Source organism: Setaria viridis, chromosome 1 (assembly GCF_005286985.2).
Source record: "Setaria viridis chromosome 1, Setaria_viridis_v4.0, whole genome shotgun sequence".
Classification (NCBI taxonomy): Eukaryota; Viridiplantae; Streptophyta; class Magnoliopsida; order Poales; family Poaceae; genus Setaria; species Setaria viridis.
In genome coordinates, this window is record NC_048263.2 from 35,876,380 (window position 1) to 35,945,277 (window position 68,898).

Sequence of the window (68,898 nt, forward strand, 5' to 3'; positions counted from 1 at the left end):
TGTATCTAAATGCCCAGTCTCCGTGAACAACTTGTATTTTGTTACTATGTAACCTTAGATCTTTCTGTATTCAAGGTCTTTATTGGTACTGCAAACAGCCACCCCCTGTTTAGGGTTCATCTGTTTTTAAACTACGACTGGAGCAGTCTCCAAACTGTTGATGCTATGATGTTTTTCAGTGCCTATCATAGTTTGGTTTGGAGATCAGGATATTCTGCATTAATACAGGGTTCCTTCGTTCTTAACTAGAGCAGGCTCCTGATGCTATGATGTTTTCAATGCTTATTGTAGTTAGGTTTGGAGATCAGGATAGCATTTGTTATACGGCTTGGAGGAATTTGTTACAGTCCAGAACTGTTAGCATGCTGTATCTTACTGTCTGTAATTTTAGTTGCTTGGTTCCTTTGTATGCATCTGTTTTACTGCCTGATAATTGTTTGTTAGACTTAGGAAACATAAGTTCATCTATGTTTTATCTCTACATTGTGCTCTGAATATGCTAATTAACATGATGGTAGCAGATGTTTAATTTTAAGAGTAATTGCTTGGTTGATTTAAAATTCTGTTTGTGTTTGAAGGGCCTCCACTTTGTCAACGTATGTTTTGGAACTTAAAAAAATATTGCACCTACTGTAATCTGTTGAAATGTTTGTGCAGTAGCTATGCTAGAAACCTTCAGATCTTTTCTTCATCAGTCAAATGTAGGTGATCCTATTCTGTTTCTGCTGCTGTGCACTTTCCTAACATATCTGCTTGTTGATGTTATGGTGCAGGAAATTGTTTTGAGGTGGTGATGGCGGACCAGGTCAACCAACCAACTGTCCTTCATAAGCTCGGTGGCCAGTTCCACCTGAGCTCCAGCTTCTCAGAAGGTGTACGGGCCCGTAACATCTGCCCTTCTGTCTCGTCTTATGAGAGGAGATTTCCCACAAGGAACTACATGACCCAGAGCCTTTGGGGCCCTTCAATGTCTGTCAGTGGTGGCATCAATGTCCCAGCGGTGTCATCCTCTCCGCTTTTTGCTAATGCTCCAGCTGAGAAAGGAGGCAAAAACTTCATGGTTGATTTCCTCATGGGTGGTGTTTCAGCTGCTGTTTCAAAGACTGCTGCTGCTCCCATTGAGCGTGTCAAGCTGCTTATTCAGAACCAGGATGAGATGATCAAGGCTGGTAGGCTGTCTGAGCCATACAAGGGTATTGGTGACTGCTTCAAACGTACCATCAAGGATGAGGGTTTCTCCTCCTTGTGGAGGGGTAACACTGCTAACGTTATCCGCTACTTCCCTACTCAGGTAGCCCTCGCCTTTCTTCACTTTCCTTATGCATGGTAGCAGAGTTTTATTTTATTTTCCGTTGTTAGCTGTTGTATACCGAACATATGTTTGTTCGGTACTCCTGTGATTACTATCTTTTTTATAGCATCCCTTTTTTGTCCTAAGGTTGTTTTAGAAACCAGACCCTTTTTCTCTAGCTGTGTATAAAGTTAGAAACTAGATCTGGTTCCTTGATAATCCAATTATTTTGTTTTCTGTTTTGTTGGTGGGTAAGTTTTATTTATATTCTTACCTTAACATTTGTTTTTCTTTGTCCTAGGCATTGAACTTTGCATTCAAGGACTACTTCAAGAGGCTGTTCAACTTCAAGAAGGACAAGGATGGTTACTGGAAGTGGTTTGCTGGCAACCTTGCCTCTGGTGGTGCTGCTGGTGCGTCCTCCCTGTTTTTTGTGTACTCCCTGGACTATGCGAGGACAAGGCTGGCCAATGACGCAAAGGCAGCCAAGGGAGGAGGTGATAGGCAATTCAATGGTCTTGTGGATGTCTACCGCAAGACTCTAAAGTCCGATGGTATTGCTGGGCTTTACCGTGGGTTCAACATCTCTTGTGTTGGAATCATTGTGTACCGTGGTCTGTACTTCGGGCTGTACGATTCTATCAAGCCAGTTGTCCTTACCGGCAATCTCCAGGTTTGGTCTACTGCCATTCTGTTTCTCTTTAGCTCAGTTGCTTGGGGTATGAGCGCCCTAAGCTGTGTTTTTAGTGATACGAGAGTAAGTTTGTTTTTGTTCTTTGCAGGACAATTTCTTTGCCAGCTTTGCCCTGGGTTGGCTGATCACCAACGGCGCTGGTCTTGCATCTTACCCCATTGACACTGTCCGCAGAAGGATGATGATGACGTCTGGTGAGGCTGTCAAGTACAAGAGCTCCATGGATGCCTTCCAGCAGATCCTGAAGAAGGAGGGCCCTAAGTCATTGTTCAAGGGGGCTGGTGCCAACATCCTCCGTGCCATTGCTGGTGCTGGTGTGCTTTCTGGCTATGACCAGCTTCAGATCCTCTTCTTCGGGAAGAAGTACGGCTCGGGCGGTGCTTAAATGAAGAAAAATGATGACGAACAAGAGCAGTTTGTTCCCGGTCCTGCCCAATCAGGATCTGGTGAAGTTTTTGCCTTTCATATCCAAAAGTAATAATTCATGTAGAGGGAGGATTCTTCCAACATTCGTTTTGGGTGGAGGCTTCGATCTCCAAACAGTATCTTAACTATCCTAGACGGTGGCATCGGTCCCCGGAAACATTTGTCGTCATAGGTTGAGTCGAGTCTGCCCAACTTTTATCAGTCGGGCAATTTTCCTTCATACATTATTACCTTCGATCAAGTATCGGATGAGAGTCAAGTTGCTGCGGTTAATTGTTTTCTTACATGTTGCCATGCTTTATGTCATCAATGATCTGGTTGAGCTCATTTGTCTTATTTGTTTCGTCTCATATGAAAGCTTCATGTGGTGCTTTCCCATGTTCTGATTTGGTTAATTTGGACCTGCATTTGAAGATACCTAGTGCAGCATAGTAAGCTTGGGAAACTTTAGCTCAAACTTGTTCGTGCTGTAGAAGAAGCTCCATAATAAACACATGAGATGCGTCAAGATCCTCCTTTTAGATGCTCTACTCGTTTAACTTATGATGTACATTGCTATTCTAGCTATTTTCTAGAGAGAAGCGGGATCCAAGATCAAACCTTGCTATTCTAGCTGTTACCTAGAGAGGAAGTGAGGAACTGAATCTTAGATCAAACCCGAGGATTAAGAAATAGGAGTTTGGAACCAGATGTAAAGCGGTCTACTGCAGCAGAGGCAACAAAAAACTTTCCAGTTTCTCTGTGATCCTGAGTTCTTATATAGAACACAAAACAGCACAAAGTTGTAGCATTCCTTGTAGTAAACGGGACCATTTTGCCTACAAATCTACAACCTAAACATTCAAGAAACTGAGACTTCGGAGTGTTTATGGACCGAACCAATGCCTAGAGTGTTTAAGGACCGAACCAATGCCGTGATGCACAAATGTGAAGGTGAGTATAATTTCATGCCTTTTAACTTACAAATGAAGAGCCATGTTGAATTGGAAACTAAGGAGCCAATAGTTTTCACCGTAAATCTAACACTGAATTATCAGTTTCTGCAGCAATACTAGCAGCAAACCATATCTGAGGAATTCAGGAGCCCATACAAACAAAGGCAGACAAGTAGCTGCATAAAAAGTTTCAAACAAGCATGCATCTTGGGAATTCATATATAAAACTATGCTGTACGAGATGGCAACCATCCTCTTCTGTGGCTCCTGAACAAGAAACCGAACAGAAATATAGTTTCATTTCGTTATTATAGTGAAACCATAAGTTGGGACAGTAACGAAACCAGTGGACATGTAACCAAAATGACAATGAGCCAGCCAGCCTTTATCACTTAATCAATCGTATACATACTAATACTACTTATCAGCAATACATCAGCCAAATCTAAACATTCTCTGATTATCAAATAAGTTAGTGCATGAGAACTAGACTGGGAGGGAATCCTTCATCCAAGCAAGCTGCAGAGGAACCAGTAAGCTGTGTTAAGCAGGAAGAAGACAAGCAGCCAAGAGATCTTCTGAATGCGGTGATGTAACCAAGGTAGCAGCTTAATCACAGCATGATTTTAATCAGAACAGTATAAGTCCAATCTGAAGGGAGCATGACTTAACATGAAAACATAGCAGATGTCAGCTTGGGAGACAGAATGGGCACTCAACATCTCTGTTTAAAGTTCTCTCTGTTAGATTTCAGGAGGAAGTTGCCCAGCACATGCAGCGGCATAATGAACTGGCAGCATTGGAACAATTTCCTTGTAACGTTCAATGAACCTTACAGCAAATTTCTGCTCAGTTGAACAAACCACATTGTAGAAGTCAATATCATCTTTTACCAGTCCTTTCGCCCTCAGAACCTTTAGGACATAATGCCGGGGCATCATCCGCCTCTCCATGCTATGACTCAACACTGCTGGCCTATGCACAATGTACTTGGCCTCCAGACCAACCTCCATCTTCAGGAACGCCACTGTACGGGTCAGATTGACCTCTGATAATTTTAGAGTGGTAGGCATCTTGCCAACTGCAATGCGGAGCTCAGTCTCAGAGCATCCAAGAGCTTTCATCAAGAAATCCAACTTTGCGCCGACTCTCTGAGGGTTGATGCTGTAGGTGGTTGCTAAGGCGAACTTGAACATGGCTGAGTTACACGGCACGCCAAGCTTCTTGTGAGCACACTCCACAATTCCCTTGATACCCTCTGGCTTCAACATGAACATCCTAGGGACGAGTAAGAAGAGCTTGGCAATACCATCATTAGTTAAGCCGCATTTCAGCAGAAAAGCAATGTTGGGCTTGACCTCACGCTCGACATTATGACCCAGGAGGTGTGGGTTCATCTTGAGTACTGGGTGCACCTTGTCGTATGAGCCCAGCAAAGAGATGTAGAATGCAAGACGGGGGATCCTGATGTGACTCTGCAAGGCATTGGGCGCGACGGCGATAAAGCGGGAGATCTGCGTACGGGAGAGGCCGATGTCACGGAGCTGGGCGAGTCGGGGGGTTAGGGTTTTGTCCACCCTAGCGCAGAGGATCCGTGGGTCCCTGGAGATTGCAGCGGCGATGTCGGCTTTGGCGAGGCCGATGTCGGCGAAGAAAGCGAGGACGGCCTCTGGGTTGGATGGGGATTTGAGGTGGACGAGGTACCTGGAGGATCTGAGGGCTTGCACCGGCGTAAGGCCGCAGGTGGTGATGAGGAATTCCTCGGGAACAAAGTGAGCGTGGGGTGCGGTGGCGGTGGAGAGGTGGAGGAGGCGGTTGAGCAAGGAATCGGGAGGGAGAGGAGAGGCCGCGCGGCCAGCGGAGAGGAGGTGGCTTCGGAGGCGCAGCATCGCAGCTCCGGCGACAGCGGCGCGCGTGTGCTGACGCTTACAGTCAAGACCCGGCTATTCTCGGTTGGGGTTTCCTTAGTGGGCCGGTCGAGTTGAGTTCATGGCTGCGCCGACTGGGTGGGCTTGATGGGGTGGCCCATGGGGGTGTCATCGGCGCCGGAGCCACTAGGCCCAGCTTCACAATCGGATCCTGATTCACCCGGCCCATATAAGGAGTTGGGTCGCGAACATTATGAACGGGGTAACCTTTGCCGTGCATCAAGCCATCAACAACGGCGCAGGGCCAGCCATACAATTTCGGCCTATCTCTAGCTAATCTTTACCTATTATTAAAGCAAGTAATGCCTGTGCCTGGATTGTCGTCCGTCGTGGTCATTTTGCAAAAAACCCCCTGACGTTTCGTGAAATCAACCCGCATTCCACTTTTGAAGAGACGGGGGGCTCGGTTGCTAAAAAGTGCAAAGGGAGGGTGTTAAAGGTGAAACGAGTAACGTCTCTGCCACATTTTCGTCCGCCATCCTATTTTTCAGAAAAGCCCCTGAAGTTTTTAGAAATCAACCCGCAGTCCATATTGTAAAGAGAAAGGGGTTCGGGTGATAAAAGGAGAGAAGAGGGGGAGGTTCCTCGAAATAGTGCCAGCATCAGTCCCCACCCGCTTACTGCGTCAGCCACCAAGAAATCGCTAGGTGCACCCGGTAAGTGCACACGTCTTTTTACCTAGAGCCCTTCCCTTGTCCCAAAAATTCCTCAAAAATTCTCAAAAATACTAAATAATATCCTATGCCTGTCCATGCCTTTCTTTTCTATTTTTCATCTCATATGAGCTCTATTTTTCTGTATCACTGGAGCAACGTGTGAGCGTGTCCATATCCAACCGCGCGGAGACCGCACACGCAACAAACTGCCGGAGCAACGCGATAAAAATGTTACGCAACATGATAAAAAATATGGTGCGCTATATGACACGATAAAAAACATTGTGCGCTAAGTAACGTCGTTTCGCCGTAGCAACGCACGGGCATCTTGCTAGTATTATATACAGGTGAAGATAAAAGATTTCAAAAACTGCAAGTTGATTATAAAAAATTTAAGGGATTTTTTTGCAAAGCTACCGGATAATAAAGTGCGGAAGTAATTCTTCGTGCGATCTGCCTAAATTTTGGTTTTTCGTCCGTCGACGTAGAGTCCCGGTGTAATACCGTTTCCTACACGTGTGGCGGTAATTGAAAGTGAAATTGGAACTGGAACCGGAACCAAATTCTTATTGGCTGCAATATAAAAATCAATCTAACCCAACCCTACAACTACGGACAAGAAGAAGCTTGAAAAGAACCACATGTACGCCAGTGGGAGGCCGATGTCCCGGGCAATGGCGGGCTCATCATCGATATGCGCTCCGAGGTTGCCGAGCCCGTTCCCGATTCCACCGCACGGCACCCGAGTCATGGTGTGGCGGATCCACTTCGGATTTGCTTGATTAGACATGATTAAACCGCCTGATACGTGACGCTCATGCCTTAACCAAGTAAACACGAAGTGCCGTCGGATTTCATCCGATTTAACCACTTGAACAGGACCGAATAGCAAACCCACACGAAGGTGAGCGGTTCCAGAGAATACAACAGGTCCACTGAGTTAACAAAATAACCATTTAGTTTGGTCATAAACAACATCAGAGTTTACAAGGTTCAGAAGAAAATAACAGAAGATAAAACAACACGCGGAAGCTACTTCGTCGGGGTCGGATATCCCTGGTGAGGCCAACCGGGACATCAGTGATCCCTCTCTTCGCCGTCCAAGGAGGGATCTCACTCAACCGTCCAACCCGGAGGGAGTTGGGACGGCCAAGTGCCAGCAGAGGGAGGCTCAGATGCAGCAACTTCACCTAAAAAAGAAGAGCCACAACAAGGCTGAGCTACTAAGCTCAACAGGACTTAACCGACACGGAGTACGCTACTCCACCACTTCTAGACATGCACGGCTTTTTGGCTGAGGGGTTTGTTTGCCAAAACCGTTAGTTGTATCCCTACTTTCAAGTTTTAGCTCAGGTTCTAAGTTTACTATCTGGTCTAAGTTTGCAACCTACTTCTAAACAAACATAGAACCAACCAAAGGTATATACATCATCATCAAGACCATGTCATCATCAGATTCCTTTATTACTCAGGGTGACATAGCGATCAAGCAATCTCAAACTGTGAGAGGCAGATGAATCGATTCGAGTTTCTTAACCATGCATGGCGAACCTAATCTCACGACATCCGCGCACCGCAAGGGTCGCTTCCTGTGTCGGCCGTCCCCATCAATTTCCAGGCGCGTGTCAGGTCCAAACTTCCCTTGGCATGCAATGCTCCACAGTCCCGGTCTCTACCGTACTGTGACTGCACTTGAACCCACATGATGCACCATGGGAACCTCGTTCCAGGGATAGCAGGGGTATAAGTCATGCCCTAGTTCAATCAGGTACTAGGCTTTCCTATCCCATACTAGGTATGAGATTAGTACTTTCAAACACTTGATCACGAACACCACCACTGTCGGGCCTTAGCAAGTTTTATAGACAGATGGGGCGATCAACCGACCACCAAAGAGTTACCCAAAACCTTGCCCCGTCCATCGTCCTTATAGTCGTAATAGAAGAGGAACAACCAACTCCTACAACTCGCGAAGCATCTACTCGGTCCAACAGCTAGTGTTCAGATCAAGGGAGCTAAGTTGTGCATCTATGGTTCCAAACAACTCCTATACGTAAATGCACAAGCATGTTAAAGAAGGCATGCGCAAGTTTGGTAAAACACAGGGGATTCATGCATCCGAGGCTTGCCTTCGAGCAAGGAGGAGGGAAACTGTTCGTCTGCTTGGTCGGCTTCGGCTTCTGGAGGCAGGAGCTCGACTACACCTTCGTCTTCTGGCGCCGGGTGCAGCTCGTAGAAGCCGTCGGCGAGGCGCAGCTCTACACGAATGCAATGCATTGGTTAGCGTTTAGATGGTTATTTCAACAGCAACACTTGCAAGTTTGAGCCCAGAAACTTGCGGCAAGTTACAGGAGGGTGGGGAGGTTCGATTGAGTTGGTGGAGATCAAGATATAAGGGTCGGATGGGAAGGAACTTATGATCTGACCCTTAATCTAGAGGAATAGGTGCTAGGGGTCCTCAAACTTAACGCTGAAAAGTCCCCAAGTTTACACATACACCCTCGGTTCAAGGAAAAAGATACAGCCGAGCCCTCGGGCGAGGCGGAAAAAGTTCGGCGGGACAGACAGGGTCGGGCGAGACGGAACCGGGGTCGGGCGGATAGGAGGGGTCGGACGAGGCGAACAAGGGTCGGTAGCTTACCTTCGTCTTACAGATGAGGCTTGGGGTTGGGAAAGAACAGGCTTGGGCGGAAAGACTAAGGCTTGGAACAGCGGCGAGGATGTCCGGTGGTACTCCGACGGCGGCGGTGCTTCTTGTGGATCACAAGCAAGCTCTTGTGCAGCACGGGGAGCAGAGGCTGGTGGATTGGGGGAAGGTGGTGTTTGAGCGGAGAGGAGAGTTCCTCAGACTTAGGCGGTGGCGCTGTGAGCACGAACAGGGAGCAAACGGGAGGGCAGCGATGGCAAGGGGAACTCCGGCGGGGCTCCGGCATTCCCTTTTTATAGCTGCGCGGAAGAGAGAAGGGGGAGCGGCGCGAAGGCCGGGGAAGAGCGATGGAGTGCTCTGCCGGGGCGGCGATTGAGCGATGAGGGTGGTGGAGCAGGACTTTGGGGATGACATCGGCGGTCATTGGGCACCGATGTCAGGGCGGCGCAGGCGCGGGTTTGCCGGTGGTTGAGATTTGGCGGAGGTGGGCGTCGTCGTGCGGTGGATCTGATGGAAGTGACCGGGGAAACGGCGCTAGAAACGAGGGCGCACAGGTGAGAAGACAGGCGGCTGCGGGCGCGCGGGCGAGCGTGGAGCAATAGATTGTCGGGCGGAGCTTCTGACAAGGCGGAAAAGGAGCTGTCGCTGCCGCGGTCTAGGTTGGCGGAGGAGGAATCGTCGCGTAGCGAGGACCGAGGCGGCGCGACTGTGGAGAGGTGACGGAAAAGATGGGCAGCATCGGGCTCTGCAGTCGGGATCTGGCGATGTGATGATGGGCGCGGGCGGCGAGGTGCTGCAGAAAGGGTAGCAGAGGAGCTTCCGCCGCGATTGGGGAAGGGAGCGCGAGAATCCATCCGGTCGTGGCCGGAGCAGCGGACGTCGGAGGAGTTGAGTCACGCGGCTAGGGAACTCTGAAGTGGGCATGCAACTCGAGTGCGCCTGTCGTGGGAGATCTGGGAGAAAGATCTCGTGGGTCCACCGGTCAGTCTCGGTGGTCCACGGCTCAAATTGAAGGGCGGCATTATGGGAAGACTTAGAAAGATCCGATGGTGGGTTGGGGGTCTGCGGGGTTGGAACTGGGGAGGACACGGCGAGGAGTCGGATCACAGGGGGTCGGGAGATCTGGAGGTTGAGCACTTAGGCTTGGTAAACTGAGACAGGTGTGGCGGATCCACTTCGGATTTGCTTGGTTAAACATGATTTAGCCGCCTGATATGCGACGCTCATGCCTAAGCCGAGTTAACACGAAGTGCCGTCGGATTTTCCTCCGATTTAACCACTTGAACAGGACCTTTTTAGCAGACTCACACGAAGGTGAGCGGTTCCAGAGAGTACAACAAGTCCACCGAGTTAACCACTTAACCATTGGATTTAGTTGCGAAAAACATCAGAGTTTTACAAGATTTCAGAAAACAACAGAAGGTAAAACACTAGCGGAAGCAATCGTCGGGGTCGGACGTCCTGGTGAGGCCAGACGGGACATCATTGATCCCTCTCCTCGCCGTCCGAGAAGGGATCCCACTCGACCGTCCAACCCGGAGGGAGCTGGCGGCCAAGTGCCAGCAAGAGAGGGGTCGGGGGCAGCAACTTCACCTGAAAAACAGGAGCCACAACAAGGCTGAGCTACTAAGCTCAACAAGACTTAACCGACAGGAGTAAAACTACTCCACCATCTAGACATGCAGGGCTTTTTGGCTGAGAGGTTTGTTTGCCAAAAGCACTGAGTAAACCCTACTTTCAAGTTTTAGCTCCGATTCTAAGTTCTTTAACTAGTATAGGTTTTGCAACCTATTCTAAGCAATCATAGAGCCAAACAAGGTATGTGTATCAACAAATCCATGTCATCATCAGATTCCTTATTTACTCAGGGTGACATAGCGATCAAGCAATCTCAAACTGTGAGAGGCAGACGAATCGATTCGAGTTCTTTAACCATGCATGGTGAACCTAGCCTCACGACATCCGCGCACCCGGAGGTCGCTTCCTGTGTCGGCCTTCCCCATCAATCCCCTAACCCGTGTCGGGCCTATTTCCTTTGGTGCAAGGTTCCACAGACCCGGCCTCTGCCGTTCTGTGACCATGCATGCCACCACGTGCGACATCCAGCAAGGGAAACTCCGTTCCAAGAACAATGGGGCGACCGCTCACGTCTAGGTTCAATCCGGTACTAGGCTTCCTCATCCCATACTAAGTATGAGGCTAGTACTTTCAAACACTTGATCACGAACACCACCACTGTCGGGCCTTAACAAGTTTCATAGATAGACGGGGCGATCAACCGACCACCAAAGAGTTACCCAAACCCTGCCCCGTCCATCGTCCTTATAGTTATAACAGAAGGGTAGACATCCAACTCCTACAACTCGCGAGTGATAGGGAATCACTCGGCTTTTACCGTCTCCTAGTTAAGCAAGGCAACTACTCGGTCCAACAGCTAGTGTTCAGATCATAGGAAACTAGGTCATGCATCTAGGGTTTCAAACAATTCCTATACGTAAGTGCACAAGCGTGTTACAGAAGGCATGCACAAGTTTGGAAAATAACGCAGGGTTTTCATGCAACCGAGACTTGCCTTCAAGCAAGGAGGAAGAGAACTGCTCGACTTCGGGGGCGACTTCGGCTTCTGGGGGCAGGAGCTCAGCTACAGCTTTGTCTTCTGGCGCCGGGTGCAACTCGTAGAAGCCGTCGGCGAGGCGCAGCTCTACACGAATGCAATGCAAGAGTTAGCTTAGACGGTTATTTCCACAGCAACACTTGCTCGCCTGAGCCCAGAAACTCGCGACAAAGAGCAGGAGGGTGGGGAGGTTCAAAGGAGTTGGTGGAGATCAAGAGGTGAGGGTTGGAAAGGAACTTATGATCTGGTCCTTCAACTAGAGGGTTTGGTATGCTAGGGATCCTCAGACTCAAGCGCTGAAAGGTTTCCCAAGTTTTACACATACACCCTCGGTTGAAGAAAAAAATCACAGCCGAGCCCTCGGGCGAGGCGGATAAGGGTCGGTCGGAACAGATAGGGTCGGGCGAGACGGAACCGGGGGAGGGCGGATAAGTGGGGTCGGGCGAAGCGGACTGGGGTCGGCAGCTTACCTTCTTCCTACAAGGAAAGCTTGGGGTCGGGAAGAAGCAGACTTGGGCGGAGGGACTAAGGCTTTGAACAACGGCTAAGACCGGCAGTGCTCCGGCGGCGGCGGTGCTTCTTGTGGATCACAAGTGAGCTTTTACGCAGCACTGAGGAGCAAGCGGCTGGGTGGCTTAGGGAAAACGGAGGGGAGCTGAGAGGAGAGTTCCTCAAGAACTTTAAGGTGTGGTGCTAGGAGCTTGAGCAGGGAGCAAGAGATGTGGCGGAAGGCAACAATGGCGGAGGGAACTCCGGCGGGCTTGCGCATTCCCTTTTATAGCTGCTGGGATAGGGAAGGGAGCGGCGCGGGAGAGAGAGAAGGGGAGTGGCGCGAAGGCCGGGGAAGAAGCAATGGAGTGCTCTGCTTGGACGGCGATTGAGCGACGGGGGCGGTGGTGCAGGACTTCGGAGATGACGCCAGCGGTCATTGGGTTCTGGCGTCAGGGTGGCGCAGGAGCGGGTATGCCGGTGGTTGAGATTTGGCGGAGGCGGGCGTCGCCGTGCGGAAGATTTGATGGACGCGACCGGGTTAACGGCGCTAGAATCGAGGATGCACAGGTGAAAAGACATGCAGCCGCGGGCGCGCGGGCGAGCGCGGAGCAACAGATTGTCGGGCGGCTTCTGACAGGGCGGGGGAAAGGAGCTGTCGCTGCCGTAGTCGGGGTTGGCGAAGGAGGAATCGTCGGGTAGCGAAGACCAGGCGGCGTGACTGTGTCCGAAGTGACGGAAAAGATGGGCGACATTGGGCTCTGCGGCCGGGATCTGGCGGTGTGATGATGGGCGCGGGAGGCGAGGCGCGACAGAAAGGTTGCAGAGGGGCTTCCGCTGCCATTAGGGAAGGGGGCGCGAGAATCCATTCGGTCGCGAGCTAGAGACAAAACTGAGCGGCGGGCGTCGGAGAAGATGAGCCACGCGGCGGGGAGACTCTGAAGCGGGCATGCAACTCGAATGCGCCTGCCGCGGAAGATCTGGGGGGAAAAAGATCTCGCGGGTCCACCGGTCAGACAGAACGGACGTTTGGGAAAGACTTAGAAGGATCTGACGGTGAGCTGGGTTTGGCGGGGTCGGGATCGGAGCGAAGCGGGGAGGGATCGGGTCTCAAGGGTCGGGACCGATCGGAAGATTGAACTTTCAGGCGCGGCAAACGAGACAGATGACTATGAACAAGGGCTAGGATAGGATTAACCTGGAAAGATTAGGGGGCCGGTCGTCACAACAGGGGATCAGGGACTCGGATTAAGATTAACGCGAAGGATTTTTAACCGAGGTCGTCACACATTGGCCTGTTCGCTTCAGTTTATAAGCCGGCTGAAAAGTTGAAATAGGTGATTTGTTGTGAGAGAAAAATACTGTTTGGTGGCTGATAAGCCGGCTGAATAAGCTGAAGCGAACAGGCCAATTAGAGGATTATCCGGCGAGTTGATGGCCAACCTTCTGCACTCTCTGTGCTTTATACATGGAGATCAAAGCGGATGTCCTCTGTCGTCTACCGCTGTGCAGGTTCTTCATCACCTCACACGGTGCGTCTGCAAATCGCGGCAGGGTCTCATGGACGCGCCAGCTGCAGCTTCCGCACGCCAGCCTCTTCGTTAACTACCTCGAGCACGAGAGGCTGCACTTCTTCGTCGCCCGCTAATCGAGCACGGCGACACGCAGAGTCGCAGATCAAGCACGGCCTTCTCTGGGTGGACTGAGGCAAGAGTGCAGTCGGATGAGGAATTGAAGCGGAGCTCCCCGAAGCTCGGCGAGGAACTGCGGGCGAGCCGCCTGGTGGGTGAGCGAGCTGCATGCAAGCCGAGGAGGCAGCGACGGAAACAATGGGGATCAACCTACGGCCAACTGTGCCTCTAATCAAGCCAACGTGTTAGAGAGTTTTGTAGCAAGAATAGTTCAAATGGATTTACCAGGACTCCATGAGTGCATGACAATCTAGAGAGAAAGGAGAGGGCTCGGTTTCACCATTAATGGAGGAATCTGGCCAGCAGAGCTGTTGCCCAGCTACTTGCTCCTCTCTGTTTTAGCGGTGGTCGGGGGATACACCGAGATAGAGGAGGGGGCAGCTCAGCCAGACGGAAACAGAAAAATACACACACACACACACACACAGAGAGAGAGAGAGAGAGAGAGCGCTGCAGGTGAAAGGAAAAGGTACAGCACGGCCACGCGACGCCACGACCCACGCGTCCAACTGCTGGTATGTGGGGAGGGGCAGAGAGAGAGAAAGGGAGGTGATGTGTCTACCGGGGTCTTATGTGATTCAATTTCCAATTCACTTTTCTATTTTAATTAGCTATAAATGGCATTAAAATTCTCTAGCTATTTTCACCATCTGTACAAAAGTTAAAGTTATAGGTTCTGAAATATTCAAATTAAATCTAAACAACACTGTGGTTATTCAACCGTACAGTACAATGACCACAGTTAGATTACTTACGGGGACGGAAGGAATTACTTAATCAAATCAAAATTTTACTTTACAAAAGTGTACCGATCATATAATATTAAAAAGATTAAAATGAGGAGGTACCCTCAGAAAAGCTAAAGTATATCCGTCCTAATGCTATCCTTCAAACCAAACACAAAACATGATTCTTCCATACTTTTATCCCTCCAATAGAACTATGATCATCCCATCCCATCCCAAAAATAAAGAAAAGTCTTCTCGAACCAAATACATGCTAAAAGAATTTGTTTTTGCCGTGATGAGGCATGGCCATTGTGCTATACCCTATATAATTCACTAATATTTTATTCTCACACAACTTTGATAATATTTTCTGGGTCCAGCCAATTTATGAATGTAGGAACCTTTTTATACAAAATGAAGCGCTTAGATTTCGTCCTTAACTCAAAGCTGATTAATCCCTACGGTAAAAGAGAGCAACATTTTTATTATCTTCGTCCATGCACGAAACCACGAAAAATAAGGAGAAAACTGGAAATGTCGCACAATGAGATTACATAATAAATAACATTTTTAAAATCATGCTTAAAACCATAGTGTGATACACATATGCTCTTTACCCGTAGCAACGCATGGGCATATTTTGTAGTATGTTACAAAGTCACTCTAAAAAAATCTATACAAAAAATTTCCATCACCCTTCTTTTTTAAAAACATTTTTCCGAAAGGGAGGCTATATTAACGCAGCAAGGCCATGGGCGTTGCAATGACCACAAATAGTTGCCATTGCCGTTCCCAAACTTCATCCGTTGCCTGTGAGACTGTGAAGCTGCTTTCCAATATCAAAGCTTCCATGCACTCTGGACCCCAATGGAGCGGAAAATTCGGCGCAGCAGTTGGCCGTGTTGACGATGCTGAGCCGCGGTACGAGCCACCGAGACGAGTTGGCGTCAGGTGCGCCATTGATTCGAGCGTTAGAGCCAGGCTAATAATTTAGCCTGCGGCTGGCTAAATGCAAGTGCCATGTCATATATAGCTGGTAATATAGCTAGCTCATATATAGTGTGTTTGGTTACATGGTTTAGATCTAGCTTGATTAAGATCTAGCCTGGCTCAGCTAGTACGTCCGATTCGGTCGTACTAGTGTAGCCTGGCTTAGGTGCTTTTTTTGCATTGCGCTGGCCTGGCTATGTACTCTGGACAGGCAATCAAACAATCACAAGCTGTATTAACTTAGCCAGGCAACCAAACACAACCTAACTTGGCTTGGCGACTATAATAAAGATGCAAGTCTTCAATGCTTGCTGTTCATACCATCTGTTGTTGTGGCTTATATCTTTGTAGCCATTTATCAAACAACATGATAAGTATCCCATACAATATAATCTCATTCATTCGTTTTTAAACAGCATAGTTTATTTAATATCTAGATAACAGGCATACAATATTGGACACTTTGATTTGTGCTCTGAAAAATAAGGAAGCACCACATAATAAGCAACATTCTTTATCTTAGTACATCATACCAAGTATCTAAAACATGTATCTAAGTACACCTCAAATTCGTATAAACAAGTAGAATAGACTGGAATTGTATAAAGTGTAAAGCTTCATCGAGACAGAGAATAGACTGGAATCATATAAAGTACGCTGCTTGACAGGGATAAGATTCTATAATCACAAACAATTGCTCTGAGCTAAACATTGTGGTAGTTAACAAGACACTGCTTTGAGCAAATAGTAGATGATGTTGCCAATACACGGAACAAGAGGCCGTTGCTACATAACGATTAAGAGATGCAGGTCATACTTGCATCCGAAGATTCAGAGATGCAGCCTTCATCCATACAAACTAGAGAGAGGCAGTACATGATTGTCCAACGGTAGAACGGAATGAGCCCTTCATCATCTACGAAAAAACTACAGAGACGCAGTACAGATGGCCGGCGGCAGTGGCGCTGTCGAGTGTCGACCCGTCATGCGGAGGCTCTGGCGACGGTTGGGGACGATTTGGGCATGAAGATGGGGATTTATGCTTTGCTCATCGGTTCAATCTGGCGCACGAGAAATAGCTTTGGCGTGCAAGGAAGGCGGGGTGGAGCACTGGATCGGGAGGGAGGAAGGCGGGCCAGCAAGCGCCGGCCTTGTCGCCTGCACGGGGCTGGAAGCATGCGCTTTTCTCTCGGGAGATGAGTTTCAGCCGGGCGACTCGCCATCCGCCCGGTTCATTCTCTATCCTCTCCTCGCCTGTCCCTCTCTTCCACCTAGGATTTTAATGACGTGGAACATCTTGCAGCCTCTTACGTACTCCCTCCATCCCTAAATAACTGTCGTTTTCGCTTCCCGAGAAACAACTTTAACTAAATACATATAAAAATATTAATATTTATGATACAAATTTAATATCAATAGACAGATATTTGAATCTAATTTTTTAATAAATTTATTTGAAGATACAAATAGTGCACGTATTTTCTACAAATTCAGTTAAAATTATGATATGGAAATAAAAAATAACAGTTATTTAGGTGCGGAGGAAGTACGCCGCATCGGATGGCCTTGACGCCGCGGCGGGGAGCTGCTCCAGATCCATGATTGGAGCGTGATGGGCGGCACGGGCCATAGTATCGGACAATACCCCGGTCCTCGGACAAAGCTGCCCGCGCGGACAGGGAAAGGCACCGGCCAGATCTTTACCTGCCGGATGAATGTCCCGGCAGGCAGGATGAAAACTTCGGCCAGATCAATCACGCCGTACTACATGGAAGTTTCTACCGTCACTGTACTGTCAAACCTACGATTTACCGAGACACTGTCACCGTACACTTGGATTGGGATTCTCCCATCTCGTTGTGCATGGTAGAAACTTTCAAAACCGCCAACGATCTCATTGCATCGAGTCATCGTCTCATCGACTCGGGAATTAAAACTCCTAACCAACGCCACCACGGCTGTACAACCTGTAGAGAGGTTGCATCGCAGGCTTGCAGCGCGGCGGAGGTCGTGCCCGTCACGTTGTCACCACTCCGTCGCCTCTTCCTCGCGGCGGAGCGAATTAAAGGCCCTTATCCTCTCTGCCGCTGGCGCTCGCTGCCACCGATCGTTGGATCCAACCATCTCCCCCCTCGCCGCCCGCCCGCCCGCCCGCGCCCTTTGTCTTGGAGCCTTGCGCCGCGGTCCTTTCCCCCTGTCCGAATCCGCCTCGACGTGTCCGCCTCCTCCCTCCCTTCCCTCCCTTCCCTCCTCGTGCGCTCGCCTTTTGGTGCGCTCTTGGTATCTGTGCTCTTCCTCCCGTGCCCCTCGTCCTCCTCGTCTCTGCCACGCTTCCTTATTCTTGTCTTGCTTGCTACCCCGGCCGCACTCTTCTTCTCTCGGCTGACGCCGCCATTGCGCGCGAGAGCTGTGCGCGGCGGAGCGTGACGATGTCGTCAGCGGTGGAGGCCATCTCCTGCTCCAAGGTCGACGTCCCCGCGGCGCCGGAGCCGGAGGCGGCGGCGGCGGCGGTCAAGAATGCAGCGGCGCCATCGGAGAACGGCGATGCGGCGAACGGCAAGTGTGGCGAGGCGACGCCGCATTGCCACGACGACGAGGAGGAGGAGGAGGAGGCCCCCAAGGTCATCGACCTCGGCCCCCGGGTCAGCATCAAGGACCAGCTCGAGAAGGACAAGGTACGTGGGCTCGCTGCCATTGCTGCTAAAAATACGTCCCCATCTCGATCCATGTCTATGATCTTGCTCTTCTTTCGGTTACGAGTAGCTTCAGTTTCAGTGCGTTTCTTCATTTCATTTCTTGGCCGCGTTCGATTCACAGGACGACGAGAGCCTGCGGCGATGGAAGGAGCAGCTCCTCGGCAGCGTGGATTTGAACTCCGTGGGAGGTAAACTAAACTCACGGCAACAGGACACTAAATTTTCCTGCCGAATTGCTGGTCGCGTGCGTTCGATTGGCTCGCGCGCGTCCTCGCGGCCTAGTTTAATGGCGCCAGTGGGGTGGGGCAACGGCACATGCCGCAGCTCCGCATGTGAGAGAGCACCGCCATGGCTGCCGAGATGGTCCCGTGACCGTGAGGCCGTGAGCCATTCGTTTGTTTCCCACCCCGTGCCTAACCCCGTTTCCTCCCTCGCTAATGCGCCACCGGCCACACCCCGTACCGTACGGTGAGGTCCGTGTTGCGTTTTGCCGTAGGAAATAAAGACGCAGGGGTGAAGGTCGGTGGCCTGTGGTGGGCTCGGTTGACGGTTAGATACGTCGGCTGGCCGGCCGGCCGGCCACCGGCTTCCCTGCCTTTTCATGCCGACCAGTTGAAGGAGAGGAGCACTAGTTTTTCTTGAATGCATGGTTATATGGTCTTCTTCTGCAATGTCCAGGACTGTAGTAGTAGAACTAGAGCAGGATATCAATATCAGCAGTCAGCACCTTCCAATCCTGGAAAATGGCATGCTGGTTGTTGGGCTGCTATAGTTGAATGGTGCTGCTTTTGCTGCTTTTAAGGTCAGCGCATTTTGCAGGGCATTTTTCAAGGAGCCCTTGCTTTTAGTTTAGACTTTTTACTTTTTAGACGAACGCTAAACACATTTTCATGCGTCTCGTGTTTTTGTTTAATGTTAAGCACCTTCTGAACAATCCATGTCCCAAGTCGAAGTAGCACATTCGAAACTTTTTTCGGCCATTTAAATGGGAGATGCAAGTATCTCGATCAAGTAGCACATTCAAAATTTTTGCTGCTTTTAAGATGAGCGCATTTTCTCAGGGCGTTGTTGAAGGAGACCCTTGCTTTTGGTTTAGACTTTTTAGACGGTGTTATACACATTTTCATGCATTTCGTATTTTTGTTCAGTGTTAAGCACCTTCCCGGTTTCAGTAGTGTTGGACACATTTTCATGCCTTGCGTATTCAGAATAAGCCCTGCTCTCCATTAGAATACAGAATTCAGAGCAATTCAGGTTTGAAATTCAAGTAGCACGTTCAGAACCTTTTCAGCCATTTGAGTGGGAGATGCAGTAATTCCGATCTCGAAGTGAAGTGAAAATTAATACCATCTGAATTTGATGCCATAAGCAGATCTGAATTTTGAACCTCCTGTACGTTTGCAGAGACGCTGGAGCCGGACGTGAAGATCATGAGCCTGTCGATCCTGTCGCCCGGCCGTCCCGACATCTTCCTGCCGCTACCGGTGGAGCCCAACGCCAAGGGCGTGTGGTTCACCCTCAAGGAAGGCTCCCCATACCGCCTCAAGTTCACCTTCTCCGTCACCAACAACATCGTCTCCGGCCTCCGCTACACCAACACCGTCTGGAAGACCGGCCTCAAAGGTGAGACACCAACCGCCGGGATCACGCCATTTCCGCGCACGACCACGTTCCGGTCATCGCCCTTGATCAATGATCACACAGCTCACGGTCTGCTGGTTGTTCGCAGTTGACAGGGCCAAGGAGATGCTCGGCACGTTCAGCCCCCAGCTGGAGCCCTACACGTACGTGACGCCGGAGGACACCACCCCGTCGGGAATGTTTGCCCGGGGCTCCTACTCCGCCAGGACCAAGGTAAATTAAATCACATGACGAGGACGAGATCATTCGGTTAATTCAGGGCAGGGGTGGTCAATAGCAAGCGGTAACTTCAGGGTTCAGAATGAAGGTTTATGTGACAGACATCTTTGTTTTTTTGGCAGTTCCTCGACGACGACCGGAAGTGCTACCTGGAGATCAACTACACCTTCGACATCCGCCGGGAGTGGCCGTCGACGAGCTGATCACAGCAGCTATCGGCGGCGGCGAGGCCGGCCTGCTCGAGTCCCTGCTTCAACGTTGCTGTGCCGGAGCAGACCACTCGTTTCGTTTGTGTTTTTGCTCTTCTGCTGGGTTCAACGGTTCATCCTGTCCCTGGGTTTTTATATTCGTCATGTGCGTGCGTGTGTGAATATCGTTTCCATTTGTCAGTTGGCTGTTGTGTTGGTAACGTTGGCAGACGGGCACGGTGAGGTCGGTCCATCGGTCTGTGCGTGCGTGGGCGTGTTGAACTTACGTCAGGGTCTGTCTCGTCTTCGAACTGCCTGTTGAGTTCAGAGCAATGAATTGAAGCTGCGTTCTACGTGATGCACTCGTGACCTTGATTTTGTTTTGTGAATGCAGCTCGTCGATTTTATTGTTTCGGCATCGACGCATCGTTATACTGGGGATCGGGTAACTTGATAACTTTTGAAACCCCTGGCAACATGACATCTCGAAGGCAGTAATCAGTAGCTGTGGGCGTGCAGTTTTCAGCTCACTTTGTGTTCGGTCGTTCTATTTTCTTTCATCGAGTCATGCCGTAAAAGCTCAGCATCATTTCCGCACCATGACGAACGAAGCATTATTCAGTCAGTGCCGAATCGATCGACCAATCTGGGAGTTTAATCCTTGACACTAGAACCAGAGACCAGGTCAGAGGATGCAGATGCCTGGGAAAAAAGGTGCGGCCGTGGACCTTGGTTGTTGAGCTCGGCATTGACGCTGGCGCTTGCCTGTTGCCAATATGGTCCAGAGGCAAAAATCGGCCTCATGCTAGGGCCCAGAGGGCCGAATAAACAGGTCAAGGCAGGCTGACGAAAAGAGAATGGTCTGATCACGCAAGGGGCCAGGCCGACCAATCCAAACCGGTCTAGTTTGGCCCATCACGGGCCGGAACAGAGAGACTACATGTGGTGAATCTGTCTGCTGACCTTCCTTCCGTCGAGCCAACTCGAGCTAAGAAAATAAAAGACGTCGCTTCACGTGAGCGGAGTAAAAATCGTCACGCTACAAAAGACGTGTGGGCACGTTCACGCACGCCCGCGGCTCTCTCCACCTCGTCGGTCGCATGTGCCATGTGAGTATGCGACCAGACGGAGCGAGCAGAGCAAACCCGGCACATACTTTATTCGGAGAGCTGAGAACTCCCGCTCCTTTTCCCTCCGAACTCGGCAATTGGCACCTGCCGCCTTTCTCCTCTTGTTCTTGCCGTCGGACCACACGCGGTAAAGAGGCCCGGCGGCAGGAGCCCGAGCGAGATCCACGCTCAATATACAAAGCCTAAGGAATGTACTGGTGACCGACGCAGCTGTACGTGCCGTCGGTGCCGATGCCGCTATTTGGTTTTGGCCGGTTTATATATATGCTGCTTGGGCTCGTGGCTGCAAGCCTGGCGATCTGGAACTTTCGGAGAATGCGTTTAGCCGGGCGCTGGGACGTCAGCGCGAGACAATTTTTGACAGGGGGAGCGCAATTTGTCAGCTTGGCTGGCTGCGTACACGCCCGCCCAGGCCCGTGCGATGGTCGCTTGTTTCCCGCCGTCTACTTTACGGTGATCTCCCCAAGGCGTTTCCCTTTCACGTCCGACGCGTGATGGGAGTAGGCGAGTTGTTCGAACGCCCATGCACAGAAATGTTACTGCATTCTTTTGGCGTTTTCTCTTCAATTCTTTTACTTGTTGGAACCGAAAAATTGTAGTCACCGTTAGTCACAGGTTTTTCTCTGCAATTCTAAATATTTGTGCCTCCCCATTTCTGCTGCGGAAGAAGGAGGTGACGAGGCGTACGTGTGCCCACGAGCGGTCGAACGGGGCCACGCGCGTCGCTGTGATGGGGCCAAGGGCGGCGGCGAGGGCACAGTCAGGAAGCCATGTGTTGTCCATGTACGCAGAGCTGGTTCGTTCCGACGCGAACAGTGTCGAAGTCGGAACGCGCCAAGGCAAGGCCGGTGACGCTTTCGGCAACACGAATCGCAAGGGGACAAAGAACGCGGGGTCAGGCGGTGGCCCGCGCCGAATTGTCGGTCCGATCTGGTATCTCGTGCTGGGATCGGCGCTGGCCGGTGGTGCATTCCCCGGGCTCCTGAATTTCTGTCCGAACAACCTGTGCATCACCGGTTACCGTGTTATTACCAACATTAATCACGAACCGTTTCTCTGTTTGCAGTCTTGTAGAGTGACTTGTAACAATGTGACAGATTATCTAATTGCTCGTTGATGGTAATGGAAGTTGCTTTCTGTGTAGAGAAACTGAAAATGTTTAATCAGTTCAGCCCTGAAGAAATCAGTAGGAAGGGGGAGGGAAAAAAAAAGCAGTTTCCTGGATTTGTTTACCTTTTCCAAAACCCCGGAGGAAACCTAATTCGGCGACAGGAAACGGAATAAACAAACAGAAAGAGACCGGGCCCACCGCTGCCCCTTACCTCCTCTCCTCGTCTCCACCACTTTCCCTCTGCACCCCGGCCCCCACGAAATCTGGAGACCTGGACGCCATTGCTCGCTAGCCTTTTCCGTCGAGCGCAAGGAAACCGCGCGCCACCACGGGAGGGAGGGATTGCCGTGACCAATTCGAAAGGTATCTCCTCGCCGCGCCGCGCCGCCCCGTCGGCGGGACACGCCGTCTCCTCGTTGCTTTTTTTCACCCAGGGGTTCCATTCCATCCGGGCCGTGAGTGGCCTCCCTGATCTGGATTCCTCTCGCAGCCGCTGCGGGCGCGGGCGGAGTCGGGCCGCGGAGGTGGGGAGATGTCCGCCGGATTCGTCGGGGTCGTCGTGTCCGACCCCTCGCTGCAGGGGCAGTTCACGCAGGTCGAGCTCCGATCGCTCAAGGCCAAGGTGACGTCCGAATCCGTCGATTCTCCCCTCCGCGCTGGAAACCCGCTGTTGTATTGCGTTTGGTTCGTCAGTTTTGGTCCCGGTTGGTTATTTTTGTTTTTGCCGGTGTTGCAGTTCGTGTCTCTGAAGAGAGATTCCGGCCATGTCACCACGAAGAATCTGCCGGGGCTGATGAAGAAGCTGAGGGGGCTCAATGAGGTGGTCTCCGAGGAGGAGATCGCCGCCTTCCTGTCGGAGTCGTACCCCGACAGCGATCAGGAGATTGAGTTCGAGTCCTTCCTCCGGGTACATGCATCTCGGCGTTTCTCTGAGTTCTCTGAGTTATTGAATTGTAATGCGGACAGGAATGGTGCGGTATTCCCGATTTATTCTGATGGGAGTGGGGAACCTGGCTCTGTTTCTGCAGGAGTATCTGAATCTGCAGGCGAGGGTGAGTGCCAAGGTAGGTGGTGGTGCTGGTGGTGGGGGTGGCAAGACCTCATCGTCGTTCCTCAAGTCCAGCACCACTACGCTGCTGCACAATCTCAATCAGGCAGAGAAATCGTCCTACGTGGCGCACATCAACACTTATCTCCGCGAAGACCCATTTCTGAGGAAGTACTTGCCAATCGACCCGTCTGGAAACCAGCTTTTTGATCTGATCAGGGATGGTGTTCTGCTCTGGTGAGATGGCTGTCTTGTTTCTAGCTAGTAGCAGAGTGCATTCCCTTGAACTGGTTAAACGAAATTTATCTGAAGCTAGACCTTTCTGATGGTTGCTCATTTATGGCTCATTTTCTCAGCAAATTGATCAATGTAGCTGTACCTGGGACCATTGATGAGAGAGCAATAAATAAGAAAAGAGTTCTTAATCCATGGGAGAGAAATGAAAATCATACACTCTGCCTCAATTCTGCCAAGGCCATTGGATGCACTGTTGTCAACATTGGTACACAGGATTTGGTGGAGGGAAGGGTATGTTATGTGTTCCCTCCTTGAATGCTGCAGTTTGATTTATTTGGAGAAGTTAAGTGATGATGTTCATGGAACTATCTGTCCTCAATTCCTCAATGTATTGTACAGTGCTTGTTAACTTTGGTACCAAATTCACAGCGGTTACAACTTTGTACCAATCTCTATATTCTTTATATCACCTATTAGTACGTGCTCCCTATATTTTCTTGCTCTTCTCCTATCTGCTTCTCTACAAAACTACAACAGGCACTTAGTCACCTTCTTGCATGGACTCAATATTACTCTCAGTTCTCGTTTTTTATCCAAGCAAATCATTGAAAACATCATGGCTTACACAAACTTATATTGTTTTGCATGCAGCCTCATTTAGTTCTTGGATTGATATCACAAATCATAAAGGTAAACATTGAACTGAGCATTGCATTTTGATTTTTGGGGCAATTCAGCATACAGACTATCATCAAACTTCTGGTTCATTGAATAAAGAGTTGTTTGTACTTGTCATCAGATTCAACTTTTGGCTGATCTGAACCTCAAGAAGACACCGCAGCTGGTGGAATTGTTTGATGACAGCAAGGTAAATAAGGGCATTTTGTCATTGTTTTTTCCTCTGCATGTTTTGATTTTTTAATTCTTTCAGCATGTTTTCTTGAAACAAATTCACTTTAACCCCTATTTTGCAGGATATAGATGAGGTTTTGAGCTTGTCACCAGAAAAGATGCTACTTCGGTGGATGAACCATCATCTGAAAAAAGCTGGCTACAAGAAAACTGTTAACAATTTCTCTTCAGATGTGAAGGTGCATATAATAAACAACAATGCCACCAAATTATCAGTCACTTGTTTATTTGCTGATACATGCCACTTGATTATCTTGTCACTGCATTTGAGTTATATTGACAAACTAAAGCTGGTTATGCACCATTTGTTAAAGACTACTTTATTCTACTATACCCTTAGCTGGATGCAGTTACCAACTTACCATCTTAGGCATATAGGAGTTAGGAAAAGTGTTAGACTGTGCTTGATCCATCATAATTGCTTTCTTTTTTTGATGCTGCTGTGTTTACTTTGATCAACAACCATGGTCACACAAGTTAGTTCTATACAGGATGGTGAAGCCTATGCTTACCTTCTGAAAGCTCTTGCTCCAGAGCATTCCCCTGAAACTACATTGGATACCAAGGATCCGGATGAGAGGGCAAAACTGGTACTTGAACAAGCGGAGAAGTTGGACTGTAAAAGATACCTGACCCCAAAGGATATCACCGAGGGATCTGCCAATTTAAATCTTGCATTTGTTGCGCAAATATTCCAGCATAGGTAAATGTGATTAACTTTGGTTGCATAAAAATTTCAATATGTGACTTACCTCACCAAATCACGTGAGCTAATTTTCCCTCTGCCACATTTACATTAAAAGTTTAGCAGATAATCACTATGGATTCGACATTGTCATCTGATCCTCACTTGGATCCTATTGTCCTATGCTGCGCAGGAATGGTCTAACGAGTGACACCAAACAAGTTACGCTCACACAGACGGCAACACGTGATGATGTTCTATTGTCTAGAGAAGAAAGAGCCTTCAGAATGTGGATCAACAGCCTTGGGGTTGAATCATATGTAAACAATGTATTTGAAGATGTTCGCAACGGGTAATAAGACATTTGATAGATTTTATATTGATCTCTAAATGAGTTTGTTATTAATGTCCATCCTGATGCAGGTGGGTACTTCTTGAAGTACTTGATAAGGTTTCTCCTGGATCTGTCAATTGGAAGCTGGCATCAAAACCTCCAATTAAATTGCCATTCAGAAAACTGGAGAATTGCAATCAAGTTGTAAAAATCGGGAAGGAGTTAAAGTTTTCTTTAGTAAATCTAGCTGGGAATGATATTGTTCAGGGAAACAAGAAACTGATTGTTGGTGAGTCTGTCCACGTCTAATTTACCAGTGACACTAATGGATCACGCTCTTAATATTTATTTGTAGCATCATATAACTGAATTCTTTGGTGTTGTCTTTCAGCACTTTTGTGGCAATTGATGAGATTCAATATCCTTCAGCTGTTAAACAAGCTAAGATTCCATTCCCAAGGGTCCCAAGGAAAAGAAATTACTGATGCTGATATTCTAAACTGGGCCAACAGCAAAGTGAAAGCATCAGGAAGAACTTCTCGAATGGAAAGTTTCAAGGTGCTTCAATGTCCACTGACTGAAGTCCTATTTATTTGTCTGAAAACTCTGGTTGCTTAGTTTCCTATATTCCCCTACAGGACAAGAGCTTATCGAATGGATTGTTCTTCCTTGAGCTTCTTAGCGCAGTACAGCCAAGGGTTGTGAACTGGAAAGTTGTTACTAAGGGGGAAGCTGGTCTGTTCTCAGCCCTCAGCCCATATGCATTCAGTTGACTATTGGATAGCCTTATTTCTGACTAATCATTTTGTGTTCTCCACAATTGACTTCAAAACTAAATCATAACTAATCTACAATCTGTTTTTTTCAGATGAGGACAAGAAGCTGAATGCTACCTACATCATTAGTGTTGCTAGGAAGCTTGGATGCTCTGTATTTCTGTTGCCAGAGGACATCATAGAGGTAAACTGCTATTGCTAGTAAATACATTACATGTTAATGTATCTGTTTAATGTGCTGTTTATTCTCTCTTTCTAGAACAATGATGCTGATTCTCACTTGGGAATTGTTATTTAGCCATTACATTATGGATTCACGTTCTTACGATCTTACCGGTTCAACAGGTGAATCAGAAGATGATCCTTACACTTACCGCTAGCATTATGTATTGGAGCCTACAGAAACAACCTCAGTCACAATCTGAAATGCCAGAGCAATCAGAGCCATCTAGCATGACTTCAGATGCAGCCTCTGATATTGCCTCGGAGGATGGAGCTTCAACGACTGCGCCATCTGAGTCCGAAGAGGTGAACTCGCTGTCTGATAGCATGTCCAATTTGACAACGGATGATGCTACTTCGAACGCCCCATCTACCGAAAATGGAAATGGTGTGGCAGGATCCTGATGGTTATGCAGCTGCAGTTCTTTTTCCACATAGTCCTGGTTTTTAATAGAGGGAATAGTGCTTTCGTTTCCCAAAGTCTTCGCTACCAGAAGTGATTTTTTTTACTACTTCTGCATCCTGTGTATGGTAGCTTGATAGATACAACAAATGCAGATAGATATAGATGCCGTTTGTTCATTGGATTCGCTTCATATCTTACTATAGGGGAAAAAAGATATAGTATATGCTGCTGGATGGGTATTTTTTGTATTGCTGGTATACACCCATGAAAATCTTATGTGCTTCTGTATCTGGTCGGTCAATTCGTTCATCTGTTCCTTGGACTAGTAGTCATTATGTACTACTTGGTGGCCATCATCTATTGTAATGCGTTGGTATTCTGATGAAACATGCCTGTACATAACATACTTTAAAAAGGTTTTGCCCTGCCCAGGATTTTTTTGTAAATACTGTTCTTTTTTCGTTCTTTTGCATGCGATTTGCATAGTTCAACCTGAGAGCTCGATTTGATTCGACTGTTTACCTTGCAGTCATTTCAGGTCCAATTCAATTCCCGTTTTAATATCATTTGCAGTAGCCAAAATGAGCAACTGCATCGATCACGCTTCTTTCATCTGTGATGACTGTTTCCTCATGCGAACGCCATTCCGTGCGTTGAGTTTCGTGCTTTTTTCCGCCGGTGAAACACGATGACGAGATGACTTCAGTTATATTTTCTTTTTGAATGATCTCAGTTGTTGAGCATCATTATGCAAGTTGATTCTAGGTAAGTACTTGCAGGGCTAAGCACTTGAAGAGGCAGGCTTAGAGGGGTAGCTCCCTGCCATCACTCAGTACAAAGCTGCCTGGTCCCCTACTGCTACTCAATTCCATCATTGCCTCCCCCCCTCTCCCTTCTTTAACTACACAACTCTCTCTTCTCAAGGCCCGGGCACTATGCAAGTCAAGCCCGAAGCCGTGGCCCCCTCCGTCGTCTCCGCCATTGCCATCTCCGCCGCCGCCGCCTACCCATCAACGCAGAAAGGTGGAGGGGAACAGCGGGGCATGAGAGCGCGGCGGTGATCAAGGAGTTTACCGGCCTACACGTATCGGCGTCGCGGCATACAAGGGCAGACCAGGCATTCGATTTCCTTCGTATATTACTCCTAGTTCAGTTGTACTAGCTAGCAATCATTCATTCTCTTTCTCTTGCTTGCTTAGTTTTGGCTTCCGCAACAACGACATTGTATTGCTGCAGAGGGCTGTGAATAATCTCGCAGTTTTTTCCGGATGGTTGGTGTTGCCTACTTGCCTTGGTTGATCTGTGGTCGGTTCCTTGGAGAAACACACTTTCTCTGAACTGGATGAGTGCTTCCTTCTGAGCTGTAACGTAACGAGTTTTCTCTATGTGTTGCCTCTTGCTTCTGCCTTGCAATCGACGTCCAAAACGCGGCGGTATATACAGTAGTATATATAAATGAAGTCCTGTGCCTTCTCCATTTGCATGTTTGGTACGTCGCGCAACATTGTTCACCACTGCGCCTATCCGGACTCAAACAGCTCGTTCTTGGTAGCATCTAGCATTGCTAGATGGAGGAAATTGAATCTGCGGGATCTCTGTATAACATACCAAAACGACAGTGGAGCTGCTGTACTTCGTTCACTTCCCAAACAGTGCCCCTCTGTGTATATCACCCCCGCCAAATCAGTGTCGTCGAAAATCTTCACCTGATCGAGCACCAGGCCGCATTGGCAAGCACCTGATTTGGTTCCTCCGCATCTGCACGACAACGGTGGCGTCATCCTCGCGCCTTCTGCCTGTTCTTCGGCGAGCATCCGGGGCCGTATGGCCTCTCCGTGACCCTGAGAACGCCTGACCGACGTCAACGCCGGGCACAGTACACGTGCACGAGCATCGCTCTCATGATCACTGTCCCGCTCGCTGGCGGGCTCACCAGTCGCTGCACGCCTGCGGACGGAGCGCTGGAACGGCTGGCACCGGGACAGCACTTGCCCTGCTTGTGCTTGGCTTTGTTTATCAATCGCGCTCCGGCCGCGTCCCACCAAAGACCCGCACATGCAGTCGTCGCTGTCTGGTTCTCCCATAAATCGTGGTCGGCCCGCTGGCGCCGCTCGTGCAGACAACGCAGGACCGGGCCGGGGCCTGTTCGCTCCCCCACAGTGCTCGCGGCCAGGGAGACGACACGGTGCCGAGCCGACGCGAGCGGCGGCAACCTCGGCCTGCGACTGCGCTGCCCCTGCGAGGCTGCGAGCGTGTACTAGGCGTGTAGCCCGCCGGGCCAGCACCCGGTTTTCGGGCGTGGTGCTGGCTGCTGGGGGCATTTGGCAAGTTCCGTCTCACGCATCGCATCGCATCGCATGCTGCAGCCGAGCGATCGAGCAGCTCGCCGCTAGATGCCAACGCAAGATTGGCGTCCTCGGTTGGGGTTAGCAAGCGCTCGACGGGACGCCTCGAGGGCCGAGGGGTGGTGTACTGGTATCCAATGGCTCTGGCGATCGGCGCCTGCTTGGCCCGTTTCGTGGAGTTGTCATCGTCCGGGCGGGGCTGCGCGGCGCGATCGCGTCGCGTCCCGCGTCCGCGCGTGCGTGGGTGGGTGACTGTTTCCTGTGGCTTGGTGGAGTGTGCCGAGCGCCCCCTGTTGGGGATCTTGCCAGCAGGGCCCCAAGATTGACGCGGCTGGCATCGCGCCCGAGAGGGAGGGGGATTGGAGATTTTGCGGTGCCATGGCATTGGCATGGGGTGTGGTGCGATGCGATGCGACCGGGCGGAGCAGGGTTGACCCTGTTGGATTTGAGCGGCAGGGTGGGGGGACACGCGACAGGCTCAGGCGCTATTGAAGTGGTAGCACAGTAGCAAGGGGTACTGTTCAAGTGGTAGCGCTGTTGACACTATTGGAACTGTACCTCTATCTCGAGATGGATCGGACGGTCCGCGATGGTCGGATCTAGACGTCTTTGCTTTCTTCCAAATCAAGTGTCCTTGTTTTTCTCTATAATTTTTGTATCCAAAAAACGGCCGATTGGGCAATGTAGGTTTCCAGCGGGCCAGGGTCGGCTAATGATACAATCCACATTAGTGTGGCCCAGTGGCCCTTGTCTTTCAACTCGACGACCCAACCAAAAAGATACAGAGAACAGGCTGCATGCCGACCCACGAGAGGCCCAGTACATGCTGATGGCCAGTCTATGACTGCAGTGCTGGTGCATGCTAATTCCAGATTTCCAGTTCGTTCCCTAGCTGCTGACAGTGTTGCTAATTATGGTGTTAGAATACGTAGTTCCAAACTGTGCTTGTAATCCGTTTCAATTATCTCTTCTAAACATGAATTGGCAGAGCTGCGTGCTGCCGTTGACCAGTGACCAGCCTGGGAGAAGCAAGCCTCGCCACGGGCGGCCACGTCATTCGCTGGCGTAGCAGCACTTACGGCATCGGTGTATGTTTGCAAGGCTTGCACGCCGTGCGTAGCGAGAGAGATGACTCTTATTCTAACTCTGGTCGGATAAGACAAGGGACTGATCGATTAGGAGAGCTTCGTGACAGTGGCCCTAGGCGTTGCTTTATGAAAAATGTTTCACGTGAAGTTAACCAATCACGTATTTTGGTATACGTTCAGCAAATTCAAGGCAGCGTACACTGTCAAGACTTGCGAGATGTACTCGTTGGTACGTCAAGACTCGTGAATATTGTTAGATTTGAAGAATGCCAATTCGACATTTAAGATGCAAACCAAACACCTGAAATGGCATTTAGACTCCGTTAGGGTCTTAGGGAGGGTATCTTCCTTTTAAGCTTCACAGGCTTCATAAATCGGAACTCTACCAAAAGGCTCTTAATGCATCACTCTGTCCAACCAAACAAAACCTATGATCCCACCTCTAGTGCCCCATTAACGTTACCAATCCCGGAACCAATCGCTATCTTAGTATTGGAGTCTGCTTGTAACATGTTTCAATTCTCTCCTCCAACGTGAATTGGCAGTGTTTTTTAGAAGAAGAAAAAAGGACTAGCTCCTGACCAGCCGGAGAGAAAAGCGAGCTTCGCCACGGCTCTCCGTCGCGTCATCCGCTGGCGTAACATCACTTACGGCATTAGCGTATGCTCGCACGGGACGCACGCCGTGCATGCCGCAGCGAGAGAGATGGCTTATTTTAACTTTTGCTTCGATAAGACGAGGTACAGAGCGACTGGGAGAGCTCCAACCGTTTCTGTTAAAAAAAAAGTACTCGGTCGTACGTGCTCGTGTGAGACAAGTAGTCGAGCACGAGCAGGGAAAGTGACCGAGCTTTGGTTAAACTCCCCCCGGGCCTCCGCCGCGTCATCTCTGCTGGCGTCGCAGCGCTTACGGCATCGAGTGCGTTCGTTCGCCTAAGTCGGCATCTCTCGCGGGCACGGTTAAAACGGCGTCCCCGCGCGCCCGGCGACACGGTCACAACCGACGTCGTTCTCGCGTGTTTTTAGATAGTTGTAATCTTACAAGAGCACAAGTTGTATACACTTCTATGCAACCTACATCCTACGCTTATACTCACATGCCTATCTTGAAGCGATGGTCTTGGATATCAGTTTTCAGTACGTGTTGCCCGGTTCCGGAGGGGTTCGAACCTGGGACCTCCTGAGCCTGGTGCTACCTGAGCTTCCGGTGACCAACCGATCCCCAGGCCCATTCACTCATTCTCGCGTGTTAGAAAAAGTCGCCGTTATGATAGGGGCCGATGGACGCTCGATGGGTGGAATCGTCTGGCCTCAAGCAAGCGGTAGTGTAGTGCTAGTACTATGGTGATTGGTGATGGATGCCTAAGTAACTCCAAAAGCTCCTTAAAACAGCTCAAAAATCTGATTTAGGGAGAAAAAGAAAAAATGTATGCTCCAACATGTCCTTCAACCTTACCAAAAAAATACGACCACCCAAATGTGAGAGCTCGGCGCTTTCCCAATCACTGGATGAGTGGAACCGGACACCGCGCATCAACTTCCTGCGGTGTACCTGGACGCCGTGATCGCGGTATGCTTTGTCGCCGCGAGCGCGGTGGCGTGGCTGGCCGATTTCGTCACGTTGCAGCCATTCGACGCACCTCGATAGGGACGCGTGGGTTGCCACCTCCGTGCGCGTAGTTACAGTTGTTTGAATTAATCGTCCACATGGAGTGGTACTACAAAATTACCACGCAAACTCTCCCCTCACATCCTCCTTCTTCGCCGCTGCCTGATGGTGATAGATGTCGATCATGATCGGGCATAGTGTGCGACGTTCATCCAATCCACCTGGACGCGTGCAGTTCTTCATCAAGATGCAGATGGAGCTCACCAAGGCCACCGGCTGCGATGCCATGCCGCGGTCACGAGAACGGGTATGACCGCGGAGGTAGGCAACACAAACTCTACCGCTAGCCCAACTGAGAGGCCCGCAACTGCTGACATGGCAGTTTTGAAGTATTGTGAAATTTATTGTTAGGGATCTGCTGTGAGGTGACGTGATTTTGAGAAAAAAATTTAATAGAATTCTAGTAGATAATTTTGAAGAATTTTATTTTTGAAAAACTCTTGAAGTTGCTCTATGCTGCTGTCATTTCCCCGCGAGGGAAGGAATCTAATTTCCTGCCATCGCGACCATTGTTGGTCCACAACCGCAGGTCTCGATCGGGGCCAGGGGAGCGCACGCCTAAAACAACGGCGGCACGCGCGCGGCCACGTGGGAACGACGCGAGCATGGGCCCAAGTCAGTGCTAGTGTGACTGTAGACTGAGACATCGCGCGCGCGGAGCTTCGTGGTCACATGACATGATTGTCCCGGACTCCCGGTGAGAGCTTGCAGCGTGAAAAACACAACGCATCTCCCCTCTGCTTGAGAATCGGAACGCACCCTCAGAATCCCGGACTCCACGAGTATGCGCACACGCTCCTCCCCTTTTGGGCTGCGTAATGAACATCACTTACATCAGGGGGGAAAAGAAGTTTAACGGGATGCCTTTCTAGCTCATGGCATAGCCGCATAGGTCCTGGGCTAGTGGCTGGTCTCTCGCGTCCCACGCGTACGTTTTAATTAACAGTACACATGGTTGGTGCGAAGCACCACTCATTCGAACGACACTCATCTGCAGCTGCTGCTTTCACTCAAAGAAAATCGCTATGCATCCTAAGACGTCGGACTCACATACGACCATGTTTGGTCTATGGGCGCCCGGCACGGCACGTGAACCTCCGTGACATTGATGTGAGATTGCCTGGCTCAGATCAATCAAGGTGGAAGGGTATGATATATGAGAGGTCAGAGCTTATATTCGGTGTCTAGAAGAAATCTTCAAAAGGTACCAACGAAAGAAACAAAGATCCGTTTTTTTTTTGTGTGGTTGCTACTTGCTAGTAGAGTCTAACCTGGGCTGGTCATCAGAGATCAACATGCATCGGCGTTTGTTGGTCGAATAGACTAAACGCCTCACTTAAGTCAGAATTATAGGAAGTATAGAGTCACACTACTTGACAAATCAGAAGACAACTCATGGTATATGTTATCTATTAAGTTGTTGAGTTTACGTTGGATGAGACCAATATACACTACGGCAGAAAACATCTACCTAGCAGCTAAAATATATTTGGCGGGTTTTGCACCCGCCAACAACTTTCTATCAGTACAAATGCGATCTGCGCTGGCGGGTGCTTGACCGTCACCACTGCACTGGCGGATGCTTAAGAAACCCGCCAGCAAAGATAATTTTAGAAAAAAAAAAGCCGAACATAGGCGCTCGTCCGTCAGCATCATGGCCGCGCGCGCCGCCTCGTGTTGCAGCTCATGTCGTCGTGAGCCCCGAGGCAGACCTTCTTGGCTCTGGACTCCACCGCGTGCGCCCGCCCCAGAGTGCCGCCGCGTACGTGCAGCGACTCAGCCTACACCTCTGCGCCATGCGCCAGCCGCGAATCTCCACGCGAGTGCGCCAAGCTCGGAGGCGGCAGCGAGCCTCTTATGCCTCCTTCCCCAACCAGAGTCAACGCCGAGCGTGTAGACCCGCGTAGAGCTCGGCAGTGGCGGCATGCCTCTGATGCCTCCTTCCCTAATCGGAGCGGTAGCCAGCTGTAGCAGCGGCCAAGGACATAAGCAGCAGGGTCACCTCATCAGCAGTTCGCTTCATCCCCGGTGCGCGTCGGCAATCACCCTCCACATCCTTGCCAACCTGAGCAACGAATATGAATGAAACAAAAGTGCTGCAATGATTTTGTTTTTGATCATCTACTACAATTAATTTCAGTGCCGCTGTTCTTGCAAGATTGAGCACGTACCTTGGACGAGCTGCATGAGCAGCGGCAGAAGCTCGCCATCGCGCACCGGAGCTGCCCATGGGTCCGCCGGCCATAGCGCCTCTGCCCGTGTTGTCGCAGCTGCCTGTGGCTCCAGCCGACGTGGCTCGTGCCCGCACCAGACACCAATGTGGGGCCATCGCTCAGCCATCTGCAACTTGCCGACGCAGCACGCGCCGGCCACCGCTCCATCGTTTGAGTCAGCCACAGCTTCACTGTGGAGACAGAGATAAGCAAGAGAAGTGTGCAGTGAAAGTGATGAGGTTGAGCAATGCAAAGAGATAATGTAGGGATGGAGCAGAGGCACCGGGTGGAGATAAAGTCTGTTTGCTTCGCTAGCTTGGTGTCATTTGTGCTGGCGGGCCACCTACAGCACAGATGCATCCCATCTATGCTGGAGCCTAGCGGCCTCGATCACCTTTGTGCTGGTGGGTGCCAATTTCGTCCAGCAGCATACTAATTTCAACGTGACAGCACATATCGTTTCTGACGGTACGATAATTATCTTAATTTTAGAATTCTCATCCTTGTACGCGAACTTAACCTCCCAGTAAAATCATCTTGCACAACCTGTTTAGTGTTCACCTCCGTCTCTCTAGCGACAAGAAAATCGCTCGATGCCCCGTGCCCCGTCACGCTAACGTAGTTAGCTCCACCAGGCCCATCACCGTGATCCCCCTGCCCATCCAGCGGTCCTCCATCGCCCGCTTTCTGCCCCCACCGTTCGTGTCTGTGCTCCCGCGCTCACCACCGCCACGAATTAACCTACCTCTCGTGCTCCCGAGCTTCCTTTAAGAGGATGTTTGAATCCTGAAGCTAAAGTTTAGTCTTTATCATATCGAATATTCTGGCTAATTAGGAGGACTAAATATAAGTTAATTATAAAACTAATTACGAGGCTAAGCGGCGGGACGAATCTATTAAGCTTAATTAATCCATCATTAGTAAATGGTTACTGTAGTAGCACATTGTCAAATCATGAACTAATTAGACTTAATAGATTCGTCTCACCGTTTAGCCTCCATATGTGCAATGGGTTTTATAAATAGTCTATGTTTAATGCTCCTAGTTAGTATCTAAACATTCGATATGACAGGGATTAAAGTTTAACCCCCGCCAGATACCAGTGACCCCCGCCAAATCTCAAGCGTGTCGGGGAGCTCGTTGGAGCTTCATCACCAGAGTGTAAGAAAAAAGCCTCAAGCGCAAATCACGACTCAAATCTGGTGGTTACAAAATCTAGTGAGAAACACCCGATGCCAATCAGCTTACCCGACAAGAAAAAATAAAATACATTATTAAATACTCCGTTTGTTTTAAATTGCAAATTTATAATTTTTTTATGTATAGACATACTTAAAATAACCGGAGGGACCAGCTTTGATTGACGGCCGGCTGACTCATGTTGGCCAATCCTGAATGACCAATAATGTAGCAATGTCACACGTCCAGTGCACGAGTCGTTGCTCCAGTGTTACAATGGTGTATTATACGAGTGGAATGAACTACCACTCCTAAGAAGCGCGCGTAGATTTTTCGTAAAATGATATTTTGAGTCTGTGGCTGGTACCAGCTTAATGCTTCGAACGCAAGGACCAGTGAGAAAGGGCCCAGCTGGATACGGAGAACACCACGCGGCTCCACCGGATTGGGGAGCACCAAAGGCGTACGCTCAAGCTACGTGAGTTTGGACTCACTCTCCTTTCAGCTACTGCCAGGCGCCTATAAATTGGGGAGCTCTACTGACCGTGCTCTGCAACCACAACGTGCCACAGCTAGCGAGAGTAGAAGTGATAAGCAAACAAGTTTGCCACTGCTCAGCACCTGGCCGTTAGCGCAGCCATGAAGGTAGAGCGCGACCTCCACATGAGCCGGGGCAACGGCGAGACCAGCTACGCCTCCAACTCCAGGCTTCAGGTCTGTGAGCTTCTGCATCAGCATCTGTAACCTGTAGACTGCAGTATGCATGGCTGAATGCCTGAATCATACGCATGTTAGTATGATGTTAAAAATGCATGTTAATATGATGTTAGCAATGCAAAACAAGGAAGAAATTGCACTTGTGCATGCGTGTTAATTGTAGTTGTTCTTCAGGAGAAGTCCATACTGAAGACGAGGCCCGTGCTCCACGAGGCCGTGGCGGCGGCGCACGCGGCGTCGCTCTCCTCCGCCGCCGGCGCGATGGTCGTCGTGGACCTCGGCTGCTCGTCGGGGCCCAACACGCTCCTCGTAGTCAACGAGGTGCTCGGCGCGGTCGCCGACCGCCGCGAGGACCTGATGATGGGCGGCCAGCAGCCGCCGGTGGTGCAGCACGTGCAGTTCTTCCTGAACGACCTCCCCGGGAACGACTTCAACCTCGTCTTCCAGTCCCTGGAGCTGTTCAAGAAGCTGGCCGCCGCCAAGGATAAGGGCGAGTCCCTGCCGCCGTACTACATCGCCGGGCTCCCGGGGTCCTTCTACACCAGGCTCTTCCCCGACCGCTGCGTCCACCTCTTCCACTCCTCCTACTGCCTCATGTGGCGCTCCAAGGCACGCACAGTTTTAACCAATCAACCGACCGGCCCGAGCACTTCTGATGACATAGCTCTATTCGTGTGTGTCTAATAGGTTCCTGATGAGCTCGCGAGAGGCACGGTTCTGAACGAAGGCAACATGTACATCTGGGAGGCCACGCCGCCCTCGGTGGTGAAGCTGTACAGGAAGCAGTTCCAGGAGGACTTCTCGCTGTTCCTCAAGCTGCGTCACAAGGAGCTCGCGTCGAACGGACAGATGGTGCTGACGTTCCTGAGCAGGAAGAACAAAGACGTGACGCATGGCGAAGTCAGCTACATGTGGGGGCTGCTCGCGCAGGCTCTCCAGTCCCTAGTCAAACAGGTTTGTCATTTGCGCAACATTATCGTCAACTGCAGATGATCTGTGTAGATCAATCCATCACTCATGAACTCAGCCCTAGATAATCTTCAAAAAGTGACAGTCTGACAGAGACCTGAACCATGGATCTTGCATTCTTCTTGTTGCGTGGCAGGGCCGTGTGGAGAAGGAGAAGCTGGACTCCTTCAACCTGCCGTTCTACGCGCCGTCGGTCGACGAGGTGAGGGACGTGATCAGGCAGAGCGAGGCGTTCGACATCAACCACATCCAGCTCTTCGAGTCCAACTGGGATCCCCATGACGACCTGGACGACGGCGACCTCGTGCTCGACAGCGCCCAGAGCGGCGTCAACGTCGCCCAGTCCATTAGGGCCGTGATCGAGCCCCTGATCGCGCACCATTTTGGCGACCACATCCTCGACGATCTCTTCGAGGTTTATGCAAGGAACGTCGCCAAGCACCTCCAGAAAGTGAAGACCAAGTACCCTGTCATCGTCGTTTCCTTGAAGGCGAGACGCGCGCCAAAGTGCCATGCGAATGACAGGTGTCACTCGTTCACACACGGTCAGTTTGTGTAGGATCTGGTGTCAATGTTACTTCTACTATATACAGCAAATTAAAGTGCAGAGAAATAAGACGAGGTTGTTGTATATCGATATAAGAAAATGATGAAGTAGTTAAAGGGACTGTCAGTGGCAGAGAATAGTTCCTCAACTACGTCCTTTGGATTTATTAGATGGTTCAGTGTTTCCAAAAATTCGATGTATGTATCCGGTTAGATATGTGCTGTAATCTTATGTGGAATTGAAGCAAATACGTTTCGATGATTTGGGTCTACTCTTGTACACCTAGGTAGTATCTTGTTCACTGATTTTGGGTCAATGCATGAGTACCAAAGAGATGCGGAGAAATGAAGTACTTCTTTCTTTCAAAAGAAAAAAAATGCAATTCTAAATTTATCCTAAGTAAAATATTTTTAAATTTGGTAAGTTTATAAAAAATCCAAATATTTTACGTGGAAGTGAAGTAAATATTTTACAATGATTTGGTTCTACGCTTTGTTTGGTGATTTTTTGTCAATGCATTAGTGAAGAGTAGCAAAGAGATGCAGAGAAATGAAGTGCTTCTTCCATTAAAAAAAAGAATCTATTCTAAATTTGTTCTAAGTCAAACATTTACAAGTTTAATCAATTTTGAAAAAAAATCAAACATTCATGATACCCAATAAGCTTCATTGAATCTACCATGAAATAGAATTAGTATTAATACTCTTCTCTAAATTTTGGTCAAATGTAAGATAGTTTGACTTAGGATAAAAATAGAATTACAAATTATACCATCAAAGTTGTACGTCTTGTGCCCTCAATGACTAAATTAGGTCAGTACGCGCATAAACTCCACCAAGAAATCCTTCATCACATTGTACAATCTTCAGCGTCAGAGAGGCTATACGATAAGTAGCCCAAAGGCCAACGAGAAATCATCAGTCATCGTCTCATCGAGTAACATCAATCAAAACACATCAGGAGCATCTGCTGCCTGCACCTGACGCACTCAAAGTCTGAAACCACAACGTCTACTGAAACTGTCAATTTCCGATTTGCCATCCAATGTTCAGACTTCCATCCAGCTTTCTTCAGCCCTTTGTGACAGAATGAAACCATTTCTAATCCGATCAGATCAGCATCACCTTCAATCCTCACACAGCATACACCCCAAAAATGAAAAAAGAACCTGCGTGGACTCTGTTGCCTCCCTTCCCTTCGACTGAGCTTGTACTGCAGATCACGGGTAGCACGAAGCCGCATGGTGTCTCTGTGGAGCTAGGAAGGAATCCTTCACCGTCACTCTGCACAATTGGCGTTGCCCTGTGGAGCGGAAAAAACACCAGGGCCCAGACCATCGCTCGCCGGCGATCGAACCGCCTGCCACTGCTTCGCCCGCGCCGCCGCAACACCGGCGCGGCGCGGACGCCAGCGCCTGGCTGCCTCATCGAGGCTTCAAATCTGAGGTAGTGGGGGATTATCCTCTCCGTATCCATTTCTGCAGCATCTCCAGCTCCGCGTCCGCCGCGGCGGAGGCTCGCCGGAGCTCCGCCGCCGAGATCCACCTTTTTTCACTTTACCCCTGATTTGGATCGCGACCATTAATTGCGATCCGATTTGTTCCACTTTAGACCCTGTTTTTTTATACTTTACCCCTAAACTTTACAGATCACCCCTCCTGCCGCTCCATCGTTCTCCTCGTCCTCCCGCCGCCGGCGCGCGTTCGCCGCCGCCCGCCCGGCGTCGACCGGCGCATCAGACGCACAACGAGCGGCTATTCAGCGGGACATTTTTTTAGGCGCCGCTTCCGTCGCCTGATTAATGATAATTTTTCGAGGAACAACCCTCATCTACATCGTGCGGATGGCTTGGGCAGTTCTCCCTCCATTCCCACCACGCACCCTTCTTTTCGGTACGCCGGCGCCGGGGCGCTCCTCGAGCTTCTGTTCGCTGTCGCTTCTGGGAGGCGTCATTGCCGTCGTCGGTGAAGGAGGTCCAGGCGTCCAGCTTCCACGAGCCGGCGATCCATGGTGTAATTCAAGCCGGTCTCTGGTTTGCAGTACTTCACAGCCACGAGTCCACGAGGAGTCTGGAGCAGGTCCTCGAAGTAAACCTCCATCACAGTTTCATCATACAGGCAGGGTGTTCTCTGAAAGAAGTCACCTTAACAATGGCGCTCAAAGTTGATTCGATGATTGTTTTATACTCAGGCTTTACAACAGACAATTTCTGCTGAGGGTATCGCCACTTCATGATCTATCAGCAAGGTGTCTGCTAGCACCAGTATCGGCATTAATGGTGCTGGATTTGTCCTCAAAAGTTTGAAACTCCTCCAGCCAAACGACCTGATAAAAGAAAAAAAAAGGATGAACATGTTCATAGGCTCAAAGAAACAATTGCCATGCATGTCTCTTAATCAGGAGAAGACTGGGGCATTTCAGTAGATATATCTCAATCATAAAGATATACCCTTGTCAAGTCTTAGCTTATCAAATACTTGCAATGTAATTCAGAATAAGTTCATGTTCTTCCGAAGTAGCACTACCTCAAGGCCTGTGTTCATATTCTTACCTCAGTGCGAAGATCGCTACTTGGATTAGTTTGACGATTGCTCAATAAGTTTTAGTGCGCAGGAAAGTAGGAGGCGTGTTTAAATTGAGGACAAAGTTTTGTGGCAATTTAGCTTCCCTCTGTTTTGTCATCGATGAGCAAGAAACTGTGCCTCATTTTTGCTGCAAAGAATTCCGACTCTTGAGCATTGTGTATTTGCATGTCAGCTCAACCCAGAAGAAGAAAACTACAGTACAAGTCACTGGAGCTCGCTATTCAGAAGATTGAAGGACTGAAAGTCTCCACAAAATCTAATGGATCTGCGTTGCATCTTATTTCTGTCAGAGATGCCAGGTCCGTTCGTCATCTCCTTGGACATCATTGTCAACATAGTTCTGTTGAGATGTGTACCGAAAGTTGCTGCCCTTGTAAGTCGCATGGTCGGTTGCCATGGTGCAAACTGAATGCTTGTTAGTTAATCAACTCTGAATTCTAGCTGTCGTAATACCTGAGTAAATTTTCTGATGGATTGCCATTTTCTTTCTTTTTTTGTTATTTGTGAATTCTCTTAACAGGTACAGAGGCCATATATCTCTCCACAATTTTGAAAAGGGATCTACGTGTGAAGTGCTTTTTACTGTGCATAAAGAACATCCAACGATTCAACGTTTACATCTGTAATCATACCTGATTCTGATTTGCCATCCAATGTTCAGACTTCCAACTTTCTTCAGCCCTAGTGTCACAGAATTAAACGAAACCATTCTAATTTGATCAGATTATCATCATCTTCAACTCTCACACACCCGCAGAATTATAAAAGAACCTGCATGCACTCTGCTGTCTCCCCGCTTCCAAGAAAAAAAAAACGCTTCAAAAAAACTCTGCTGCCTCCATCTGAGCTCTGCAGCTTGCAACAACAGAGAACAGAGCACGGCGCCCCATGGTGTATCAGCTAGGAATCCGTGACCGTCCACCATTAGCATTGCCTGCATGTGGAGCGAAAGACCAGTGCCCACACCATCCCTTGCCGGAGACCGCACCGCCTGCCCCTTCTTCGCCCGCGCCGCTGCAACACCGCGCCGGCGGCGCGGCGCAGACGCTAGCACCTGGCTCCCTCATCGATACTTCAAATCTGAGGTACTGGGTATTATCCTTGCCGTATTCTATTTTTGGAGCATCTCCAGCCCCGCATCGGCCGCTGCTGGGGCTCGCCGGAGCTCCGCCGTCGAGATTCACCTCATAACATTTTGCCCCCTGATGTGGATCGCGACCATCGAACGCGATCCGATTATTTTCATTTTACCCCCTAATTTGGATCGCGTTCTTTAATCGCGATCCAATTATTTATATTTTACCCCTGGTTTGGATCGCAATTATTAGTCGCGATCCAATTTTTTATACTTTACCCCCTATATCTTTACAGATTACCCCTCGTGCCGCCTCGTCGTTCTCCTCATCCTCCCGCCGACCGGCGCCCCGGACGCACTACGAGCAGCCTTTCGGCGGGACTCGGAGTTGCTGCTGCCGTCGCCCGATGAATGAGGATTTTTCGAGAAAGTGAGAAACAGTCCTCTTTGTACATGCGCGGACCAACGGCTTGGCCAGTTCTCCCTACAATCCCACCGCGTGCTCGTCGTTCCGTACGCCGGCGCCGGGGCGCTCCTCGAGCTTCTGTTCGCTGCCGCTTGTGGTAAGCGGCATTGCCGTCGTCGGTGAAGGAGGTCCAACTTCAATGAGCCGGCGATGCGTGTAATTCAAGTGATCTGTGGTTTGCAGTACTTCGCAGCACAATCGTGTTTGTTTCTGACTGGAAGGATGTTTTCCCTTGCTTTTTTTTTTTTTTAACGAACGGGCACGAGACGGTGCCTACTTCATTGGTAGAGTAGGAAAAAATAGAGGAAATTCCCCTGCTTTTTTCGTGCAGCACGACGAGCCTGGATCAGGTCCTCGAAAGGATATGAATGTGTCTCTTGATGATTGATTTTAAACTGAAGAAACTGACTGTTGGCTTCTGAATTCCAGCTGTCACATAATACCACATGATGAATTGCGAGGTCATATATTTCTCAGGAAACTCGAAAAGGGGTACACGTGTGAAAGTGCCTTTTACTGTGTACCTGACTGAATCTGAACCTCTTGGGCTTTAGCATCGAATGCTTGGATCAGGTGTCAGGTGGTGTCAAGCTCAAGCTGCCAATTTCTGATTTGCCATCCAATGTTCAGACTTCTAAGGCCTTGTTTAGGTACCCTAAATTCTTAACTTTGACAAGATTCCTCATCACATCAAACTTGCAGTACATGCATGTAGTACTAAATGTAGACGAAATCAAAAACTAATTGCACAGTTTTGTTGTGCTTTGCGAGACGAATCTTTTGAGCCTAATTAGTCAATGTTTGGACAATAATTCACAAATACAAACGAAATACTACAGTTGAGCATTTATGGCAAAATGCAAATTTTGCCACTTCAAATTTGGGAACTAAACAGGCCAACTTTCTTCAGCCCCGGTGTGACAGAATGAAACCATCCTAATTCGATCAGATCAACATCATCTTCAACTCTCGCACGCCATGCACAAGTGAATTCGATGAACTTGCATACACCCCGCAAAAAAAAAACCCTGCATGCACTCTGCAATCGCCCTTCACCTGAGCTTGCACTGCAGCTTGCAACAACAGAGAACAGAGCACGGCGCCCCATGGTGTCTGAGCTAGGAATCCGTGACCGTGCACCATTAGCATTGCCTGCCTCTGGAGCGCAAGACCTGGTCCGCACCATCGCTCGCCGGGACCGCATCGCGTGCCACTGCTTCGCCCTTGCCGCCGCAACATCGCCGCGGCGCGGACGCCATCACCTGGCTCTCTAATCGAGGCTTTAAATCTGAGGTAGTGGAGCTCATCCTCGGCGCTTTCAATTTCTGGAGCATCTCCAGCCCCGCGCCGGCCGCGGCTGGGGCTCGCCGGAGCTCCGCCGCCGGATTCAACCTTTTTCATTTTACCCCCTGATTTGGATCGCGATCCAGTTATTTTGCAGTTTACCCCCTGTATTGGATCGCAACTATTAATCGCGATTCGATTATTTATACTTTGCCCACTATATCTTTACATATTGCCCCTCCTGGCGGTAGTTCGTTCTCCTCGTCCTTCCGCCGCCCGCCCGTTCGGCGTTCGCCGCCACCACCGGGCGTCGACCGGCGGCCTCGGACGCGCCACGAATTCAGATAGACCTGGAAGGCGGCGCTGCCGTCGGCCGATGAAGGAAGCTCTTCGACCATCTGTTGTGTGCTGGGAAGCGGGCAAGCGGCGTTGCCGCCATTGTCGTAGCCGTCGTTGGGGAAGGAGGTCCAGCTTCGGCAGTTGAGCTTCCTGCAACGAACCGATGATCCGTGCAATTCAGCCCATTTGTGGTTTGGGATACTTCGCAGCCCAGTATTTGTTGCGAGTTTTCTCTTTTCCTTTTCCGTTTAGAGAAGGACCGAAATCTGTTTGTTCCAACGGGGAAGAAAGGCTTCTCCTGCTGTGGTGCGGTGGTACCGTGGTGGTGGTGGAGGAGGATTTTCTTCCCCACGGCGATTGGACGCGATGACGGCGAGGTCAGGTAGGCGAGCGTGCGCCCGGCGAGGACGATGCTGCGCGGCGCGGCGCACGACCACACGGGAGAACCAGCCGGTAACTTGGACTAGTTTTTGGCTCCGCGCGCCGCGGCCGGGCGCACATGGCGCGGGGAGGGTCCGGCTCCGGCCGTCCGGGTGCGCCGTGCGCGGTTGATTCCGCCGCAGGGTGCTGCGCGCTTTTGATCACGTTTCCGGATAGTTCCGGTTCCGGAGGGCCCTTCCCTCGGTGGGTCGAGCTGCTGATTCTGTCGGCGCCACTGCTCGTAGTTTGGCTATGCACACTCGCGTGTCGCCGCTGCCCGTGTTCCCACTCGCAAGCAAAGTGCGTGCTCAGGGAAGATAAGCCTCGAATTGCAACGGATTGAGCGCTACAACTTAAAAAAAGGACTCCGAATCTTTGCACTGGACATCAAAAGATTTTGAGCAATTACGTTTCAAGTGGTCTGTGTAGCTGTCGCTGAAAATTTCTGTTGTTTCTAAATCTTTGTTCTCTGGAAGCGAAATCGAATAAGATTGAGACCATAAGCATATTATTAGCTAGACTAGACTAGGGTATTTGGATAACCTGTCACATCGGATGTTTGGAAGCTAATTAGGAGTATTAAATATATAATAATTAAAAACTAATTGCACACATGAAGTCTAATTTGCGAGATGAATCTATTAAATCTAATTAGTCCATAATTTGACAATGTGATGCTACAGTAACTATTGCTAATGATGGATTAATTATGCTTAATAGATTCATCTCGCGAATTAGCATATGGTTCTCCAATTAATTTTATAATTAGCTCATATTTAGTCCTTCTAATTAACATCCGAACATGACATTGCTAAAATTTAGCATCTAGTATCCAAACAACCTCTAGATTGTTCTGATCCTTGCTTTAGCTCTGCCATATTTTTCTGTTTCAGCCACGCACTGATGCATGTTCTGTAGCCGGTAGTGGTGTACGCAGAGCAGTGATGAGCAGCACATCCTGACCTCAGGCACCGAAAGAAGAAAATGCAGGTGCGGAAAGCCGTGGACCACGACTGCATCACTGTGCGCTCGACGATTCCAGATATCGGCCAAAGCAAACTGCACAAGCTGCAGAGCACACTCCCCTTCGCTCGCCTGATCCAAAGCTGCCCGCGCTCACTCCCAGGTCCCCATGGGATCCTACCACCACTACACCTCCACCTCCCAATTCGTCTTCGCCGCCGTCGATTCCAACCCCAACCCCGCCCACAAACCCAAGACCACCGTGCAAATCCCCGTCACCTCCCCTTCGGAGGAGTGGGCTCGGGAGGAGCAGGGGTCGCGTGACGCCGCGGCGGCCGCCAGGATCCAGGCGGCCTTCCGCGGGCACCAGGTCCGTCGGCACGTCGCGGCCGTGCGCGCGGCCGACGCCGAGGCGACGCGGCTGGAGCGGCTGCTCCGGCGGCAGGAGACCGTGGACGCGGTCCGGGGCGACGGGCGCGAGCGGGCCCGGTTCTCGGAGGCGCTGATGGCCGTGCTGCTCCGCCTCGACGCCGTGCCGGGGCACTACCCGGCCGTGCGGGACGCGCGGCGCGCCGTGAGCCGCCGCGTCGTCGGCCTGCAGGAGGTGTTCGACGCCGTGGTCGCGGCGCCCGGGGCGCAGACGTGCGGGGTGCCGGCGAGCCTGGAGCAGGTACTCGAAGGGATCTGGGGCGCCGGGGAGGCGCCGATGCCGGCGCCGGCGGTGGAGGAGGAGGACGTGAGGAGGAGCGGGTCATGCTGGGGGAGGTTTTTTGGGGGAGTATAGCGAGCAGTGTAATACTGTACGGTACAAGGAGGTGTCGATGTGATCATCAGACGGTAGAATACGAAGTGTAATACGCACTCATTTGTACATGTATTTTGTGGGCGTATTGTATACCCATGTTGCAGTGATCAGGAACGATCTGCATCAGTGCATCCATTTGTCAATGTTCTGGCTGACCTTCAGCCCAAATACTCAGCAGCACAGCATGAAGAACAACTTGTATGTCACAATGGCTTTGGTTGTCGAAGGCTGGGCTCCAGAAAAACTCGATTTCCTTGCAATCCTCCCGCTCACTGTCTCACTCACCAAGTGACGAGCCTTCACAAAAGATGGACTTATTGAACACGATTGGCTCAAACGCAGAGTTCCAGGATCTCCTGAGAACCTTTGGCAGATGGCAGAGGAAGCTCATGCACATAAGGTGGCTTAGATGATGCAGAGATCAGAGGTAAAACCATCCTGCAGAGATCAGCAAACATCACGTACTCTTGAGGAATTTGCTCTGACTCTCCGTGCAGCTTGCCCTTCTCACGCGCTTAGGCTTGTTCTGCTTCACACGCTTCCTTAACCAAGGACTCCAACAATCCTTTCTTTGTAGCCCTAACTTGATGGGCAGACAGGATTTTCTTGTATCTCAAAGCTAGGACCTTACACAAGCAGCCAGCCGAACGAGCCGAATATATTTAGGTGCCTCACCTTTCAACTTTAATAGCACAACTTCTTAAAGCACCTGAAACTGAAAGGAACACGATCGCAGCGCTCAGCGGAACCTTTGTGTGTATTGCTATGCACAAATTTTCTAACTAGTGACTGCTTTGTATGCGTTCGCCGGGGGAGGATGCGAGGAGGGGGCTTTGCGCGAGGTTTGCGGTGGCCGTGCCTCCCTTCGATGGCTCGACGCCGTTCCCAGGCACTACCAGGCCGTGAGCTGCCCCGTGGTCGACCGCAGGAGGTGTTTGACGCCGTGATCGCGGCGGCGCCCGCGGTGCATATGTGCGGCCGGGTACCGACGGGCCTGTAGCAGCAGTGGCGTAGCCGAGTTTTAGGGGCAAGTAGTGTTAAAGTTTTCAATGGTCAAAATTTAAATTTTATAGTGAAAATTTGTACGGAGAGCAATTCCAAGAGGCTGCTAATCTTACCCTTAATATCTTTTTTAAGGAAAAAAGAGAGAAAAAATGAACTCCAACAATCCACCTAAACCTTCCCCAATTTTTTAGCGACGCTAAAAAATAGTCTTCCACCGCGTATATTTTAGCGTTGACGTTCCTCCTCCAATCCTGATTCCCGTACGCCAGCGCGTCCCTTCCGATGGGCCCAATACGATGACGTGGCCTGTGTTTGAAATATTGGAGGCTATTTATTAGCGATCTGCTGTGGACTGATATGTTTTGGGGAATTTTTTTTTGGGAGAACCTTCAATACATAATTTGGGGGAAGAATTTTTTAGGATACTCTTGGAGTTGCTCTGAGGGAGTGTTTTTTTGTGTCGCTAATCTTTTGTGGGAGTTTTGGGTGGAGTGTTGGAGTTTATTTTTTCTTTTTTTTAAAAAAAATATTAGGGGTAAAATTAGCAGCCTCTTGAAGTTGCTCTTGGGGTATGGCCTCTGCTGTCCCCCGTACCTACACCACTGTGTAGCAGGTTCTTGAAGGGATTCAGGGCGCCGGAGAGGCGCTGATACCGGTGCCGGTGGTGGCGGCGGTGGTGGAGGAATTCAGGAGGAGCGGGACATATTGGCTGGGGGAGGGGTTTTTAGGGGTGTAGCGAGCAGGGTGGCAACTGTGTGTAATGATCTCTATGACGATGGCATTCGAGCACAGGTCCATGTAAAAAAGCAAAATTTTCTTTTCGAGATGACAATATATGTGACGCAAGCTGGATAGGCAAAGCCCAGGCTGTATCTTTTAGCAGCCCACTAGCCTTCTTCCGTCATCAACCTGCCTGGCAGGCCGGCCCAGCCCGGCAAATCCCTACGGCAGCACGGAGGCCTAGGAACCCAACAAATCAACGCCATCCTTTGACCTCTTTGTCCCGTCCGCCACATCCACGCCGTCCATCCACCCACCAACCCAACCCCGACTCCCCACCGCTCATAAATCGGCGAGAGGAAAAGAAAAAAAAAAGTCCCCGTGCTCTGCTGTGTTCTACTCCCACACCTGCGACTAATCCCCCCCTCTCGCCCGCCCCCCTTCGTCTCGTCTCCCCCCCCTCCGCTTCACGCATCTCACCGCCATCCTTTACCTTCCCGCGTCTAATTGAGCGCCAAAGCGGGGGGACATTTGAATTCCCCGCAGCTTCTGCTTCCTGCGCGGTCTCGTACCGTCCGGAGGCGCCGCCGGCCGGGCCCGGCCCTATCCCCTTCCCCTCCTAGGGTTTCGCGTTCCCCTCGGGGGATGGGGGACGCCCCCGCGGCGGCGGCGTCGCTCGCGGGGAAGCGGCGACGCGGCGATGAAGGCGCGGGGCTGAGGCGGGTGGCGGAGATCGTGATGGTGCTGGCCGCGGCCGGGGAGGTGCGGGGCGGGAGGGAGCCCACGGCGGCGGAGCGGGCGCTCGCGGCCGAGGCGCGGGAGAGGCTGGCCGCAGCCGTCGCAGAGGGGGCTGTGCGGCCCAAGGATCTGTTCCCCGGGGAGGCGGTGCGAGCGGTCGTCGAGGATCTCGGCCTCAACCGCGCCAAGGACCCCGCCGCCATGGGGTTCCGCCCGCCCAAGGCATCCATCGCCGATAGGCTCATGCTCACTAAGCGCAAGGTTTGCTAACTCTCTCTAGTTTCGATCCGTTACCGCCCAGTTTAATGGCCTTGTGGTGAACTGGTACGAGCTGCGAGAATCTGAGGGGTGATTATTGTGGATGTCAGAATGCTCGTCAGACTATTGAGCTGTATTAGTTCGTATGACATGACACTGCTGCTAGCATGGCGCAGGCTATAGCATCTGAATGATACATTACCGAATAATTGATCCTGAGGGATTTGTTGGGGCGCTGCTCGTGTATTGATATGCTTTGTTACTCTTGTTGTATTCTAATTCAAAGCGTTTTATTTGCTCTTGAAGCTTTGCATGTATGCGCTTGAGCAAATGTTTAGATTTACGTTACTTGTTCTTGTAGAATTAGTATGTCTGACTTCTTGGCACCCTTTGTTTTTGTCCGTTAAGCTTACTATCTGTGTTCGTTGATCTCTTTGAAATAGTTTATTTCCGTGTTGACATGACTTTTTTTTAGCTTAAGCGGTTTCATGTAGGTTTAAGGTTATGAATTATCATTACCATTGACTTGAAAATTACTTGAAAATTGGTTTAAGGTTACCTATGATCTGCGTAAGAAACACTATGTATTTACACTATTTGACTATTTCACTTATTTGCTTTCACACAGATGGAAGAAGTCAAGGAAGCTCCAGTGCAACCAACAGTTAGCACACCTCAAACTGCTGTCTCAACTGGAATGGCTGAGTTCCATGGTTTCAATGGAGCTTCTAAGTTTGGTGTTGGAGTTCCTAGGAACCCACAAGTTGCAGCTGTAGCTGCGACTAGCCCATTAACCTCAACATCACCAGTTGTCTTGAAGCCACCAGGATCATCTCCTGTAAAACCAGTTGCCAACTCCTCAGGTGTTGCCCTACCCCATACTGGTCCATCACACCTTAAATTGGACAAAGATGTTAATGGTCCTCTGAATTTAACACGCAGTGGAGGTATTGCTCTATCTTCCTGTCTGCAGCATCCAATGTTAATTGCTTATTTTGCTTTTTTTTGAGTAAAATTAGACACTTCCTACTTTAGTTTATCGTAAATAAGTTTCTTACTTGGCTCTTGATGCATGTTGATGGCTTTTGCACATATAAATCCTTTGACTGCTCAAAGCTGCAACAAATATGTCGTGCTTAAATGTTTTAATTAGGAGAAATACCCCTCCCCTCAGTTTAGTTTATATTGTTCAGGGGTGCACAAAAGCACATCACCTAAAATGCAGCAACTGTATGACAGCCGCGGTGGTTAATAAAACTAGTGAAGCTATTTTACAGTAGCATTTCTATCTTTTTTTCCCCCTGAACACTCTTGCTTTGGGGAAATTATGCTTACTTGATGAAACTGTTATTTGCTACTTCCTCATTTGCATACAAGGGGAGCTTATTTTCTATGCATATCCCTGATTTTATAGAAAGGATGATATTCTTTTTATCAGCTTTGCTCAGAAACTAATTTGCCCGTATTGCTTGCTTCTGCAGCAGCTGTTGTCCACCCAAACAAGTCTACTCTAGACACATCTGCTAGGTCCAATGTAAATGCTGTACAGAGTTCCAATCAGTTGTTGAAAAACCAGGACACAAAGCCAGTGGCAGTTCAAGCTGCCACAGGTAATACTGTTGTGGGGCATCGTGCTACACCAGGTGTGGCATTTGTTCCACCAAAACCTACTTTTGTCAACCACAATGATATAGCAAAGACCGTTCAACAGTTTCTGCACCAACCTGCAAACCATCCTAGCTGGACTCCACCATCAACTGAGTACATGCATTCTCGCTTGGGCTGTCAAATATGCAAAGTTGCTATCACTGATACAGACAGTTTACTTGTTTGTGATGCCTGTGAGAGGGGAGTACACTTGAAATGCCTTCAGCAGTATGGTAATAAAGGTGTCCCTAAAGCTGAGTGGCATTGTTCAGCATGCCTGACGCAGAGTAAGGGCAAACCCCTGCCACCAAAATATGGCAAGGTTACAAGAACTGTTGTTGCATCAAAGGCTGCACCACCAGGTGGTGGAGCACAAGTTTCTTTGCCAGGATCAGCAGAAAACATGGCCGCAAAGGAGAATCACCAAAAGTTGGCTGCAAATGGAAATCTTATGAAGCCAATCTCCATTCAAGGTGGCAGCACTGTACACAACATTAATGTATTGGCGCTGAGTGCTATCACGGCTGGTTCACAATCACAATTAGCTTCTACCTTAAGACCTCCAATAGGAAATACTGTTAAAGCTGAAACCTCCTCTAATGGAAAGGAGGGAACTGGGCAGCAGTGCAGTAGTATGTTACAGCCTGATGTGAAACCCCCTCCTGATAAAAAATTGAGAAGTGGTTCCTCTTTGAACTCTGCGGGGTCAGCAAACGATATCATGAATAGTGAGCAAACTGCAGAAATTTCTGGTGCTGAAGCAAAGATCAAGTCCGAAGCAAACTCTGACCCCCCTTTGAGCAGGAATGAGGAATTGGTTGATAGTAGTGGAACATCTGTTGAGCAAACTAAGATTGTTGGTTCTGAAGAAAAGCCTAGTGCACAAGCGACCTCCGAGACAGATAAAATGAAAGATAGTGAAACAACTGCCAACACTGGAACATCATTAGATCAAAGAAGAAACTTTGCTACTGAAGAAAAGCTCCTCAGTGAAGCAACTTCTGAGGCACTCACAATCAATGCTGTGAAGATGACTAGTACTGGAATTGCTATTGAAGAAAAGCTCCAGACTGATGCAGCCTCTGATCCACCTAGGATCCAAGATATGGAAATGGGTACCAACAATGGACCACCAGCAGATCAAAGCATCAATCTTGTTGCTGAAGAAAAGTCCCAGTCAGAACAAACCTCTTCAATTGGTGATACAGATGTCACCGCTAATGCTGGAATACCAACAGATCAAACACAGCATTCGAATGGGTCAACTGAAAATGTAGTAAAAAAACCTCCTAATGGAGAACCATATAAAGACATGTTAGGCTGTAATATAGTCTCAGATTATGTTTCTACTCAAAAAGTAGCTTCAAATGGCATCTTACACCCTAAGGATGAAACTTCATGTGTTCATGAGAATGAAGCTGTTGGTTGCAACACAGAAGCAAACTAGTCCCAGTAGAAGGTTGCATCCAATTTTCTTTTTTCAGGTGTGTTTCTAATTAAACCAGTTGTTACAAATCTTTATGCCAGTCAAAACTTATACTCCCTAGTTCTTTGAATCTTTGATTTTGGATTGATAGTGGCTCATAAAGTATCATATTTGAAAACTGATGCTTGTAGCTCTGAGTTGTTCCTAACTTATTGCCATGCCAATAACATTAGCCTGTTTGAACTCATGGTACAAGTATGCTCAGGAAATCTTCAATCGCCCATATTTATTGCCGTGCAAGTTTTTGCACAAACTCTGAAAACTGAAACCTTTATGTGGGCCTTTTGGATTGAACATTTGTATCTGACCTTATATTTAATCTTTTATCAGATGGAACTATGCCGAATCTACCATTAATTTTACCAGCGTCATGATCAACTGTGTTCTCTGCATTCTCTTGGATGACATTATACATTTAGCCATCGCCAACCATTTTTCCAGGAGGTTTGTCACTAGCCCCTTCCTCTCATTTTTTTTTAATTTTGAGATAGCCTCTTTTAAAAGTGAGAACCCTTGGAAACTTGCTCATCAGGCTTACTATTCATATTTTAGTAGTTTCACCATAACTTTTTTTTAGTATTTACGTTCCTGCTGACATGAGGTTTACTTTAAACTCTGTAGGTATCTACTACCTCCTGGTGTAGCTATAGCAGCCTAGAACACAGGAAATGTAACCCCATGATGTTGTACTTTATGTAGATTGATAATCTTGAGTTCCTAACTATTTAATTCCATTTTCCCTTTTGTTTGTTCTGTGTTTATCTGTAGTGTTGTAATTAGATAGGGTTTAGGTGAGTGAGGACTGGATTATCATGTCACAATAATGATACTTGCCTTCGCCATTGCCTTGGGTCAGTTATCAATGTGGTACCGTGTGCCCTACAACTTAATGTTCATTGAGTTGCTAATTCATCCCATTGGCCATCCAGTGTTGTTCCTTCTGTCAGGTTGCTAGCTATGCCTTTTTGGAGAATGGGAAACGTTTACTCGGGATGTTTGTCGTTGCAATTTGGAAAGGACTTACAATCTGGGGATTGATGCAACAAAGCCTTGCAGCTTGCGGGACAGAGATGGATGCTACAATCCCAATTTTTTCTTTCTTCTGTGTTTGTTCGTGATCCTGAATATGCAGATGAAAGAGCATTGCTGCTAGAACTGTGCTTGTCCGCAGGTTTTCCATTCCTGAACTACTGTCACAAAATCGTGGAACACTTTTGGCTTTGATACTTCACTTCGTAAAAAAGTATAACAAGTATTACTTGAGATAAACGAGAACTTAATTTAGAAGCAAAGAATAACGGTAACATTAGTTTCGAGCTCTTTAGTGATCTCTGTATACTGAGTGAAAACAGTTGCATAAATGAAAAGAGAGAATTAGCAGCACTGTTGACAAAATATACTACAACTGATTTTGAGGCTAATTTGCCTGCGGTAACAAATAGCCTCCACTGCATGTTAAAAAATTTGGTCCTCCCATATTGATCTGGAGGTAGAAAGCAGAGATCTGTGATTATTACCCCTATTCGCTCTTTTTAGAAAAGAGTAAATGGCAACAAATCGCAACTTATGACATATACAACTTCCAATCCCTCGATCTCTCGATATTTCTTGACCACGTGAAGTTCATAGGAATTAGGAAGAGCAAAATTATGAAAATTATATGACATGTTGACGTGTCCATACAATCTTTCAATTCTTTATACCGCCTTTTTATTCTTATAATCAGGTAAAATGTTAAGGAATAAATACTGAGAGGGAAAAACTTTTAGCTCTCAACTGATGCGTACTAGTGTTCCCCAACTGAAGTAAACTATGATGATCTGCAAGAAATCACAGGAAATAGCACAGAAGAGGCAAAGGTTTGATCTCTACCGTGCCTATGAGTTATCTTCACTAAAGTCACTTGCAAGTTGCAAGTGTTGTTGATCTGTTTGAAGTTGACAGCAGAGTTTTTCCCCCTTGGTGCTTTATATGAACACTGTCGTGTCTTTAAAGAAGTAAATATATATTAGTTCTATCGATCATGTAAATGTGAGGATCAGGTGTCATTGCTCTTTTGGGGGCAGGAACATTACATTGCAAGGTGAGGATCAGATGGCTACACTTTTGGTCGCAGTGGAATCGTAAAACGCTACACTTACGAGCAGAGGTCACTGGGCTTTGCATACGCTGTGGCTGTATGAACTTTGCGTACGCCCGGTGCTAGAAGGTCGGAAGGAGAGGTGTGATAAGCTTTGAGTAACTCTTAACTATCTGCACGAATGGTGTAACAACTGCCCCGCTATCTCTGACATGGATTCAGTAAAATTGAATTCTTCGTGAAGATACGGAGTACCAACAGCTAAACGGTAAGATCCTGTGCAGTAGCCATGGTACAAGCGGGGTCACAGGATAACTATTTTTGGTGGAATTAGGGCTACTCCCACCATCAAAAGTCATGCAAAACTTGTGGCTACCATGCTCGTGGTGGCTGTTTGGTTCCAAAGTTTGGCTGCTACAGCTTTTTACTAAGACAGGACGTCACCACAGGTGTGGCATCAATTTTTTTTCTCGCCACCAGCTTTAATGTTGGCGGCAGCATGGCAACATGCGGCTGACTACCAAGCAGGTCTTTAGGGTCAACATGGCATGCTGCCAACATATTAAAGCTACGGAGAGTATACATCAGTAGTAGGCAAGGCGGACCAATATGTAGAGTCCAGTGAGGTCATGTATAAACTTCATAATTTCAACTTTTCTTCATGCATACCCCTCTCAACTCCATAATTTCAACTTTTCGGTAAGCGCCTCGTGCTTGATCTTGTTCAGTAGTTGTAACTACCAAAGTATCAGCTAGCGGTGAGTAGAATGTAGTGAATCACCTTCTTCCTCTCTTAACGCACTGACCGACTGACGCATGGACCAACGAAGAGAGATGGATTTGACCTCCATCAAGGCAGCGTGGTTGAAACAGCAACCCAAGACAAAGTTTAGGTGATTAACGGGTAAATACGTAAAATATCTGACCACAAAACTAGAACATCTATTTACCATGAAAAGGAGGAAGTATTTTGCATTTCACTCAACATAACAAAATTCTATGGCACGACTAATGTATAGCTCCGTTGGAAGACGTTAGCTGTATTGGCCATCGGCGCTCTACTTACACAGTCTCATTTTTAACCTCCGGCAAAGTGGATACATTAGGGACTAGCTTCTCAGCTAGTTTGGTTGGAGGCAGTTGGTCGGAGGGAAAGGGAGTAAAGATCTGAGAGATTAAAATTCTCTTATTTGTTTGATGAGTATGGGAGTTTTAATGGGATGACAAATGGGAATTTAGAAGGGCAACTGCCACCAATCACTCCCCAGGAGGAGGAGTGGGAATTGTGTAAAAATTTATTTTAAGTGAAAGAAGGATGCATTTACACTATTAATCGTAGCTTAAGATATAATTTCTTACCTCTGAACCCTTATACCAAATAAGGGATATGAAGTCTCACTTAAATTTCCACTCTTAATTCCCTCCGAAAGACAAACAAGGGAATGAGACTAAAAATCATATTCCAAGTGAATTCCCTCCTCCAACCCCCACCACTAATTCCCATGCCCCTTCCCATTAGTTGCCAAACGCACCCTTCAGTTCCCTTCCCAGTTCCTAGCCGATTCATCAGAAATACAGGATTTTACAAGCCATCTCTGTTACAAGACGCATCACTTTTTTTAATGAAAATAATCTTTCCAATCTAAATTATATTTTATTTTGAGTTTGTCCAAAGTCAAACTTATCTTACTTTGACATCGTTTATAGAAAAATTATTAAAAAAGTTATATAATAATTGCAATATTGAATAAATGCATTATCGAGGTATGGACCATGGTATATCTAATGAAATTAGTTTGATGTTATAGATATTTATATATTATATAAATTTGATCAAATTTTAGAAAAATATGAATTAAATGAAATAAGAATATTAGAAAATAATAAAATAAAACTAGAAAATAATAAAGGGGGCAGAGACTTCTACCGGCCCTGACCAGAGCGGATTCGGTGTCACAACGTACCTTAGAGCATCTCCAACAGATTACTCATCCTCCATCACCTATACATTTTCTCTTTCCCCACCAATAATATTTTTTGTGTTTTTGTAACTAGTGCCGTAGCATATTATCGAAACACCTCGTACCCATGAATAGAGTACAAGGATGAATCCCCTTCATTTGGGTGAGATGAAGGTGTGTTTTGGTGATCATCTTTTTGATAATAGGGATCGGATTAGTAATCTGCTAGAGCACCTCTCATTACCAAAAGGACAGATTTTTAGTACCAGGGAGAAGGATTGGTAATCTGTTGGAGATGTTCTTGCCTTCTAAGCTTTGAAGCACATGCTGTGCTGATAAGTAGAACCATTCATATTCAGAAATTCATATATCAGGAACCTATTCAGACATTCAGAGGTAACAACATGGACTGCACCAATATATTCAGTAGGTAACATCGAAATTCAAATAGGAGTCTTGACACTGAAATTTAAAACCAACACATGGCATATTAGGGTCCCTTTGGTGGGGCTTTTCAAAGTGCATTGGCTTCAAAAAAGTCAAAAGCCAACCAAAGGGGTAAATCCATACAATTGACTTCAAGAGAAGCAACTTTCCCTCTATACAACCGGTTATGAGGGGCAACTTTTCCACGAAATTACCTGCCTGCCATCGGTTATGAGCGTACCTCTTCGATTTTTTTCTTTTCCTATAAGCTCTCCCTCTCGCGTGGTCCCCTCCTCTACTCCCAGCGGTGGCGCCCCTTCCCGCTCCGCCCCCCTTCTTTCCTCCCGGCAGCGGCGCCCCTCCCCACTTCAGCCTACTCCTCTCCTGGTGGTGGCACCCCTTCCCACTCCGGTCCCCTCCTCTCCTCCCGACGGCACCCCTCCCCGGTCCCCCCTTCCTCTGTGGGCTAGAAGAAGAAGAAGAAGAAGAAGAAGAAGAAGAAGAAGAAGAAGAAGCAGCTGTGCCCACCGCATGTTGACACTCGTTATTTACACACTTTTAGTACCATTTAAATGATGTTTTCATACATATTCTTATACTAACCCGCCACTTGGCACTTGAAATAACCTCGTTTTCGCATATACATTGTATTTTGGAGGATATTTTGTTTTCGCAGGAAATTAGATTATATTGGAGCATAATTGGACAAGGTCCTGGACAAGCAACAAACCAAAGAAAGATGAAGGCCAACGGACCCAAAAAGGGCATGGGCCGATCGTCCTAGGGTCTTTAGGGCCCCAATCATGCTCATTTTTGGAAAACATTCCTCCAAGATTACTTGAGGCTAAGTTTCTGAAGATATGGCAGGATGACTCGGGAACAAAGAGGATCAAGCGGAGATTTGGAAAGTTATCAAAGATCAATCTCATCCCGATGCTATCGATGTGCCAGGCCTTCATGCAAGTGAAAATAAGCTTCCAGAACATTAGAGAAGACTTGACGACAAAGTTGGGCATGAGGGGATAAAAGGAAGGGCCAGGCTGATCGGCCTGGACCCCCCATAAGCCGATCGGCCTGGGCCTTTCCCTCGCCCGTTCAGCTTCCCTTTTATACCACGCGCTCTCCAAATTATAAATATGCCCAATTTTCATTGGCACACAAGAATCAATCCACCAGAACTCGACGAAACCAATGGGACACACCAAAGGGAGCTGAGGGTGCTGCAAGTCTTCGAAGTTGCCTAGGATATGGTTTAGGCTAGACCTAGCCACCATTGCCTCCCTGCATGGTTGTGCCATGGTGGAGTTCAGGAGCAGGAGTAGATCATCAATGGTATATACTCAGAGGTGATGATCTAAATACATCTATCATATGAGCAATGTTTTTCATATCATCCGATCTGTTAGCGACTCAATGCCTACTTTTATGCTCTTCTACCTATCATGAATATGCTTGTTCCTTAGTCTAATTCATGGTTAGACTATATAGCATATGTAATCATGATGATTAGATCTAGTGTGTTAATCCTTCTTGATAGCTAGACACGTTTACCTTGTGATCATGCCCTTAAATTGCCTTCGTCGATAGGGGGGATCGTGAAGAGATCTGCTTCCGTGTAGGGTAGGGATTTTCAAGAGGTTGATCGGATGTGTTAGTTTAAAGATTGTTTTGGATAAGATGCATGTTGTGCTTGCTTATCAGCTAGAACTGCAATTAGAAGATGAAAGGCTCTTGCTAAACTTGGTGGTATTATCATAGATATATGCATAAGATCTACCTTACTCATGATATTCATCACCTTACTCATGATATTCATCTTTACATTTAAGTTACCCTTCATATGCAATCAATGCTTCATGTTAGGATTAGATCCGTTGAGCTAGATAGAAAATCCTAGTTAGTTCGTTGTCAATCCATGAATTAATAAACCTTGGATAGAATACTCTAAGGAAAAAGTTACAATGATCCGTGTGCTTGCGGTTAACAACTTGGCGTGCTAACTGCTATCAACACCGCGCTGGCCGAATCCACCCACCTTCGGTCATCCCCTTCAAATTGCTTCCACCCAGGCCTCCCTCACATCCATATTTTCGTCCTCCACCACTGCTAGCTGTTGCCATGGCTCGGGCAGCCAGGAATTGAAGATCCCACGGCTGCCATTGCTACCCATAGCCGACATGTAACACCCCAGTGTTTAGAAAGATTTAAGAAGGTCACAAAGAAGGTTAATGTAAACTTATGGCTTTAAAAGAGATCATTTGAGCTAAGATCAAATTTGATCAATAATTCAAATTAAAGATTCAAATTTGTAAGAATTTGATAAAAATTTGGAGAGGAAGATGTCGGTGTTTAGATCCGGCAACCTATTGAGGGGGTACCTGAGGTAGTGTTTTGGTTGGTGGGGCTCGTCGAGATCAAGAACTCGAAGGTAAATGAAACATATGATTTAGATAGGTTTGGTCCACTGAATAGCATAATACCCTACGTCCTGTGTGTTGGTTGTATTGAATTGCTTTGGAGGGAGGTCCCTGCCTCGCCTTATATACACGGGGGCAGGGTTACAGGTCGATTGATTATAAGAATACTAGTTGGATACGATTAGGAAGATCCTACTATGCTAAAAATCCTCTCCAACTTCATAGGGTCAACTCAATCAGCTTTGAAAAGTCCGTATGGGAATAGTGGCAAGTAGCCAACTTTGAAATTGATTTATGGAATATTACACATTTGATCTCTGGATCTCTTTGGACAACAAGTAAACTAGCACCGACAAGTCCAGCGCTTCCTCGAACTACCTCCTCACTCTCTTCCTACTCTAAGCACTAGCTATGCAGCGCTTCACCCCTGCAATGGAGCACTAATTCTACTCTTGAGTGGTATGTCTTGAAATGAGACCCCTCCCCTTCTATTTTTAGGCACTTGGGGTCGGTTCTCGAGGGGAATATCCGGGGAATCTTCCTTAATTGCCATTTCAACGTCGGTAACTGGTGACACGTGGCGACTGGAGGCGAACGGGGCCACGAGAGGTTCGGCCGAACCTGGGCAACCGCCTCTGGCTGGGTGATTGCCAGGTGGGTCCTCATGTGGGTATGGGGTGTTTTGCGGTGAATCTTGTTGGTTTACTCCCGTTTGTGGACCCATGGACCTGCATGCTTGCTCCTGATTGGTTAAGAGTGTGTTTCCTTACTCTTGAGGTGTGTTTTCTCCTATAATGGACCAATATACAAATATTCACCAACACTTGTGGAATTTGTTAGTAATAACCCTACCACTAATGTTAATGCTTGCCTTTCATATGTTTGTGTAGGAGTTGATGGTATTGATTTGGTACTTAAGAGCCGTCAACAACGCTACTGCCAGAGGTGATACAACCGGCCATGGGAGAGGGAGAAGAACCGAGGAGACCAGATTCCCTACTTGTCAGCGAGTCCACGTCAGCTTATGATTCCACCTCAGCGATCCAGTGTGGCAAAACTATACTGTACAAGACCACTTCAGGGGTCATTGGCCGTGGACAATATTTGGCTTTGCAGACCAAACGCAGCCCAAACCAGCGCTGCTCTCCTCCCTGCGGAAGCGGCAGCGTCGACCGGCCTCCTCATCTCCACTACGTCCCAGGCTGGACAACGACCTCCCTTGTTGCGCCCGCGACCGACTTTTTTTTATTTTGGCCCTTTTCGTGAAAAAATCTCACAAATAGGCCCCTGGCGAAACCAATTCTGAAAATGGATCCTTAGCTTGGTGTCAGGATGGCTGGCGCCAAGCTATAACGTCTTGGCGCCAGGCATCCTGGCGCCAAGGTCCCCCACACGCGCCTCCGACGTGGCGCCGGCCCCCTGACGTGGCGCTGGGGCTTGGTGCCAAGATCTATGGTGCCAAGCCTTGGCGCCAAGATCGATGGCGCCAGGTCTCGGCGCCAGCCTCCCTGGCGCCAAGCCTCCCTACATATACCGCCCCCTTCTTTCTGCCCGAGAGTTCCTCCTCATTCTTCTCCACTCTCTCGGGTTTTTACTCTCCCTACTTCGCCCTAGACTACGAATCGACATTGTAGCTTAGGAAACTTTCATTTGATCCGTGGATCCTGAAGAGCAAGGTATCCTCTCTCCCTCGTACCTTTTTTTCACATCGATTCGCTATATATTTGTTGCATTTTTGAACTTAGGGTTTCATGCAAATGTAGGATGCCGAGGCGTGGAAAAGCTAAGAAACTAAGGTAATCTCAGCGCACGTAGTTATGTTATATGCTCATTGTTGTGGATCAAATGAAAAAAATCTTAATTGTAGGTTTATTGTTAAGTGCGTTTGATTCATAGAACGAAATAAACTAAATTGTAGTTATGGCGCAAAGAAGACCGGAAATGCATTCGATCCATTGCCTCTGCCTAGTGGTGTTCCAGTGCCGATGTGCTTTTGCGGCGATCCTTGCAAGGTAGCCAAGTCCGAAGAACATGCCACGTATAGGCAGAGGTATTGGATGTGTTCCAACTTTGCGTTTGAACCTACACTTCGTCAGCGCCGCATTAACATATTGGTAAGGAATTATTGTTGTCTTATAATTATTGTCCATAATTTTTTTTGTTTTATAACAATTGCATTTGTTGTAGACCCCTCCATTGCTATGTGATTTTGAACAGTGGATCGACAATGAGATCAATCCTGAAGATAAGGAATTTTTGGAGTATATGATGCGCTGGGATGCAGAGAGGAAGAAGGTGTACGAGAAGAGGCTCATAGAGGAGGCTGCGGAAAAAGAGCACAAGGAAGAGGAGGAAAGGAGGCGGGATGCTGCGAACAGGGAGGAGAGGGAGAAGAAGCTTGAGCGGGCACGCCGAGCGAAAGCAGCGGTTGAGGAGAATCCCGATGCCTTAAGGAAGGGAAAGTGGCCTCGTTGCACTCAGTAGCCATATTTAGGTTCTAGTTCTATGGTTTATTTATGAACAATATTTTCTACTGTGTGACTTTTATTATGTTGTCATGTAATAATGCACTTTAAGTATGGACACGCAATTTGTAGACGACCTATTTTTATTTTGAGATGTAATGCATTTCGAAGTCGTAGTCTAGTGAAATTTCCGCAAAAAATAAAAAAGGTACTTGTTAGCGAAATTTCGGCAGAATTTTCCCTACTTTTTGATGCAATTCATACAAAATTACGAGATGAATTGTGAACATAAATACAAACATACAAGCATAGAAGCATATGACACAAGCATATGACACATTCATAATAGATCCACAATAGTTCAGAATGAAAGTCCATATATACAAACAGTCCATATTATACAAAGTTCGCAATAAGAACCGTCACTGCCTCCTAGTCTTACCCTTACCCTTGTGACCAAGAGCGTCGGTGCTTGGAGTGTAAGGAGAACATGGACGACGTAGTCTAGTTCCTACAACCTGTGTAGGCTGAGTCAAGGGAGCCTCCTGTAGCTGAGACGGGCCAAGCTCCTCGGCCCTCTGCTCATCGTCGTCGTCGTCCTCATCCTCGGATGCAATTGCTTTCGAACCTAAGGGACCTTGGCTAGATGTACCTACGCCTCCTTCACGTAGGGACGGAACGTGCATGTCTCGCGTCGTGGCAGTCCTGCAACCACAACGAGCAGCGGCACGGCGAAGCCGATTTGATAGTCGCTGCAGTAGTAAAAACTAGTTACACAAAAGAAGAATGTAACGTATTAACAAAGTATTCGAAAGAATAATTTGAGACTTACCTCTAGGAAGCTCCACGTCTCAGGGTCCGAAACTCTAGGACGGAAATGCTCTATATCTTTAACCGAGCTTTGGAGGGTACGCCCCTACAACAAATGACTAAGTCACTAAAGCAATAAATGATTAAGTCATTAACTTACTTACACACTAAGTTACTAAATGACTAAATGATTAAGTCAGATGGTGAATAAGTCCTTCTCTAACTAATTAAATCTCTAAGTAACTTAACATAGAACATAGAAAAGTGAAACAATTGTCTTACCATCCTATCCAGGATTGGTCCTGCCTCCACCTGCCTTCCAGCACGAGTACTCTGATCGTACACCGTGTCTTCATCGTCGGATGAGTGGATGTCGGCGTAGTCATCTTCCGTCCACGCTGCCCTCAGCCTGTGACGCGTCGCACCTTGGTACCAACTCTGGTATTGCCTGTACTCACTGTTTGTGTGCGGCTCGTCGTTCTCGTCCACGTTGTCCCCGAACTGGTCCCATTCCTGAATGTACGCCTGGTGGAACACGGCCCACTCAGAGACCTTCCATTTCTTCTTACGATCCATGCTGCACGTCACGTTACATGTTACTTCTAGCCAAAATTTAGTTAATAGTATTGAAATAAATCAAATAGGAAAAGACTTATGTGTGTAACTCGACACTAGTCGAGGTCGCCGGTGTTGGCCAAATCTGCCTCATCCCAAATTGACGTGCTACTCGATCTGGCAGGTGGTACTCGACAGCATAGAAGCAAATGAGAGGGCACACCATCCTATAAACATCATCGTCCGGCGCACACATGAAGCTAAGGGGAAAAGGAAGTGCGTCCTCTCCGTCGTAAGACTGCCAATTTACCTGCAAAATGTCAATCAAAAACGTTAGTTGTTATACTAAAAGATTACAAAGCATGTTAAAAAAAATTTCACTTACACTATGAGCCGTGAGCGCGTCTATCTCGTTGATGTAATCCAGGTACGCGCGGTCCAACCTCGTATGGTAACCTTAACCTGATCCCAAATATATGCCCATGTCGGCTGCCGTCTCGGTGTCTCACCTGGGAACCACGGTCGACGCGGCATAATCTCGGGACGACCAACAGGAAGATGGGCCCACATCCATAGCTGCAATAGGTAGACGCACCCACAAACTGACGGGGAGCCCAAAGTTCGACAGCACGCCTCGCACAGCTACCGGTATAGAAAGCACAGCACAGCTGATCCCCAACTGTAAAGACCCACCTGGTGCCAGTCAGTGAGGCAGTGGATCCACATCCAAGATGTAGTGTCACCTGTAGCGTCTGGGAAAAGAACGCATGCAAACAGGTGTAGTATCCACGCCCTGCAGTAGTGCCCAACTGTCTCCACATCCGCGTCCTGGGGGCACTGGCCGAAGTGTTCCCGCAGCCAGGAGATTAGCACTCCAGATGTGCGAGTCCCCGGCTCCTCAACCTCTCGCCCAAGGAAGGCTGCCACTCGTGCTCTCCAATCCTCTGAGACGCACGGTCCAGTGACTGCTTGGCCGCGAATAGATAGACCCAGCATCTTCTGACAGTCCTGTAGGGTCACTGTCATCTCTCCGAACGACAGGTGAAAGCTGTGAGTCTCGGGCCGCCACCTACATTTTGCAGGATTATTTTTTGTTAACATGTAAAGACATAATAAAATGAATATGAATGAAGGTAATAATAGGAAAAGACTTATGTGTGTAACTCGACACTAGTCGAGGTCGCCGGTGTTGGCCAAATCTGCCTCATCCCAAATTGACGTGCTACTCGATCTGGCAGGTGGTACTCGACAGCATAGAAGCAAATGAGAGGGCACACCATCCTATAAACATCATCGTCCGGCGCACACATGAAGCTAAGGGGAAAAGGAAGTGCGTCCTCTCCGTCGTAAGACTGCCAATTTACCTGCAAAATGTCAATCAAAAACGTTAGTTGTTATACTAAAAGATTACAAAGCATGTTAAAAAAAATTTCACTTACACTATGAGCCGTGAGCGCGTCTATCTCGTTGATGTAATCCAGGTACGCGCGGTCCAACCTCGTATGGTAACCTTAACCTGATCCCAAATATATGCCCATGTCGGCTGCCGTCTCGGTGTCTCACCTGGGAACCACGGTCGACGCGGCATAATCTCGGGACGACCAACAGGAAGATGGGCCCACATCCATAACTGCAATAGGTAGACGCACCCACAAACTGACGGGGAGCCCAAAGTTCGACAGCACGCCTCGCACAGCTGCCGGTATAGAAAGCACAGCACAGCTGATCCCCAACTGTAAAGACCCACCTGGTGCCAGTCAGTGAGGCAGTGGATCCACATCCAAGATGTAGTGTCACCTGTAGCGTCTGGGAAAAGAACGCATGCAAACAGGTGTAGTATCCACGCCCTGCAGTAGTGCCCAACTATCTCCGCATCCGCGTCCTGGGGGCACTGGCCGAAGTGTTCCCGCAGCCAGGAGATTAGCACTCCAGATGTGCGAGTCCCCGGCTCCTCAACCTCTCGCCCAAGGAAGGCTGCCACTCGTGCTCTCCAATCCTCTGAGACGCACGGTCTAGTGACTGCCTGGCCGCGAATAGATAGACCCAGCATCTTCTGACAGTCCTGTAGGGTCACTGTCATCTCTCCGAACGACAGGTGAAAGCTGTGAGTCTCGGGCCGCCACCTACATTTTGCAGGATTATTTTTTGTTAACATGTAAAGACATAATAAAATGAATATGAATGAAGGTAATAGTACCTGTCAACCAACGCAGTTATAGCCGCTGGGTTGAACTTGGGCATCCCACGACGAACCTGATGCAAGATGACATCTAGGCCCGCCATCTCTAGCAAAGGAGTGTAGCGGTCGTCGTACTGCAGCGCCAAAAACTCATCATGGGCTCTAGAACGAAGGAGCGAAAGGACCTGCATGCAAACAAACCGAGTCAGACATTTCTTAGGATACAAGACGTGGCCGCTTGCAAAGCTTGAATCATGAATCGTAGATTATTACCTGCCCTGCCGCTATGAGACGACCTCGGTGGGTCTGGTCGTAAGCCTCCTCTAGTAGGTGGAAGTGCGCCATCCTAAAAAAGGCAAAAACAAATAAAATTAGTAAACAATAAATCATGAAGTTAGAGATGTAGAAACACAACCTGTATGAATAAAACACATATGAAGTAACGAAAAGAGCTACTAGTCGCACCTCACTAATCTGCCAACGGCAAGTGCGTGAATTATGACCCAATCTACCACACTTGCCGCACTCGTTCTGTTCTGGATCAGCAAAAAATTGTGTTGCTCTACCACGCCTCGTTCTTCCGGATACCTGATCCATAGTCATGTTATGCCTCGTCCGCTTCCTTGTTCCACGTTTGTTCCAACGGTATGCAGGATCCGCAACATATTTTGGCCCATCACATGGAGGCCACTCTCTAGGATCCCGGAAAGGCACAAAGCGGGGGCTCCGTGTCTGCACAAGGGTGTCTACGCTGAACTCATGAGGTATCATGCTCTCGATATCAAAATTGCGATGCCTAGCTACTGCCACCAAATGAGAATATACGAAGTGGTACTGCCTTGGCCTACCACAAGTGCACTTGAAATCTCGGAGGACTACCACATGTATCCTCGACTCTCGGATCTCACCGTCGGACGTTGTACCGCCCCTATGCTCAACTTGATAAGTCCCTGAGCCGATATCAAAACATTGCACCTCATGTGTGGAAGCCCTTTCATTTGCAATGATGAGATGTCTCTTTGGTTTTTCAGCCCATCTCTCCCCAGCAATCCGCAATGCTTCTACTTTTGCATGTCTTTCATTGAACCACGCAACAAGCCTGTAGAAGGTGAATTCAACAATTGCGTTCACAGGCATACCACGTATCCCCAATAACAACTTATTGAATGACTCGGTCATGTTACTGCACTGAAACTCGTACCGCCAACCACCGGCGTTGTGAGATCTAGTCCACTTATCTAAATCTCTCATCAAACCAGCGAGCCATTGTCTACCTTCTGCATTTGTTGCGGTCCTTACCTGCTCCAATTTGCGCTGAAAGTAATAGTCCTCAAGCTGACGTGCTGCAACTTGAAACAGATCAAAATTATCCTTCACACCATCCTTCTGAAGATGGTTCTTTGCAAGGTGCCGAGTGCACCAACAATGATGCAAAGGTCCATAGCCCTCTATTTGCTCTTGCACAGCATGAAGTATGCCCTAATGCCTATCGGATATGACACCAACCTCCCTGCGAGGACCAACCACATGTATCCGGACTAGTCTTAAGAACCATCCCCAACTATCATTGTTCTCCCTCTCAACCAATGCAAATGCTAAAGGAACTAACATATTGTTCGCGTCACAAGATATGGCTATAAGAAGTGTGCCCCTGTATTTGCCAATCAAAAACGTACCATCAATAGAGAAAATAGGACGACAGTGCCTAAAGGCTTGCACAGACTAATGGAAGCACCAGAACGCACGCCCGAATATCTGCCTCCCATCCTTCCAAGCATTTGGCTTTGGGATGTTGTTGACGCCAGATTTTGACACGTATGAAATCGGCGTCAGGAAAGGAAAAGATCAGGAGATGTGGCAAGACACAGAAGTCACGGTTGGAAATCGGTCGATTGGTGCTAAAGTTGAGGATCGGCCGATTACCCTCCGAGGGTGGAACTCCGCCTCGCCCGACCCCGAGTCCTGGAGTCGGAGGCGCCCGACCCTTTGGGGGTGGAACTCCGCCTTGCCCGATCTTAGGTCCCAGGGTCGGAGTAGTCGGATGTCCTTTGTTGATGGAGTTGGTAGAAATCGGCCGATTAGGAGGTTGGAGCAATTGGGCCGGTATGGGCTTAAAGTGGACTATGAAGATAAAGAGGGAGTCAGCCCATGAGAGCATGATGATCAACTCCAGTACGAGTCGTACTTGTAAATATTCGTTTTCATTTAAAATTAGAGATAGAGTTCTAGTCGGTTAAGAAGTCGTTTGTAATAGGCTATGAATAGCCACCTTCATAAATCTGTAACCATCGTCAAATCAATACAACAAACTACTATTTCCTCGTACTTACTTTCGAGCAGGCGACTTCGCCAATACTTTTCTTCTTTCTCACGAGTTCGTACGGGTTGGCGGGGCTGCATCAACTTGACCTCCGGTCGATTCTGTAAGTTCCGTTTACCGAGTAACATCTAAGCTTTAACTTCGGGCGCATCGCTGTCGTTTCGTTTAGATTTATTCACTAGTTATCGATATTCACTAGAATCTTAGGTTTTGCCTGTTGTTCTAGTTTTATCACCAGTTATCCAACTAGGAATTGGAACTTTCGGCTTTCTTGTGCTTCGTTATTCAATCTATTATTTTACGCATAGCAGATTTAGATCTATTCCTAGTGTTGTTACTGTGGCGTTGTTTAGATTACTCCAGCAGTTTTCTTTATTAACGCTGCCCGGTAATCGGCTGCATTGTAGCCGATTTCTTTATTACAGCAAATCGGCCAATTCGCTGATAAGCTATCTCGAGATCGGAACCTTAGCCGATCGCAACCTCTGGGATCTGACACGTTTCTTTCCTTGCCAATCAACAGGTCAGATTGGCTGGCACGCCGCGCGAACCGCACCAGGGCGATCACCCGAATAGGAGCTAAGCAGATTCTCCCGGGTCGTGTGTCCAATGCTGGGGATTCGATCAGCCGATTTCTAGCGCCAACACACTTTTGGCACGCCCAGTGGGACCAATACAACCGCCACTATGTCGAAAGCTGCCGAAGTCTCGGAAGACAACGTCATCGAAGTGACGGAAGCAGACCTCAGGGACGACCAGAAGGAAGAATTGGAAAAGCAGATGGCATACTACCGGAAGACGTGTCTGCAATCCTTCAGTTGTACCAGGAGCGGGGAAACTGTCAAAAAGACTCCGTTTCCAACTCCCCGCCAGATCACAATCGCCGAGGACTCGGGCAAGATGTCTGAAATGGTTCAACAATCTGTCTATCAAGCTTTCATTGATCAGTCCCCGGTGATTTCTAATACAGTATACAATGCCGTCATCAGCTCCTTGGCCAACGGCGTGTACCAAGGGTACCAGGGGCCGGCGTATGCCCCACCTATTACGGCCCTGACCAGAAGTTATTCAAATATACCCTACTCGGCTCCTCAGCCGATCCAGGTTCCAATTGGAGGTCCCGGTGCCTCCTCATCATCAATCCCTCTAGGGCCTAACGGCGCGCCATATCTCTGGCCGCAATCCGTTCAGTTATCCTCCGCGCAGTTCTCTCCTTTGAATACAATGTCTTGGGGAGCACCATCGGTAACGGCCGCCCAGGATCAATCAGCCAGCCATGGAGGTTCACCAATCCAGGCACCTTTCCAATCGGCTGCACGGCCGACGATGCCACAATATCAGCCGGTCGCGCCGGAGACGAGCATGGGGGCAGAAGTAACGGAAGTACTGTGGGGCACTGCGCCGATCGTGCTATATGACGAAACGACCGATTCACTCAGGTAGCCGATCCTAACTACGCAGTCGGCCGCGTCACATCAAGCGCCGCACGCTTTCGCCCACCACCCAGTCATCCCACCACCAGTCTACCAACACGTGCCGGTTCCCCAGCCGATAGTCCATCAGCAACAACCAGACTGGACGGCACGCATAGCGGAGGTGATTCAAGAGAAATTCAGTTTAAAACCGAAGATGCAAACTTACACATACAAAACGCCATACCCACCTACTTATGACTTACTGCCATTTCCCCATCGGTACAAAGTTCCCGATTTCACCAAGTTTTCGGGGCTGGATGATACCTCAACTGTAGAGCACGTGAACAGATTCATCATCCAATGCGGAGAGGCAGTGGCGCAAGATGCTCTACGGGTGCACCTTTTCTCGTCATCCCTGTCCGGGTCTGCCTTCCAATGGTTCACTACACTGCCACCCAACTCAATAATTACATGGGCTGACCTGGAAAGGCAGTTTCACAAATACTTCTACGCGGGGGTACATGAGATGAAGCTTTCTAATCTAACCAGCCTCAGACAGAGAAGTGATGAACCGGTATCCTCGTATGTGCAGAGGTTCAGGGAGATCAGGAACAAATGCTACTCCCTAGCCCTGACTGTGCACAATTGGCCGACATAGCTTTCCAGGGTCTCTTGCCTCATATCAAAGAGAAATATGCTTCGCAGGAGTTTGAGAGCCTAAGCCAAATCGTGCATTGATTATCTGGTCAGGAAGTACGCCCCTTTGATCCGCGAAGGAATTTCCAGAATAAGGTGGCGTACTTAGAAGAAGCTGAATCCGAAGAAGAAACAGAAATCGGCCTGGCGGAGTAGGTCAAAGGAAAAAAGCCGATATCGTGCCCGTTTGGGAAAAAGGAGCCGGAAGCATTCGGTTTCGACACATCAAAGGCCGATAAATTTTTCGATCTTCTTCTCCAAGAAGGACAGATCAAGCTCTCGCCATACCATACGATCCCGATGGCCGAACAACTGAAGAAGATGAAATATTGCAAGTGGCATAACGCCACCTCCCACAACACAA

General features: G+C 48.6%; 7 protein-coding genes across 8 annotated transcripts in view; 6 read left to right on the forward strand and 1 right to left on the reverse strand.

The window, feature by feature from the left end:
* The window catches only part of LOC117835849 (ADP,ATP carrier protein 2, mitochondrial), a 3,621-nt gene extending 883 nt beyond the window's left edge, over positions 1-2,738 (forward strand). The window contains exons 2-4 of the mRNA XM_034715165.2: positions 774-1,291; positions 1,593-1,964; positions 2,074-2,738. Coding sequence (XP_034571056.1) covers positions 794-1,291; positions 1,593-1,964; positions 2,074-2,370 — 1,167 coding nt within the window. The 5' untranslated portion in view covers positions 774-793 and the 3' untranslated portion in view covers positions 2,371-2,738. The remainder of the gene's footprint in view (positions 1-773; positions 1,292-1,592; positions 1,965-2,073) is intronic.
* A 1,351-nt stretch (positions 2,739-4,089) lies between these two features.
* Positions 4,090-5,235, reverse strand: LOC117856310 (transcription termination factor MTERF8, chloroplastic). Its single transcript, XM_034738706.1, has one exon. It carries the CDS (start codon positions 5,233-5,235, stop codon positions 4,090-4,092), a length of 1,146 nt encoding a protein of 381 aa, XP_034594597.1.
* An 11,995-nt stretch (positions 5,236-17,230) lies between these two features.
* Positions 17,231-20,191, forward strand: LOC117835867 (rho GDP-dissociation inhibitor 1). The gene is made up of 5 exons (XM_034715187.2): positions 17,231-17,764; positions 17,907-17,973; positions 19,190-19,408; positions 19,515-19,639; positions 19,768-20,191. Exons 1-5 carry the CDS (start codon positions 17,519-17,521, stop codon positions 19,846-19,848), a joined length of 738 nt encoding a protein of 245 aa, XP_034571078.1. The 5' UTR covers positions 17,231-17,518; the 3' UTR covers positions 19,849-20,191.
* Positions 20,192-22,279: 2,088 nt separating this feature from the next.
* LOC117835859 (fimbrin-4) lies at positions 22,280-27,125 on the forward strand. The gene is made up of 15 exons (XM_034715175.2): positions 22,280-22,437; positions 22,565-22,696; positions 22,811-22,981; positions 23,103-23,359; positions 23,479-23,650; positions 24,011-24,049; positions 24,159-24,227; positions 24,334-24,450; positions 24,763-24,974; positions 25,150-25,308; positions 25,380-25,579; positions 25,682-25,848; positions 25,929-26,025; positions 26,159-26,250; positions 26,412-27,125. Exons 2-15 carry the CDS (start codon positions 22,607-22,609, stop codon positions 26,691-26,693), a joined length of 2,124 nt encoding a protein of 707 aa, XP_034571066.1. The 5' UTR covers positions 22,280-22,437; positions 22,565-22,606; the 3' UTR covers positions 26,694-27,125.
* An 8,609-nt stretch (positions 27,126-35,734) lies between these two features.
* On the forward strand, positions 35,735-37,681 carry LOC117845649 (anthranilate O-methyltransferase 3). The gene is made up of 4 exons (XM_034726713.2): positions 35,735-35,901; positions 36,079-36,513; positions 36,592-36,858; positions 37,010-37,681. Exons 1-4 carry the CDS (start codon positions 35,827-35,829, stop codon positions 37,430-37,432), a joined length of 1,200 nt encoding a protein of 399 aa, XP_034582604.1. The 5' UTR covers positions 35,735-35,826; the 3' UTR covers positions 37,433-37,681.
* A 6,885-nt stretch (positions 37,682-44,566) lies between these two features.
* Positions 44,567-45,565, forward strand: LOC117845153 (uncharacterized). Its single transcript, XM_034726084.2, has one exon. The coding sequence runs from the start codon at positions 44,721-44,723 to the stop codon at positions 45,333-45,335; it is 615 nt and encodes a 204-aa protein (XP_034581975.1). The 5' UTR covers positions 44,567-44,720; the 3' UTR covers positions 45,336-45,565.
* Positions 45,566-47,498: 1,933 nt separating this feature from the next.
* LOC117835901 (uncharacterized) lies at positions 47,499-52,052 on the forward strand. Of its 2 annotated transcripts, none has more exons than XM_034715237.2 (5): positions 47,499-48,080; positions 48,706-49,024; positions 49,562-51,208; positions 51,541-51,654; positions 51,832-52,052. In XM_034715237.2, the coding sequence occupies exons 1-3, from the start codon at positions 47,727-47,729 to the stop codon at positions 51,169-51,171; spliced, it is 2,283 nt and encodes a 760-aa protein (XP_034571128.1). In that variant the 5' UTR covers positions 47,499-47,726; the 3' UTR covers positions 51,172-51,208; positions 51,541-51,654; positions 51,832-52,052. The 2 variants fall into 2 exon arrangements, with proteins under 2 accessions (XP_034571128.1, XP_034571120.1); XM_034715229.2 differs by having other exon boundaries at positions 47,500-48,080; positions 49,559-51,208.
* The last annotated feature ends 16,846 nt before the right edge of the window (positions 52,053-68,898 follow it).

What these genes read in the sequence shown, in the direction of transcription:
- LOC117835867 (XM_034715187.2), top strand. Translation starts at nt 17,519, where the DNA reads ATGTCGTCAGCGGTGGAGGCCATCTCCTGCTCCAAGGTCGACGTCCCC. An exon ending in CTGGAAGACCGGCCTCAAAG is followed by an intron (nt 19,409 to 19,514) that starts GTGAGACACCAA and finishes GGTTGTTCGCAG; the next exon opens with TTGACAGGGCCAAGGAGATG. An exon ending in CCTACTCCGCCAGGACCAAG is followed by an intron (nt 19,640 to 19,767) that starts GTAAATTAAATC and finishes TTTTTTTGGCAG; the next exon opens with TTCCTCGACGACGACCGGAA.
- LOC117856310 (XM_034738706.1), bottom strand. Translation starts at nt 5,235, where the DNA reads ATGCTGCGCCTCCGAAGCCACCTCCTCTCCGCTGGCCGCGCGGCCTCT.
- LOC117835859 (XM_034715175.2), top strand. Translation starts at nt 22,607, where the DNA reads ATGTCCGCCGGATTCGTCGGGGTCGTCGTGTCCGACCCCTCGCTGCAG. An exon ending in AGTTCGAGTCCTTCCTCCGG is followed by an intron (nt 22,982 to 23,102) that starts GTACATGCATCT and finishes CTGTTTCTGCAG; the next exon opens with GAGTATCTGAATCTGCAGGC. An exon ending in GCGCAAATATTCCAGCATAG is followed by an intron (nt 24,975 to 25,149) that starts GTAAATGTGATT and finishes TATGCTGCGCAG; the next exon opens with GAATGGTCTAACGAGTGACA.
- LOC117835901 (XM_034715229.2), top strand. Translation starts at nt 47,727, where the DNA reads ATGGGGGACGCCCCCGCGGCGGCGGCGTCGCTCGCGGGGAAGCGGCGA. An exon ending in TCATGCTCACTAAGCGCAAG is followed by an intron (nt 48,081 to 48,705) that starts GTTTGCTAACTC and finishes GCTTTCACACAG; the next exon opens with ATGGAAGAAGTCAAGGAAGC. An exon ending in GAATTTAACACGCAGTGGAG is followed by an intron (nt 49,025 to 49,558) that starts GTATTGCTCTAT and finishes TTGCTTCTGCAG; the next exon opens with CAGCTGTTGTCCACCCAAAC.
- LOC117845649 (XM_034726713.2), top strand. Translation starts at nt 35,827, where the DNA reads ATGAAGGTAGAGCGCGACCTCCACATGAGCCGGGGCAACGGCGAGACC. An exon ending in CCTCCAACTCCAGGCTTCAG is followed by an intron (nt 35,902 to 36,078) that starts GTCTGTGAGCTT and finishes GTTGTTCTTCAG; the next exon opens with GAGAAGTCCATACTGAAGAC. An exon ending in TCCAGTCCCTAGTCAAACAG is followed by an intron (nt 36,859 to 37,009) that starts GTTTGTCATTTG and finishes GTTGCGTGGCAG; the next exon opens with GGCCGTGTGGAGAAGGAGAA.
- LOC117845153 (XM_034726084.2), top strand. Translation starts at nt 44,721, where the DNA reads ATGGGATCCTACCACCACTACACCTCCACCTCCCAATTCGTCTTCGCC.